This window comes from Eleginops maclovinus, chromosome 23, assembly GCF_036324505.1.
Source record: "Eleginops maclovinus isolate JMC-PN-2008 ecotype Puerto Natales chromosome 23, JC_Emac_rtc_rv5, whole genome shotgun sequence".
NCBI classification, from domain to species: domain Eukaryota; kingdom Metazoa; phylum Chordata; class Actinopteri; order Perciformes; family Eleginopidae; genus Eleginops; species Eleginops maclovinus.
In genome coordinates, this window is record NC_086371.1 from 1,897,501 (window position 1) to 1,965,000 (window position 67,500).

At 42.3% G+C, this 67,500-nt stretch overlaps 4 protein-coding genes across 4 annotated transcripts in view; 2 read left to right on the plus strand and 2 right to left on the minus strand.

Annotated features, from left to right (window-relative positions):
- Nucleotides 1-6,404: 6,404 nt before the first annotated feature.
- thoc3 (THO complex 3) lies at nucleotides 6,405-11,032 on the minus strand. The gene is made up of 6 exons (XM_063875942.1): nucleotides 10,826-11,032; nucleotides 9,637-9,793; nucleotides 9,311-9,515; nucleotides 8,438-8,599; nucleotides 8,163-8,263; nucleotides 6,405-6,819 (listed from the first exon to the last, which is right to left on the minus strand). The coding sequence occupies exons 1-6, from the start codon at nucleotides 11,003-11,005 to the stop codon at nucleotides 6,656-6,658; spliced, it is 969 nt and encodes a 322-aa protein (XP_063732012.1). The 5' UTR covers nucleotides 11,006-11,032; the 3' UTR covers nucleotides 6,405-6,655.
- Nucleotides 11,033-12,164: 1,132 nt separating this feature from the next.
- Nucleotides 12,165-41,339, minus strand: shtn3 (shootin 3). Its single transcript, XM_063875995.1, has 17 exons — nucleotides 41,109-41,339; nucleotides 36,433-36,493; nucleotides 25,386-25,480; nucleotides 24,901-25,039; nucleotides 24,719-24,816; nucleotides 24,522-24,603; nucleotides 24,191-24,285; nucleotides 23,286-23,432; nucleotides 22,506-22,659; nucleotides 21,158-21,326; nucleotides 20,960-21,030; nucleotides 19,958-20,058; nucleotides 18,869-18,883; nucleotides 18,460-18,522; nucleotides 18,060-18,243; nucleotides 16,608-16,905; nucleotides 12,165-15,691 (listed from the first exon to the last, which is right to left on the minus strand). Exons 1-17 carry the CDS (start codon nucleotides 41,169-41,171, stop codon nucleotides 15,562-15,564), a joined length of 1,965 nt encoding a protein of 654 aa, XP_063732065.1. The 5' UTR covers nucleotides 41,172-41,339; the 3' UTR covers nucleotides 12,165-15,561.
- A 993-nt stretch (nucleotides 41,340-42,332) lies between these two features.
- gm2a (ganglioside GM2 activator) lies at nucleotides 42,333-47,692 on the plus strand. The gene is made up of 4 exons (XM_063876916.1): nucleotides 42,333-42,519; nucleotides 44,361-44,513; nucleotides 45,829-46,011; nucleotides 46,097-47,692. Exons 1-4 carry the CDS (start codon nucleotides 42,424-42,426, stop codon nucleotides 46,250-46,252), a joined length of 588 nt encoding a protein of 195 aa, XP_063732986.1. The 5' UTR covers nucleotides 42,333-42,423; the 3' UTR covers nucleotides 46,253-47,692.
- Nucleotides 47,693-57,100: 9,408 nt separating this feature from the next.
- The window catches only part of pcdh12 (protocadherin 12), a 19,350-nt gene continuing 8,950 nt past the window's right edge, over nucleotides 57,101-67,500 (plus strand). The window contains 2 exon segments of the mRNA XM_063877050.1: nucleotides 57,101-60,281; nucleotides 64,174-64,265. Of these exon segments, the coding sequence (XP_063733120.1) occupies nucleotides 57,426-60,281; nucleotides 64,174-64,265 (2,948 nt within the window). The 5' untranslated portion in view covers nucleotides 57,101-57,425.

Below are 67,500 nucleotides of genomic sequence, written 5' to 3' on the forward strand. Positions count from 1 at the left end.
AAAGGTCTACTTCTTGAAGCACAGGAGGAAAACTTTGGACAAGTGAGTTGAGAAATGCATTTTGAAAACACGTTTTTTAACAATATTCAAGGATGGGATTGATGATGATGAGAAGCTGGACATACTAAGTCTTTACAAACCATGTTTCAGTAATTTATACATTAGCATATTCATGGTTATTATAATTATACCATCCAAAGAACAACTGTGGACTGGAGTGAATCACACTGACCGGAGAATCGGTTTTTAATCAGGTGAGCGAGAGGGAGAAATAAAAATGTAACCTGTACTGTCCGTAAGATGGACGCTGCTGTCTGTATTATCCTTCCTTTGAACAGCTCTCTCTTCTGCTCTGCTTGTGTGTGTTAATGTGTGTGTGTGTGTTGATGTGTGTGTCCTCGTCCTTCTTGTCTTTATCCGGTGTATTTGGCTCAGCCGAGCGTTGCCGCTGTCAGCAGTTCACTGCCTCTCCAGAAAGAAAAGTCCTGACTCCTGCACTTCCAGTTAAAGCAGTAATCTTCGTGCACGCAGTTTATTCCCTGAGGTCAAACTCGTCGGATTACCAACCTGGACGTCTCGTATTGTTGTCCGTGATAAGCCTCGGGAGTGAGGAGAACCTGCAGCCGGAGCCTTTGTGTATCCGGGCAGAGTTTGCTGAGCACACACATGCTGCTTTCCATGGAGTGTATCCAGGCAGGGAGATGAATGACCCGAGCTTTTTCTTACTGTACCTCCATTTATTCAGGAATACTCCACTGAACTTCTGCTCTCGTTCCATCACATGCACACCGGTCAGGACTTTTAAAACTGGGAATTGCACAGGTGACTGTTTGCCAACTGGAAAGCATCCACACACCCCCAAAAATATCACTATTTTGCAATTAAGCAATCAGAGATACTTTGACAGTGAATTATCAAATTGTTTTTTGAGACTCCATTTGAGAATGAGATAAACTATAAGATAAATAAAGTTAAATATAATATACAAAATGTTAGAGCATGTGCATTTTGGTTTCCATTAAGCCCCGCCTTCGATCTATTGCTCTTGGCTTGGTCAAATGAATGGCAAGGGACATTTGGCTAAAACTTTTAGACACAAATTATTAAACAAGGGCTATAAAAGGTTTCATGCGGTGTCGTTCATTTCACTTATGAACAATTACACGCTGATTTACAGACGTTTCTTTCCCAATGTAAGTCAATGGGAAAGAGTCTTTTTAGGCCCGATGACGTCACAGGCTAGAACTGAAGTGTAGTAGCACTGGTTGACCACTAGGGAAATTGCCACTGACCCTCTGCTTGGAGTAAGAACTTAGAGAATAAGGTTTCCACCAAGTGAAACATCTAACAGGACTGCTTTGATTAACCACAAATGCCATTTAAAATAAATCAATAACTTTAATCTGGAGAAAACAATTAAACCTTTGACCAATCATTGCCTCACAGGGCTGATCTACTTCATGTGCTTGGTATAGTAATCAGGAATGAGGCGATCAATTAGCAATCAGGGAACATCTAATTTAACAACCATTTTGGAAGTAATGCTGCAGACCTTCCAGCTCTGTCAGTATCACATGTTAAATTCAAATTCGCAGTTTAGTTTTCTTATTTCCAGCCGGACTCAACGACGAGAGGATTACTTTTGATTTGACATTTTCTTGAAGCTGTAGGCTTGTAATCTTTGGTCAGATTTATATTTTTCTGGTCAGCCTGCAGCCTTAGGAAGACATTTGCTCATAAAGTGGAAGGTCTTATTATCAATGCAGTTTTGTAAGAAATATTAGGATAAATGTTCCTTTAAGGATTTCCTTTTTACAAAACACCAGCCTTTATAATGCTGTACTCATTCGTCTTAATTTTTGATTCAATTATGTTTGTGTTTTTTTTGCCTTTTTGTCTGTATTGTCACTTTTTCTGTAACGCTGTAAATGTCCTCACCTCAGGACTAATAAAGGATTGCTGTTTCTTTAGTTTTTAGTTGCATTTTGCTTGTCTTTTAAACCCCTCTCTCCCAGCAGAGAGAGTGACTGAGCATCAAACCCTCTCATTTCACCAAAAGTTGTGAAATCAATGAGGAAGCGTCAGCTCAATGCGGCTCGGCAATTATCCAGAATGGCCGAAGTGCCCTTTAACAAATCCAGAGACTAATTTGTTTTGACTGAAGCAAATGGACGGGTGGGTCTGATTATCCCTCAGCACGCAGCTGCACACACACACCTAATCACTAATACACTCATGCAAATGTGCAAACACACACACACACACACACACACACACACACACACACACACACACACACACACACACACACACACACACACACACACACACACACACACAACCACACCTTATCGAACAGCATTAGGGTGTGAATGGATTGATCAGCATGCCGGAGCACACCTTAGGTGTGTGTGTGTGTGTGTGTGTGTGTGTGTGTGTGTGTGTGTGTGTGTGTGTGTGTGTGTGTGTGGGGAAAAGCTGCCATTCAATGGATCAGAATATTGATCGGAGTGAAACTGGTTTATAGGAGACACTGTTTCACTTTACATATGTTTGCCAAGACAAGAGGATCAAAAGAGCAGAAGGAGAGGAAGTATTTTACGTAATGTTAAGCAAACCTTTCTCTAGAGAAATCATCAGAAACAAAGGAAAATTAAAGTGCTTACTGGTGGCAAACAATAAAGGGAACAACAGAAGAAGAACGACAGGAAGTAAACACTAAAGGGAACAGCACAAAAAGACAGACAGGGAGTAAACACTAAAGGGAACAGCAGAAGAAGACAGACAGGAAGTAAACACTAAAGGGAACAGCAGAAGAAGAACGACAGGAAGTAAACACTAAAGGGAACAGCAGAAGAAGACAGACAGGAAGTAAACACTAAAGGGAACAGTAGAAGAAGACAGACAGGAAGTAAACACTAAAGGGAACAGCAGAAGAAGAACGACAGGAAGTAAACACTAAAGGGAACAGCACAAGAAGACGGACAGGAAGTAAACACTAAAGGGAACAGCAGAAGAAGACAGACAGGAAGTAAACACTAAAGGGAACAGCAGAAGAACACAGACAGGAAGTAAATACTAAAGGGAACAGCAGAAGAAGACAGACAGGAAGTAAACACTAAAGGGAACAGCAGAAGAAGACAGACAGGAAGTAAACACTAAAGGGAACAGCAGAAGAAGACAGACAGGAAGTAAACACTAAAGGGAACAGCAGAAGAAGACAGACAGGAAGTAAACACTAAAGGGAACAGCAGAAGAAGACAGACAGGGAGTAAACACTAAAGGGAACAGCAGAAGTAGGGACTTCCCTGACTTGCCCTGCCGTGGTGCCCTTTAGCAAGGCACCAGACTCAATCCGGCTCAATATTACACGAGATGAAATGCTGTACTTTGACTCTCCATTCGCCAACATTTGTATGTGTTGTTGTCCTCTACCTGCGCTCTGTAGAGCCATATTTAAATGCCAAAGCAGAAGTGATTTATCGTCCAGGGCTAAGTGGAGCGGTGAAGTTTCTCCATGTAGATCAGACCATTAAAAGTCAAATCAGATAGAGCTTCCTGCACCGGCCAGATGAAGGAGACCCTGCAGGCAGCTACATTTGATTTATTATCCCAAGATGCTTGCTGGCAATCACATCCGTGGATATTGACCGACCTCTTCACAATGTCTCAGCCACAATAAATAACAGATGGGATCAGCGGGGAGGCTGATGGGATGACATGCTCGAGGGCCATCCAGCTTCACCGGGACACAGAGCTAAATTCAATGCCAGGTGCTCGACTCGAAGGATTTGCATGATGGCTGCAAAATTATTCCAAAGCAGACACACACACACACACACACACACACACACACACACACACACACACACACACACACACACACACACACACACACACACACACACACACACACACACACACACACACACACACACACACAGACGTATTTTGTGTTTGCAGCGTCCAGTCCAGTTTGGTAGATGAAGTGTTTTTGTAGGCGTACCTGTAAGTGAGCATCACAAGGGCTCCCTTATTAAAAGATGACGATTGGATTTTGTTTATTGCAGAAAATAAACTCTGTGGTAAACAAACGTCGATGATATTTACACGTTTAGTTCAGCAGGATAATCTCCACACGTTAACACCACTTTATGATTTTTGAAGTAAAAAGTTAACGTTGGGCTATAAAGGAACTACAGCACGGTCACATGACTTCACGTCACCACCGCTAAGCTAAAGGCGGCTAATGAAGGGCTATAAAGGAACTACAGCACGGTCACATGACTTCACGTCACCACCGCTAAGCTAAAGGAGGCTAATGTTGGGCTATAAAGGAACTACAGCACGGTCACTTGACTTCACCTCACCACCGCTAAGCTAAAGGAGGCTAATGTTGGGCTATAAAGGAACTACAGCACGGTCACATGACTTCAGGTCACCACCGCTAAGATAAAGGAGGCTAATGTTGGGCTATAAAGAAACTACAGCACGGTCACATGACTTCACGTCACCACCGCTAAGCTAAAGGCGGCTAATGTTGGGCTATAAAGGAACTACAGCACGGTCACATGACTTCACGTCACCACCGCTAAGCTAAAGGCGGCTAATGTTGGGCTATAAAGGAACTACAGCACGGTCACATGACTTCACGTCACCACCGCTAAGCTAAAGGCGGCTAATGTTGGGCTATAAAGGAACTACAGCACGGTCACATGACTTCACGTCACCACCGCTAAGCTAAAGGCGGCTAATGTTGGGCTATAAAGGAACTACAGCACGGTCACATGACTTCACGTCACCACCGCTAAGCTAAAGGCGGCTAACGTTGGGCTATAAAGAAACTACAGCACGGTCACATGACTTCACGTCACCACCGCTAAGCTAAAGGCGGCTAATGTTGGGCTATAAAGGAACTACAGCACGGTCACATGACTTCACGTCACCACCGCTAAGCTAAAGGCAGCTAATGTTGGGCGTGATGACGTTTAGTCGTCTCGTTTAGACACTTGACTGAAACACCTTTTCTTAAATTCACCAGTGGGATATTTACTGACCTATTTTATGACGGAGAACAAAACGTGAAAAGGCCTTCGGCTTGTGTTAACCACAGACCTTATTTCAGGCTTCTATCCAACAACACTTTGACTTCAGGACGATGGAACATGTTAAGTCATTTCTGGAATTCAGGGCTCATTGTTGCACCACTTTTTTTTGCAGCACGCCGACTGAAATACCAAATAAGGCATCATATCGTACGGACACCCTGAGAGGAATATGAAAAAAAAGATCTGGCCAAAAATAGTATTCTCTGTTTCTATGACATCTGTTGTTCGGTGTGCAGAGGCAGAGTGTTTCTGGGGGCTAACGTGTGTGATGTATGCATGTATGTTGGGTTAGTGTGTATGTTTGCTTCATTTTTCATATCCGATACACACGCCAACGCTGGAGGCAATGGTTCAAGGTCCAGAGTAATTAAATGTTCCCTCTTCAGACTCTCTGCCGCAGCTTCAAGCCTTTTCCTACAGCTCTGCCTGAAGGCAACAGGGTTAAGAAACATATGGAATAAATCTTAATGTATGAACCTCACTGTTGCACCACTTGCATTGAGTTTAGAGCAATACACTTCAATTAGTGATTGATAATCCAGTTCTAAATTATTTCTAACACAATTGATTGTTTTGGATAAACAAACAGTCTAAATTCAGCAACCAGACCTCAGGACAAACTATATTTACAAAGAGACTATATAAATATTAAAAAACCTGCATATTTTACATAAAAAACAACATATTACAGAACTTGGATTTGTTTATTATCCGTGTAAGAAAACTGGGGATGAAGTCAGCTGATTAAGAGGAACAGCTGCTCTCTCTGCTGGGGAGCCTTTTTATTTCAGTCACTTACAGTTTTAACATAATCATTATTTTTCATTTCAAATGTATCGTACTATTTGGATATAAGGTTTGTTGTCGTTATTTGTTTTATTGTTGTTGATTTATTGTATTTTGTACTTGTTTTTTTTCTTCCCTTTTTGGCCTTTAAAACTATGATGTCATTTTAATTGGAGCCGAGGAAGAAGTGTTTATTTCATCTTGTTTTAATTATATTCTCTTCAAATCAAAGTTTTTAAATAATGACTTTGCACTTTGAATGGCCTTTGTTGAAATGTGCACCGTAAATCAAATCATCTTAAAGGAGATTCTGATAAACTAATGAAGAAATACACGTTGATATCAGGCCTCAGATCATCTCCTTGGTGTTTAGATATAGTGTGGGTAATTGTTGTTTAATATATTCTTAATTTACTGCAGTTGTATTTAGTTTTTCTTTCCTTCTGGCCTAATTTAAATGAAGTATTTTGGAGATTATTAGCCAAAGATTATCAAAACAAAAATGGTTACTTAATTTTATACTTCAGATTTAATTCAATCAAGACATTAAAAACTCAGCAATCAGGGCTCAGGACAAACGTTATTTACAAACAGACCATTTTAATATAAAAAATGCATATTTACAGAGCGTGGAGTTGTGGAATTGTCCCTGTATAAAAACAGTGAAAGGTGGGACAGCGGCCCCCTCCGCTGGCGGGCGAGGGTTACTGTTTTAATCATTTCAGAGAACTAGTTAAACCGTGAGGAACTGAGCCGCAGTCTCAGGAGTCGTTGGGCAGGCCGAACAGCTTGACAGTGCCGGCCTCTCGGTTGCTGTCGTATTTTCCCTCCTTGTCGTCGCAGGCGTAGGCCAGCAGCGGCCTCTTGGGGTGCCAGGCCACAGTGAAGGTGGGGGAGTCACACTGCACCTCCCACAGCTTCTCTCCTGCACACACACGAGAAATAATGAATATATTTAAAACACTGAGCTGTCTGTTGGTTTTGCAACAGATGAGTGCAGCTTTCACTGATCACTCCTGACTGGCTGCATCACCGCCCTCAACCGTAAGACTCTACAGAGGGTGGTGAAAACTGCTCAGCACATCACCAGGACGGAGCTGCCATCCATGGAGGACCTCTACACCCAGCGGTGTAGGAAGAAGGCCGGTAGGATATTAAAGGACCCCAATCACCCCAGCAACAATCTGTTCTGTCTGCTGCCGTCTGGCAGACGGTACCGCAGCATCCGGACCAAGACCACCAGACTCAGAGACAGTTTTATACCACAGGCTATAAGACTGCTGAACTCCTGAGCTCTGTGAATGTCTACTCACATCTGTTTATAGTACACACATACATATATATATATATATATTATACACATCTGCCATACATATCTGTTTATAGTACACATATCTATATATTATACATATCTGCCATATACATCTGCTATACATAATATATGCATCTGTCCATACCTCCTCATTCCACAGTGTAAAGTGTTTAAATACTCTCAATGTATTCCACATATGTATATATTTCACATCCTCAAATCTTTATTGTTGTTACTGTAAATATTCTTCTCTCTTTTTGCACTATTTTATTTATCTTATTTGCACCATGTATGTGGAGTTGTTGGAGGAGCACGCGACATAAGATTTTCATTGCCAACATATACGCTGTATCTGCTGTGCATATGACCAATAAAACCTTGAAACCTTGAAACTTGAAACTCGCACTTTCAGCAGGAAATGCATCTTCTAGATTTCCCATATGGTCACCAAACCTCAAACCCCTTCAAAATAAAAGCCTCACAGAGAAACTGTTTCCTTACTGAAAGCCCAGGATGAGGCATGTTTTTCCAAATAACCATTGAGCTCGGGGGAAGGCTTCATTTTTCAAAATAAAAGACCCAGAAAGTTACTTTCCGTACAGTCAGAATAAGGCTGGTTAAAATGTTTTATAAAACACCCCATAGAGTAACAACAGCCTTACAGTAAACACTGGGAAGTCATGTTATGTCAGAACAAAAGCCCACACAATTCTCTCTATCCACACAGAAAACACATGTCTAGGCGTATCTTTCAAAATAAAAGACCCAGACTGTAACTATCCTTACAAACAAGCTCAGGATGACCTTTGCTTTTCAAAATAAAACCCCCAAAGAACCACAACAGGGTCACTTCTATCGATACCCTCTCAACACTGGCAACAGTGACACCAGGACCGGCTGTAAGAGTTACAGAGTCTCACATACACCGCGTGTGTTTCTGCGTGTCTTGTACTGACCCGTTTCCACCTCGCAGATGTCGATGAAGTGATCCTCGGAGGCCGACGCCAACATCTTCCCATCGTGGCTGAAACTCAGAGTCCTCACTGGCCAGTCCAGCCTAAAGCAATGAAAACACATCCATCAGTCAATAACAGAAAGGGATGATTTAGCAAGATAGAAAGTAGTAAGAGTCATTTGTTTTAATCATGTACTATTTTTATTTGTAATTAACAGGTAAACAGAAACAATGAAGCAGATTTTTTAAAACGTCATGAGCTTATGAGTCACTGACCTGGAGAAGCAGCGCACACACACCAGCTCCTCCACGTTCCACAGGCTGACGAGCGCGTCGGCACTTCCTGTGGCGAAGTATTTCCCCGTCGGGTCGAACTTGATGCAGATGCAGTTTGACGGGTGAGCGTTGATGGACTGGATGGGCTTCAGCTCCGGATAACTGCGGACAGACATACTGATTAAACTCTGAAGCAAAAACACTACTGGCTCTGCACAGGAGAGAATAACACACACTGTACACACGTTATAAAAACCAGGTGACTTTGGAATTGGTTTCAACTCATAAAAAAGAACCAAAAGATGTCTTTATAAAGGCTGCAGGTGAACGAGATAAAAGTGCATTTCCCATCAAACCTGAAAGGGAAGAGATCCACTTACCTGGCCGGGTTTTCCACTGCGATGTTTTGAAGAGACGGGTCGGAAACACAATTCAAAATCAAGTGACGGCGGCGTGTTGCCGTTCATTTCGAGGTGCAAATGTTACATTTTGTTTTAGCACTTTGGCCATTGGTTATTCTTTACTACATCTTGCAGTAAAATGTAGTAAAGTAGAGTTATTATATAAAGTAAAGGAAGGGTTACCAATAAATATGGCCGATAAATGAGCCATCTGTGTGCCAGGAGAAATACAAAAAAAGACAGAACCCACGATGCCAGCAATGTGACGGATCAGAACAATATTTAGGTCACAGAATAGAGGATAAAAGAAACACAGCTTTCTTCTTTTAGGCTTTATACATATAAAAACCAGAGAAGCTTCTATCAGCACGGCTTCAGCAGATAAAACTGATTGAGCGCACAACACTCGTACAGCTTCCCATGAATATGTGGAAAAGTACAGATCCAGATGTTGTTTGTGGAGAATTCCTACCTGAGGACGTTGATGCAGCCGTTGCCGTTGGTGAGGAAGAACATGTCGTTGTCGTTGTTCCAGGAGATCTCATTCACCTCAAACTTGAACTGCTCCTCGGCTCTGGAGCGGTGCGTCTTGGCGTCGATGAACGTCACCACGTCGTCTTTGTTCCCCACAGCGATGGTCTGACCGTCGGGGCTCCAGCAGATGTTGATGTTATCTCCTGGAGAAACAAAAAGCATCCATAGAGGTCTCATTAACATTTTATATAGGCAACAAAACAGCTACAGGAATATATTTTGAAAGCCTCCGTAACCCAGCCATCACGTGATCCCTGGTCCCACCTTTGGTGTTGACGGTGGCGATGCATTTGGTGGTGCGGACGTCCCAGATGCGGATGGTCTTGTCCCCGGACGCTGTGACAAACAGGTCAGGGTTGGTTGGATGCCAGCAGAGCTGATCCACGCTGTCCCCGTGACCTCTGTAGTTATTCTCTTTGACCTGAACACAGAGACAACACACATTCAAACATGAGGAATTTCAGACCTTTTTCCCAAAGAGAAATAAACCCTCAAATGCTCCTCCATTTGTTTTAAAATATCTAGAGTTCACACAGTAGAGGCTAAATGGTTTATTTCACAGTCAAATAGGTTTGGATTAGCTGTTTTTGTAGCATAGTACATCACTTTTGAAACAGTTAATCACACGTATGTTTCTAGGATCTTAATTTGGTCCATCCTCTTACATAATAGAGCTGAAAACAGGATGTTATATACCCATAATAAAATAATACATTCTGCACAACGAGTACTTTTACTTTTGATGCTTGAAGTACATTTAGCTGATAATACTTGTGTATTTAAAATAATTCTGTAATAGGCAATTGTGCAGAACGACTACTTTTACTACTTTAAGGAATAATCTGATGGAGGACTTTTCTTGTATGATACATATTATTTACACATGTGTATTTCTACACAACGGTTTTATTACTCTGACTTAAGTAAATTGTGAGTATTTCTTCCACCTTCCACCTTGAATATGGAGTGAGCTGGTAGCTGGAGAGGTGCCAGTTCTCCTCCTAGGCCACTGCCGAGGTGCCCTTGAGCAAGGCACCTAACCTCTATCTGCTCCCTTGGCGCCGGGTACCTGGCTGCCTCTCTGTTCTGCCACCTCTCCTCTGCATGTGGTTGTGTGTGCATGTATTTCCTCTGTGTTTGTGCATGTATATCCTCTGTGTGTTTAATGTGTGTCAACACAACAGAGTAGAGAAAGCAATTTCCCTGTAAGGGATTAATAAAGTATGTCTTCTTCTCCTTCACCTTTGGTAGGTAATATAAGCTAACATGTTGGTAGTGTGATATACGGAAGAATCAACAAGGATGTGACATTACATCTGGTATAAAAACAGTATACTTGGAATTACTATCTAAAGTTAGAAGTGTAAACTTGATTCTGATTTCTGTCTAAAACCCAGAACATCCATTCATTCCCAGAGAGATGCTAACGTTAGCATGCTAGCTCTTGACTCACCAGCCGGTCCTTCTCCAGGATGAACACGCTGGCTGTTTTATCGAAGGATCCAGAAGCGAGTCTCCTCCCGTCGCAGCTCCAGGCCACAGAGTGGACCTTGGCTGTGTGAGCCGGGAACTCTCGACTCTTGTTGTTGTTTCTGAAGCTCTCCTGCATCTCCTGGTAGTACTGGGACGCCATGTTCAAAACCTACTGCTGCTTCTTCTCTTCTTCTTCTTCGTTGAGGTTTATGAGGGGCACTTCCGCCACCTAGTGGACGTACTGAGAAGACATGTTTGGAGCTCTGGTTGCGCTGCTGCTCGGAGGGTGACATTTACATTTTATTTTCCAGAGCCAATTAAAAAGTCAATTTAGTATTTTTATTTTTACTAAAAATAAGTAAAAATTATAAAGAAGCAAATGTATTTGATTTTATTAGCCAAAAGGATTAGACATAATGTTTATTCTTTGTGTTTGTTATTGTTATGTATTTTATTTGTGTTGTTGGGTTTGAATACACTACATTCAACATTTCACTTCCTCCAAAAATGTATAAATATAATACAAAATAATAATAATTTACATACACATATTATCTTCTTTTTTTTTTACAAGAAACACTAATAATAAATACATTAATTAAAGAACAAGAAGCTCAATGAAGTCCTTTTTACGTTTTAATGCTTTTAGCTATTAAAACAAACTTTATTTCCTTGTTTACCTTTTTTTTGGCTGTCAGCCAGGAATTCACAACTTCTGTTGTTATTTTATAAATAATTCACCCATTTTTTCTTTATAGTAGGAGTAGGCTGTGGCGCCCCCTGGTGATACTCTGACCCCACTGCATCACCATCTTGAACTCTGCTTCTGCTCTAAGTGTGAACCTTACATTACTTTTGGCTATCAAATATAGTTGCTTTTTCTTCTTCTCCTTTAGTAAAATTCAGATATTACATTCTTTATAAATATGTCTTGGCTTTCTAGAACCAAACTATATGAAAACACACCAAGATTTTCACATTAAAAAACAAACATGACAGTAGGCCATGAAAATATTTGGGTTATTGAGGGTTGGTGACTATCAGTCAATGTGGAGTAAAACTATAATATTCCTTTCAAAATGTAGTTTGATGTAAACATATTAATTATGGCAAAGCTAAAAATATATGGGACTATGGGAGATGTTTCACCCAAATAACAAAATACATTAAAACAAATATTTGGTGTTGGTCTTTTGGGCTGGGTACACTATCCGTTATGTGTTTCCTTTTGTTTTCTCAGTTAACTTGTCCTGCTCATTCATTTGTATCCCTGTTTCAGTGGCAAAAAAACAAAATACAAACAACACTGGTTTCAGTTTCAATTTATTTGAAGTGATGCTAAAATTAAAATTCATGTTTTAAGAAACTTTTAACCACTCCATTTATATCCCAAACACACACGATATCTATAGTCAGCCAAACTCTGTCAGATACAGTGAATTTCTAGCCACGTGGTTAACAATTAGGACCCAATCCATAACCCATCTCCCCCGCCCCGCCTGTGCAAGGCCTCGATATGCTTCCTATTCAGGCCTGTGGACGCTCAGCGGGTTCTATAATGTGCAGCCTTCAATCTCGGTCCTTTGCATTAGAATAAAATACACCGAATGGACGGAACAAAATGCACTTTTAAATGTGATCCCGTGTTTTAGGAAAGAATGACAGGGTGTGAAATCATCATACAAATGTGCCTTATGTAATTGCATACTCTTCGAAAATGTTTCCTAATGTTGCATCACCTGTCAGGAAAGCTATATATAGACAGTACAGAGCCTACGAAATAAAAGAAATTCAAGGAATGCACGGTGAAGATGTGACGGTGAGTGACCGAGAAACCATGAGATGTGCACACAGGACTCAGTGGAGGAAGACATCTCATTTCTGGTGGAGGGACAGTATCACACACCACACAATGTACTTCAGGTAAGGAGGCAGGTGTTTGTGGAGAGGTAGACAAAGAAAAACAAGCACCTCGTTCCCTCAGAGCAGCTCTTTTCCTTCGCTCATTCGTAGAAAAATGGCTTCCTGGTTGTTTCTCCCAAACGCTTCGCTGCCTGCAGACTGGTTTTTGGTTGAAACCCTGAGAACACTCCTGTTGTCTGTTAGCGCCGTGCTACTGTCATTGCTGTTGTTCCTCTGAACCTGAAATATTATCCACATTTCTACTCCACCTCTGTCTGATTTGCGCCTCAAAAAGTCTGATAGTCGACACGCTGAAACCTGGACGGAGCCTCAGCAGCGATAGAGGAAAGAGCTTTCCTACAGTTCTTCCTGGGTATGTTGTTCCTGGGTTGTTCACTCAGCCTCTCTCCGTTTAGGCTAAGGAAGAGTTGGACTAAGCAGAGGAATTTCACGTTGAGATACTCTAAACACCTCGATACTACAGTCAGGGCTGCACAATCAAGACTCAAGACATCTCGAGAGCTTCAGGACAGTTCTTGAACACAACTTTTGGACTTCATCAGTAGATACATTTTCCTCAGGAAGTCAAGTAGCTTTGAACTTATCATAACGTTTTAATGTCAATCGAGAGGATTAGGGCTGGGACGACTCATTGATCTATGAACAGTTTGCACCGATAGAAGAAGCTTTTTGGAGCTTGGTCTCTTTAAAATACTGTTCTCGATCAAACTGCATCGTCAATTAGGTGTCAAAGGAACTGTATTTAGTCCCAGATTAGGTTTGTTTTTTACATTTAATATATAAAAACACATTCAATATTGAAACTGACTCTCCTCTCACCTATGATCTGCTCCAAAGAAGACAAACCCAATGGAAGTCATGTCTTTAGGTAGCTTTGCACACTGCTTCCTCATCTAAGTCTTAGGGTTTTACATTAATGCTTTGGAAGTAATTAAGGAATTTCTAAGTATTTTGAGTTGAGTTTGTTCAAATGTGTCCCAACCCCTAACCCTAGTCAAGATCTTCTGCCTTAGCTGTTGAAGGAAAAGTACCCTTTAATTAAATTGCTCCTATATTGCCACCGATGAAGCTCAAAGCATCCTGATAGCCCGTGAGTCAGCTGGGCAGCCCCGTCACACATGGGAGTACAGTAGGTAAAAGAAGAGGTTCTGGATCTAAACCGTACAGTGCATTCCTTCTGATGACACAAAGTGATATTGAACAGATCATTTGTGCATCGAAGATATAAAAACAAAAAGCTTTGCAGTCATTGTACAAGTTGAAGAGGTTCTGTGCAAAAAAAGGTGCAGCTTCCCTTCAGTCCGTCCTGCAGGATCCACAGGTTTGTTTTCAGGAACCTTTGAATAAAATAACCGATAAAAGCTGGAGTTGTATTTATCTAACAGCAGCCATTGTAGAAAGCCCCTCGATGTCACTAGGTAAAGTTTGTTGATTATTATGGGTAGTTTGAACCTTTGAAACATGCAGTTTTATGGTTTAAAACTTTACTTAATTGCGTTATAAATCCCATGCAAGCTCAATTAAAGAGCCATTGTTTTATTTGAATGGGTTTGAGGCAACTTAAGGTATAAAGCTATGAAAAAAGCAAAAAGGAGTATGAAAAATGTATTTTTTCTGAAGCAATTTTTCATACTTTTTATCAAAACAAAACCCTAAAATGTCCAAAACCTTAATGCATGTTTCTGAAGTTTTTCCTAAGACATGCAATCTCTACAATGGGCTTTTTATACCTAATTGTTGACCATATTTTTTACCTTAAATACAATAAAATCTCTTTTCATGGCCACCAATCAGCGACTCGGAGACATGGGGGAAGCAGTTAGTGAATATTGGATAATTCAAAGCAAGATAATTGGTAATGTATGTTTAATTCATGAACTTCATCAGGGCTTTTTTGCTCATACTGGTTAGAGCCAGCGAGTTAATTGTGTTATTAGTAAGGTTTTATTATCTCCAAACTATTTTCCCCAGCCACGGGTGTAACTGCAATCACTTTAAGGCTCAGACGTTGTTTAAGATGCTAAAATAGTCCCTTTATGAACTTTTAAAGCTTGGTGATGAGCCCAGTTGAGCTCAAGGGTTCACCTGCACAATACAAAAGTGATCAAGACAACAGCTGATTATGCTTTGTAATTAATGCAAACACTGCGACTGCAACACATCGTCCGTTTGAAAACTTATCCTAGCATCTTCTATAATTTATTCCGTGTAAAATTAGCATGACGTTTTGATTGACACGGGTTTTTGCAGGCACTCTTCTGTGTTTCTACCAGGTTTCATTTATGTATTGCATCCCTTATTACTTTCCTATTATTGTCACAGTACCTGCACTGACCCATGCTTTATTTAATGAGTCTCTAAACCACTGATGAGTGACAGGTGCATTGGTTTTTGAGGAGGCGGGGCTTCTACAAAGGCTAGAAATGTGACGCTGCGTTCACAGCAAGCATGTTCTGAACAGGTTATCTGCATTTTATATTCAGCTTTTCCAACATAAAGCTTCAGGAAAAAGATTTAGAAAAGCTCGAGCGTGTTCAATAAATTAGCTACATGTTCGTTAACGGAGCCGTGTGAACCGGGTATTAAGTATAATTTTGAAAAAAACACAAATACAAAAGTACAACAAAGTTCCCCCGTCTGGTTCTGATCCGATAAACAAAAAGGCAAACGTGTGACCGCACTTCAAACCTTCTGATCAGAGAGAGTGAGATCAGAGTCACTCTCAGGTCAGCCAATCATTGCCAGTGATGGATCAGGTAACACAAACAAAGCCCGGGATCCTCAGAGTCCAGCCTAGCACTCGCTGCTGCCGTTCACCGGGGCGGCGCTGACGGTGGCGTGAGCGTCCTCTCCGGGTTCGGCGTGATCGACTCCGTTTGACTGGACGCACTTCTCAGTCGCAGTTTGATCTTCCTCGCCCGCACTGTGGAGCAAGACAAACAGAGAGAAAAGGTCAGAGAGGGAGATGCGTGAAGTCATGTGACCGTTCTGTAGTTCCTTTATAGCCCAACATTAGCCGCCTTTAGCTTAGCGGTGGTGACGTGAAGTCATGTGACCGTGCTGTAGTTCCGTTATAGCCCAACATTAGCCTCCTTTAGCTTAGCGGTGGTGACGTGAAGTCATGTGACCGTGCTGTAGTTCCTTTATAGCCCAACATTAGCCACCTTTAGCTTAGCGGTGGTGACGTGAAGTCATGTGACCGCGCTGTAGTTCCTTTATAGCCCAACATTAGCCTGCTTTAGCTTAGCTGTGGTGACGTGAAGTCATGTGACCGCGCTGTAGTTCCTTTATAGCCCAACATTAGCCTCCTTTAGCTTAGCGGTGGTGACGTGAAGTCATGTGACCGCGCTGTAGTTCCTTTATAGCCCAAGATTAGCCGCCTTTAGCTTAGCGGTGGTGACGTGAAGTCATGTGACCGTGCTGTAGTTCCTTTATAGCCCAACATTAGCCGCCTTTAGCTTATCGGTGGTGAGGTGAAGTCATGTGACCGTGCTGTAGTTCCTTTATAGCCCAACATTAGCCCCCTTTAGCTTAGCGGTGGTGACGTGAAGTCATGTGACCGTGCTGTAGTTCCTTTATAGCCCAACATTAGCCTCCTTTAGCTTAGCGGTGGTGACGTGAAGTCATGTGACCGTGCTGTAGTTCCTTTATAGCCTAATGTTAGCATTTTACTTCAGAAATTGTGTTAATATGTGGAGAGTATCCGTTTGTTAGCCACAAAATCATGTTCAGAACAATTTACTATGAAAGTAGGCAACTCACAGAGCTTTAACGCTAACTCATTCCTTGTTTTAAGACTCATTCCTGCTCCCCTCTCTCCAGTTGTTTGTGTCTCTGACCTGTTGGAGCAGCCGTTGCTGGTGGGAGACTCAGCAGCTTCAGACAGCGAGCTGCAGGACCTCCTCTCCTGCCAGGATCCCGCTCTCGGCTCTTTCGCCTCTGAGCTCTTCCTCCGAGCCACGACGGCGGGACCCGGTCCGGACCCCCGTCTCTCCGGGCTGACCCGGGGACCAGCAGAGTCCGACGGGACGCTCAGCACCCCCGAACCCTCCGGATCTTTGCCCGACTCGCTGCTGGTGCGCCTCCCATTCAGACTGTCCAGGGAGGAGACGTGGCTCATCAGACCCTCACGATCCTCTGGAGAAACAAAAAGGAAAACACAGGATGAGATCTTGCTTTGTTTTTTTTATAGAGTTTGTTTTACTTTTGATTCCTCACAGCTGGAAAAAGAAACATCTGGAAATGATGAGAAGAAATGCAACAAAGATCCAACACCAAATTTTATTCTGTTCCTGCAGAAAGTCTCCTTAGTTGCTGCTAAAGCCAATCCACTGCCACTTATTTAATAATAATGATAATAATAATAATAATAATAATAACAATAATAAAGAATAATAATACAATTGAATAAATTGCTTTTAGAAAAATATATAATAAATGATAAATAAATAATATAATACTTTGATTTTCAATGCCTCTTTTTTCCATCTCAAACTACACTTTTAGATATTATATATTCAGATTTGATCTTCTGCTATTTTCTTTCAATGACACATTGGGGGATGTGAGAAACTTCCCGGTGTTGAATCGAAATGTTTAGATTTTAATTCAACACCTCTGATTAATTCTGCCAGAGGAGGTCGGTCGATGATGGAAAAGCAGATAAATCCATGTCAGCTTTATTGAGACCGGTCAGGGACGTGTTCATCAGGCAGTGGAGCACGGCGCCCTCTGCTGGTCATCACTGTGCTTTAAACCTGCAGTCTTCTCCAATTTGGAAGCCACTGTTGTGCTGTTTAGCTCCCTACATGTATTAAAGATCATGCATTACCTTATTCATTGATGTTGTTCCACATGAAACACAGTTGTGGGTTCATGCTAAATCTGCAGTCTATCATTATGCAACACCCTAAATTGGGTCAAAATAAATAATAATTTAGGGTTAAAATAAAAGTTTGACCCTGTATTTAATCCTGCACACTATTAAAAAAAGGACCAGACAATAATGAATACTGTAGAAGTGTTGCAGACTTTGTGTTGTTGTTGTGTTGCTTTATTTGTGGTGTTACACAAGAGGACCACAATGGAAATACGCCTGGGGGCTTTGTTGCATAATAATTAAATTGAATCAATCATTTATACCGTAACTGCATGATGAGAACAATTTGAGACAGGTAGACATTTCATGTGTGTGTGTGTGTGTGTGTGTGTGTGTGTGTGTGTGTGTGTGTGTGTGTGTGTGTGTGTGTGTGTGTGTGTGTGTGTGTGTGTGTGTGTGTGTTTGTGTGGACCTCCAGAGCCGGCCTCTCCTGCTTTGTTGCGGCGGCGCCTCAGGATCACCTCCAGCTCGCTGTCCTTCTTCCCCAGAAGCGACGGACCCGAAGGACCCGAAGGACCCGAGGGACCCGAGGGACCCGAGGGACCAGGCGGCCCCGACTCCTGAGAGCCTCGGCTGGGGCTCCGCTTCACCGTCTCCTGGAGGAAAGACACCGTCACTGCAGTGCAGACTCTTCACTGACATTATTATGTCATGTTTCAAACCGGCGAGGCAATGCACTGACACTAGACTTATTTGAATTACTTCTTGACTGTACATTTCAGCATTAACATCTATATAACACAACATTATATGGAGACAGTTCACCCCAAAATCCCATCCCAACAACAAATCAAAAACATGTTCATATTTACCAGGATGCCCTTCAGCTCCTCCATGGCGCTCTCCTGCGGTTTCTCCTCGCAGATTTGAGGCGGCTGGAGAAAATAAAACACAAATATAATTGTCTGTTTTTCCTCATAACTCACAAGTTCCACAAGCACGGATATGCATGCAGCAATTTATTAAGTATTAATACTGAAACACTACGTATGTAATGTTGAATACACGTTTTGCATTTATATCGTAGAACAATGTGCACGGTTTTACTTCATTTTTCATGTTAATACACATTTTTTTGCACAAAATTACCTCCCCCGGGCACAGAGAGTCCTGCCCGTAAGTGTGAGTGTGTGTGTGTGTGTGTGTGTGTGTGTGTGTGTGTGTGTGTGTGTGTGTCTCCTCCCCAGACCCTAAGATTGATGCAAATGTCAATATACTCACTTTTACTGCTACTCTCTGTGGAGACACATGCAGAGAAAAGAGAGGACAGTAATCAGACAGAGTGCATCAGACTGCAGACAGGAAATATAAACCGACATGTTTACCGACCGACGTCCTGATCTTTAGGAGGACCGCAACATGAGACCAAAGAGGAAAAATTAGTGCTGGGGGGGATGACTTACCGCTAAGCTAAAGGAAGCTAATGTTGGACTATAAAGGAACTACAGCACGGTCACATGACTTCACGTCACCACCGCTAAGCTAAAGGCGGCTAATGTTGGGCTATAAAGGAACTACAGCACGGTCACATGAATTCACCTCACCACCGCTAAGCTAAAGGCGGCTAATGTTGGGCTATAAAGGAACTACAGCACGGTCACATGACTTCACGTCACCACTGCTAAGCTAAAGGAGGCTAATGTTGGGCTATAAAGGAACTACAGCACGGTCACATGACTTCACCTCACCACCGCTAAGCTAAAGGCGGCTAATGTTGGGCTATAAAGGAACTACAGCACGGTCACATGACTTCACGTCACCACCGCTAAGCTAAAGGAGGCTAATGTTGGACATGATGACGTTTAGTCGTCTCATTTAGACTCTTGTTAGCAACCAACGTTTTAAAATCCACCGGGGTATTTACTGACATATTTTATGCCGTAGAACAAAACATTAAAAATCCCCCAGACAGAGAAGAACAGGAAGTGCTAAAATGCTGACTCATTGCTGCACCACTCGATCACACTCAAACAACAAAGCTGCTTTGACATGTTTAGAAGTGGAGATTGATTTTCCCTTTATCATTCTGAGGTCACAGGAATATTCAAGCGCCTCTGCTGCCAGAGAGCGGGGACCTTTGACCTCCTCTCTATTGTTGATGCAGGGTCAGAATTAATTGATTTTCAATCGTAGCGATCGTTAAATTATTTATTACTTATATATATTATTGTGAGTAAAAGAAAATAAATAAAAAAGGAAATAGTCAAATTATTAACATTTAGGGAATTAAAACCTAGGCTCATATATCTTAAAGAGAACATAATGAATGCCTATTTAAATGAAGTAACCTAAACATCGTCTCTTCCTCACCTTGCTCTCCTGACTCTTGACGGGCCGCAGGACAACGCCATGTTTGATCCTCTCCATCATCTCGTTCACCGCCTTCGCCTTCACGTCGCCACCCTCGCCCTCTGGAGAAGAAGAAAACTCAGTGTTTAGAATTCAATCAGATTACTGTTACATTTCTAAAAATGCACTAGCAGGATTACAGTGTGAGTTCAAATTGTGGTTATTGTAAAAGAATCAGCTGTTCTGTAGGCCAAAACTTTCAGTGTGAATCTATATGCCTGCTGCCTGCATCTGCTTCACGAGACACGAGGCCCTAAACATTGTCAGAATGTTTGTCCCCATTATGTTTTTCTTTTGATTTTCTTTTCTAAATTCTGACTTTTTTCAAAGTACCGATTTATTTAGGATATTTCAGACAATTTTTCACCAAAATATTTAATTTTTCAAAATTCTCACTTTTTTCTTCCGCCTGTTAAATATTTTTCACTTTTTCTCTCAAAATTATGACTTTTTTCAACATTTCTGACATTTTTTTCAAATTCTCACTTTTTCCTCCAAAAAATCGAACTTAAAAAAATAGATAAATCTGGCCCCGGCCGTGGCGCAACTGGCTGGGGCACCTGCACCGTACGCCGGCAACCCGGGTTCGAATCTCGACACCCGTGGTCCTTTCTAGATCCCACCCTGAATCTCTCTCCCACTTTCCTGTCACTCTCCACTGTCCTATTCGATTAAAGGCACAAAAAAAAGCCTCCAAAAAGTATCTTAAAATAAATCAATCTAACCCTTTTTCAAAATTCTCACTTTTTCTCAGAAAAATGTGATTTACAAAAAAATTAATCTGAAATTTTTTCCAAATTCCGACGTTTTTGAATTTCCAAACTAAGTGTGATTCTATACACCTACTGCCTGAATCTGCTTTTGGTTTTCTCTTTCTTTGGTTCATTTGTTCTGTGTTATTCAGCAGGTGACCCTGTATGTTCATAGTGTGTGAGATGCGTACACAGGTGTATTGAGACTCACCTGCAGGCTGCTCCGTCTTCACCGAGGTTTTGGAGCCTTTGGATGATTTCCTCATGATGGCGATCAGAGAGCTGAGAGGCAATCACTGAGAGTCAAACACTGTGTGTGTGTGTGTGTGTGTGTGTGTGTGTGTGTGTGTGTGTGTGTGTGTGTGTGTGTGTGTGTGTGTGTGTTTATTTATGTTTCCGTCAATCTCACCTGAGGGGGTTGCATCTGGAGGGGGGAGGTGGCGGTGGGGGAGGAGGTGGAGGAGGAGGAGGGGGAGGTGGCTGTGGGGGAGGGGCTGGAGGAGGGGCGACTCCGGGTTCAGGGGGAGGGGGCTCCGTGATGGTCGGCATGGCGACCTCCTTCTCCTGGAGCTTGTGGACTGAGGAGAGGGAGACAATCAAAATGATCAAATTATTTTCATTATTTTATGTTGTTTTTATTTATTGCATTTTTTTCATTGTATTTAATGTTAAAGAAAATGTTCATTTAATTTATTCAAATTTTAACTTAAATATTTTTACTCATTTAATATTCAATCATTGAAACTTTTAATTATTTATTTTTACTTTAATTTATTGTGTTCTGTTAAATATTCTATTGCACATTTCTTGTAATTATTGAGGTTTTGATTAAAGAATGTATTCAACAAGTTAAATAAATGGACTTTGTTTCGTGCATATTGTTTCTCAGTACCTGCTTTTATTGATGACAGTGGAACTTATTTTAAAATGCAAAGAAAAACAACATTTTATTCGCTAAAAACAGCCGGTGAATTTTGATACTGAGGACGGACGGAACTCTCTGGTTATTCTTCTAATATTTTGATCACATGATTAGGAATTAATCCACCAAAAAGGAATTTTAGTGCAGCTTTATCTGAAGCTGGCTTCAAACAGAAAGAACTGCACATGACACGCAGACACATTAAATGTTCTCATGTTATCTCACTCTGATCTCCTTTATTTCCCCTAGCAGTCCCGGGGAAAGCCTCCACGTTTCCCTCCAGAGCGAGGACCTTTCCTGCGCTCATGAAAGAGGCTTCTGTTTTTATTGTTGTCTTTTGACCGTTCAGTTGGTGGTTTTGGCCCGGCTTCATGTGACCCATTTAAACACACACAGATGCCATGCTACACGCCAGGAGAAATGCTGCATGTTTGGCAGGTCTCCTGCAGCAGATGGTTCTCAAAAGTAAATGTGGGAGTCAATGGAGGAGTGAATACAGAAACCACAGAAGAAGAAGACAGCGGTGAACACACTGGGGAAGCTAATTACTGAGTTTGAATTTCCTTATTCTCTCATTTGTTGTTAGACTGTTGCAGAGGGCTCTATTTTACTTCATAATGACACCTGACATTACATTTTGGTGGTAGTAGAAGGAGCCACTTGCTAGCCAATCAGAAACCAGTATTTTCTGTTGCGATGCTGAGTTTCCCATCACCTTTTAATTCGCTAACATTCAACTGAGGAGCCTCTTGCTCCACCTGCCGTGTGTGTGTGTGTGTGTGTGTGTGTGTGTGTAAGTGTGTGTGTGTGTGTGTATGTGTGTCTCCCTCTCCACCTCTGTTCTCCAGCTCCTCGTTCTTCTTCTCCTCCTGCTCCAGTCGTCCCTCCACCTCCTTCTTGGCCTCCTCCAGGAGCTCCAGCTGCCTCTGCAGAGCCTCCAGCTGCTTCTTCACACAGCTCTGCTCCAACTGCGCCTCAAGGCTCTCCACCTACACACACACACACACACACACACACACACACGTTTATTTCATGTGTCAACCTATTTATTTTATTGAATTTTTCTTCAATATGATTTTAATTTAATCAGATTTTAATTTTCAATTTAATTGTTTATTTTATTTTAATGATTTTTTAAATGTATTTATTTTATTCAGTGGGTTTATTGACCTCTGTTGGAGCATTAGGAGCTACAGAGACATCTTTTTGAGGGTGAAGACCAAAAACGGAGAAAAAGACAGAACATTTGACTTACATTCAACCAGTCGATGCAAACAGAAGGATTTATAATGCATGATTATGTTGCTCTGTAACTGCTGAGAGGAGAAGTTAAGCCACTGTTTGCTCAGAAGTTCAACTTCTGAAGAAAAAGATGAGGTTTTGGTGAAAACAAGGATAAAAAAGGTTGTAAAAATGGTCACTTTGTGCTGCACATTGACTCGTTTAGCTCTGTTTTTGGTCTCTTTAGCTTCTAAATGCTCCACTGTGTTCACCAGCTGGTTTATAACTGTGTCTATCTGCAGTTTGCTGCTGTACAGGTATTATACAGTGAGCTTTCAGAGGTGTTTCCCTAAAAACACAGCCATAGATTTCTGCTTCAGTTTCCTGAGCGTACCTTCTGCTGATGCTGCAGACGCTCCTCCTCCAGAGTTTTGGTGACGGCAGCGACGTCCTCCAGAGCTTTGAGGAGCTGAATGCTGGGCTCAGCACTCTGCAGCAGCAGCATGCTCTGCCTGTTGGCCTCCTTCTGCTTCACCAGCATCTGCAGGAGGAGGAGGAGGAGGAGGAGGAGGAGGAGGAGGAGGAGGAAGAAGAAGAAAGGAATGAAATTCATCTTCCACATGTTTTCCTAACAACACTTCCTCCCAGTTTGGTGGGATCCTGCAGGCTCTTCACTTTTCAGGTCAGTACACATCAGATTCAGGACATTCCATAAATCAGACACACACACACACACACACACACACACACACACACACACACACACACACACACACACACACACACACACACACACACACACACACACACACACACACACACACACACACACACACACACACACACACATTAATTAGCACCACAACAAGCAGGTCAGCTATCATAGCTGAGGCTAACAGCAGCGTGTCTTACCGGCTTTTTGGGGATTATATTCCTTCAATAAGACATGAGTCAAATGTGGGCTCTGCAGAACAGCTGATGTCACATTTAGACTGAGTGTTTTCAGACTAGTATCTGTGCAAACACTTGATGCTAAGCAGGTTATTCTGAAGGCATAGCTGCAGCGAAAACCCTAAAAACAGGAGTTTGCCGCTGCATTTATTGCTGTTGAAAATAACTGCTTCTAAAAACCATCCAATGCAACGTATGGCAGCTGAAGGGATGGCTGGTGGAGACCAAAATAGAGCTTAAAGGACACTGTCAGGGGACCATAAATATGACTGTGACTTTTAGGATTTAATACTGTTGCAACTGTTGTGTTAGCTAGCTTAGCATCGTGTTTCAGGGATGGTTTCTCACCTCGTGTGCGTACGTCTCCGCTTTGACCCTGAGACTCTGCTCCAGGTCCAGCTGATCCTTCATCCCGTCGTACTCCTGGGTCGCCATCATGGAGACTACAGAGGCAGAGACAGAGGACATCAGAAGGATGAAAGAAAACGGCCAGAGAGAGTCCTAGTTTTAGAACTATTCTGCAGATATTAAAGTGCCTATCAAAGCATCCTTGCCAGTATAACTGTGAGTACAACATGCACAACTAAAATAAGGTTGCACATTTCAGAGTTCATGCTTGTTTGGAAGTATTTGAACCTCTGAAAGTCTCTGTTTGAACACCTCACTGTGTCACACTCACCTCTGTTGAACCTCTTGATGGTTTTACGCTGCTGGTCCACAGTTTCACGAAGCTCCTTCATCTCCGCCTGATCTTTCTCCGACTGCAGAGAGAATTTCAACAGATCAGGTACTAGTATGCACCTGACACACAGAAGAAGAGGAGGAAGAACAACGAGAAGAGGAAGATGAAACTGAAGGATACTGCCCCCTCCTCACCTGTGAAGTCAGCTCTTCTATCCGCCTCTGCTGCTCATGAACCTGGCACACAAAGTTCTTCTTCTCGTCCAATAGCGTGTTCACCGTCTCCCTCAGTTCTGCAAAAAAAACAAAACATATTTATAATTATTTTCCGTATCAAACTTTCATTTAGGGTCGATGTATTCCTCCCCGTGTCGAACCTTTGATCTGCTGCTGGTACTGGGTGAAGTTGTCGGGGCTGGTGTCGGCGCTGTCCGCCTCGATGGTGGGGGCGATCTCCTCCAGGCTGGTGCGGGACGACAGACTCAGGTACTTCAGCTTCCTGTTCTCACAGTTCAGCTGGGGGTCAAAGGTCACAGGGGTCAATGGGAAGTAAGATGAAAGCAATACATCATTTAAAATACATCTTCTCATCACGGGGGTGAAAATATTTGCATTTTGATGAGGTGTTCAATATTGATTGGTACAAATATTCGCATGGACTCTAGAACAAAAAGCCAATGGTATTTTTCCCTTGGATTCTGATTGTTCTCTGTGGCAGTTCACCAGCGGGGCATTTACTGAGTCATCCTAAGTCATGCTGAGTCAGCTCTGTCCTCCTGCTAATGCCAGCTGAACCCCAAATTATGCTAATCTTAGTATTGATTATTGAGCGTGTGTGTGTGCGTGTGTGTGTGTGTCTGACCTTTGTGGCCAGCGCCTCTGCATTCTCCCGGCAGGACTTCTCGATCTCCAGCTGAGTCTGCAAAACACTCACCTCCTCAATCACCATCTGAGACACTGAGGACACACGCACACAAAGCACACACACACACACACACACACACACACACACACACACACACACACACACACACACACACACGAAAGGAAAGGAGAGAAAGGTGATTTAATGCAACATCTTACAGAACATCTTTTTTTTTAGAACTCTCCCACACCTATACCCTGATTTGTAGAATAGATGGAGTTCCCTTTGGATTTTCTGGTAAAGACTCCTGTATGTGAAGGAATACACCTTTATTGAAAGGGAGAAGCATGCAGTAATTCATACCTGCAGCATATGAGCAAGATTTAGAGGTTTTTGAAAGTGGAAACCTACTTATTTTACACGTTTCTATACACCGTATGAGCAGATAGCATCTAAGAATATATCCCTTCAGTGAAAACTAAATCATCTGCAGGTGCACAGCATGCAGATCAAACCCTAGACTTAGGAGATGTTGTGCAATCCAGTCCTGAGATTCCTGTTGAAACCCAAACTCAGGAGCCGAGATTTGCAGCGTTTCTTCTTCTGTGGTGTTTTGTGTAGACAGTGTTTTTTCTGTGTCAACACAAACAGCTAAAAACAACTCACACACACACACACACACACACACACACACACACACACACACACACACACACACACACACACACACACACACACACACACACACACACACACACACACACACACACACACACACACACACACACACACACACACACACACACACACTGATCCTGAGGCTGAGGGACGCCTGCAGCTGTCCAACATGTCACCAGAGCTCAGCTAACCCTCGCTTATTTTAAAATGACCCAGATATGGAGACTTTGGAAAGCCAGGAGACCGGGTGTGATGAAGTAGAAATGCCACTGTGTCAAAAACAAAGATCGTTCTTCATGTCTTTGGTTTCTGCAACTTGTGTTCATTCAGAAATGTATACCATAATTCAAATTAGATGTTAAATGGGACACATTATGCACATTTCAGGTGGATTTCTGGTGTCCTAAACATGTGTAATGAATAAGCATTATTTTTCACTGGCTCAAAATAACACGCTATAAACTGAGGTCTGATCCAAGAAACACTGCACATGTTCTTCATGGGTGTAGAAGCTCAGATAAGGGAACGTATATCCTTATTATCCTGGGAATAAGAGTGAATATTTTCATCAAATACTGACTGAGGGATGCCTTGCTTCACAGTTTAGTTGCTACAACACTCCATGTACTTCAAAATAATATCATTCTTTCCAATATACCCACTTATGGCCTCCCTTTTCTGCAAGAAACCCAATGATATTCAGACAAAAGACAGTGAAACAAGATAAAAATAGTCCTTTACAAGAGTATCCACAGCCTGCACTACGTTCTTCTTTTATATTTTAAGTGTTGCATGTTGCATTGATTAAGGAGCCTTGGAATTTAGGTTTGTATTGCTTAAACTCCGCTGCCGCTGTCGTGCATTGTGTCAGATAGAGCCTCTGAATCTTCATTGATGGTTTCAGTTCCAGTGATGTGACCCGTGGGTCGTCTTACAGCAGCAGGAAGCTCTCACATCCTGATCCATTAACAGACTGCTCCTGGTCGATGTGCAGGCCTCCAAACCTGACTATACTGCTCACACACACACACACACACACACACACACACACACACACACACACACACACACACACACACACACACACACACACACACACACACACACACACACACACACACACACACACACACACACACACACACACACACACACAGCCGAGTGTGTTCCTGGCCTCCAACGCTGCCAGAGACACTCACACATCTCGGATAGCTTTTTCTGCAGCAGTGATTTCCATCCCGTGCTGATGTTCAGAACCAGAGCTGGGTGCATGGAGGGCAGGAAGTCAAACCGCAGCATGGAGCAGGAGTTTGGATGAATGTACCTGTGCCACTGTATAAGTATTCAGGAGTACCGGATGATCATAGCAAGGTTACTGATCACATCTTTCACAGGTTACTGGAAGTTATAACGGAGTAAAAACTCTGCAGCCGGGAGGAGGTCGATGAGCCGTGTGGTGTGTGAGAGCCAATAAATAAATAGAGTGTGTGTAAATGAGTCTCTGGCTGGGAGGGAATCACACCACCACCACCGCAGGCCCATCCACAGGCATTAAACATTGAATGAGGGATTAAAAATAGATCCAGAAGCTTCCCCCCGTCCTCCTTCTTCCTCTCTCCTCGCTTTCCTCACAGACTGAGCCTCCCTGACACTGGGCTGACAGATAAATGCTATCACGGGGTTGAAGGTCACTTAAAACAACCCACTAACTAATGTGGATTTACGTGCTCGTGACCAAGTGGGTTGAAGTGTAGTGTTTCCCCAACTCTACCGAGGATGCAAAGTGGATTTTAGACAGGTGAATTCATAAGAATGCGTTTTATCGCACATTTTTTCACGTTTCTCGCTAGGTGTTGACCTTAGTGGCCAGAGTATTATTACTCCAGGAGGAAGTCATGTGATGATACTGTAAAGAGCGACAAGTGGAGGAGGTTGGGGCTGTTGTGTTTTTCTGTCTAGTTATTTTTACATATGTAGGTAAGCACTTAACTACTTAACGTACTTAACTTTTTCTCACCTCTAAGACACTTAACTTAGCCTTTGTATGTAACATAAGGTAATTACTCAACACACTTATTATAAGTACTTGTTTACACCCAGGAGACCACTCACTGTGCTGTGTGAAACCAGAAGTCAGCGTTCCAAACAGGTTTATTTTCTAAGCTTCCTCTAGGATGTGTGCTTAGGATTCGTCACCTATGTTTTTATAGAGGTTGATGTCCAGAACTGACAACATAAGAGGTCCAGAAAGAGGCTCTCTGCGGGAAAAGGCACCACCACACACCAGTAGTGGATCATAAGTCAAGAGTCCATACATTTGTTTTTGTCTTTAAGAAATCCTACCCATTCTGCCTTTAACAAAATGTGTCCCAACTGTTTTCTTACAAGAATGTCTAAATGTCAGCCAAAATGTTGGAAGAGTTTCACCTTTCAAGTTTCATAAAAATTGGGCCTTTAATATTTGTGTAATCTGCTGACAAACATACGAACCAACCTCCTTGTTTAGCACCCCTATTTTTTGAGCTGTTGGCTGTACTCATGATATTTTACGTGCCAAACAAGCTAACGATTCACTCCAAAATGTAATGGCTTCTTCCCTGGCCCTCACTTCACCTTTCCACCAAGTTTCATGAACATTGGACCAGTAGAGTTTCTGTAATCCTGCTGACAAACAAACAGAAAAACAAACCTCCTTGGTGGAAGTAAAAATACAACCTCAGCTGGACATCATTCCCAGAGGCGCAAGCACATAACGGAGAGCTTAAAAGCCTCCCAGAGACACAGTCCGTCCTCCAGCCTCCTGTCAGGAAGTGCTCTGGGTCAGCAGAGTTCAGGAGAGAAATGACGTGTTGTTAAAACCCGTAATGATCCGCCGGGCTAAAAACAGAACGCTGCTTTTGTTTGTCAGCCCTGAACCGAAAGCCTCTTTAGTGACGGCGTGTTATTAACAGATGATTTGGAGGATTAGCCAACGGTAAACACATTCATCCACGGGTTCTGCTGAAATCCCAGCTCCGTGTTAAAACCGTTAGAGATGGACGGGGAATTAACACACTTCCAGTTCCAGTCAGAATTGGGATTTTTTTGCGATGAGTCATTGACTGAAAATGTCAGATTTTGGTCTAAAAAGCGAACATTTACAACCAAAAGAAAGAGTGTGTGCCGGTTGTGTTTAAGCTGTGACATTAACGGAGCTAAGCTGTGAACAATAGAGGAGCTAATCCTGCCTTCAAGTGCTTCTGTTAAGCTTCTGCTCCACAAATCCACAGCTGTAAATATGAGCGGGTTTTTGGACTGAAAAACAAAAATGGACGCCAAAAACCCATCAGTCCAGGTTTGGGCCTTTATGTAAAAGCTTGATGTTTCTCATTCATGTGACAGTCAATTAATCAATTAACAACAGTCATTCTTTGTTTTGTTGGTATGCAATTTGAGGATGAAAGCATCAGTAAGTCAACCATTGTGCAACATCAAAACTGTGGTTCAGTTACAGACCACAGCTCTGATTTGAGGAAGAAATGACGTCCGATATCAATTTCTGTTGTTGAAACAAATCAATAACAGCATTAGTCAATTAATCAAACAGTCTTTTATGATTTAATACAAAAGTTAAGTCATTTATTAACCAAGAAAATGCTCAATATTTCCTCTTTTCAGCTTCTGAAATGTGAAGATTTGCTGTTTTTCGCAGTTTTTATATCAATATGAATACAAAGTAGTACAAATCATTGGGTTTTTCAGACAGAAAATGACTTTCTAAGACTACATTTAAGGCTAAGGGAAACTGATAGTCATGTTTGAAGTGTATCCCATTCTTAAAGACTAAACAAAATGATGAAAATAAACACAAGGCATGCCAACCGAATGTCCCAGGGCTCGCCATCCTGATGCCATAAAGGTTACCACTGGTGAAATGACACTTCCCTGCTCTGTTGTCACCAGTTTGTCGGTTCTTTGTGCTCTCAGTGTGTCGTTACCAGCAGGGAAAGTGCAGCCACAGGCTTTCATCCACAGAGTACAGTGGACTGAATAACTGGGCTGTGAGCTAACGACGCTACAGGCTAACAGCTCTGAAAAGACGAGTGGTATCACAGTTAGCTTCGAGCTACATGCTCACTTACAGCAGCATCAGACGCTACTGTAATACCCGCTTTTCCACAGATCTGTTCTAGTTCTGTGCTGGTGCTGGTTTGGTTCTCAACTGGTTTGCAAGTTGAACCAGTGTGTGGCTGCCTTCTTGGCTCTTTTGCTTCTGTGACAATTGTATTCCTCACCATGCTAACTATGAACCACTTTTGCTCAGGTTGATCTCGGTTCCAGGCCAGCAGAACCGGCAAGTTACTCCTTTTTTTTGCAGCTGATATCGTCTTTCTTGTTTGCTATGTTTCATTTATTTTTTCGGGGATATTTTCCCATCCTATATATTTGTATTGATTTCCCTTGGGAGTACCTTTGCATAGCTTGGATCTTGTGCACCTTTTTTTAAATCATGGATGTATAAAAGTGACTTATTTCTCTCCCTCCATCTGATTTGAATCTCTTTATAAAACTCCCATCCACTGAGGCATGTTTGACACTCAGCTCGACTTGCTGCTCCGGATTAAATATAGCTTAGAGACAGAAAGACATCAGCTCAACATCCATCCTTTCAGCTGAGAGACTCAGGAACATGGCTGTGGGGAGGAGGACGTTTTCTAATTTAACATAAAGTTCAGAAACTACCAAACTTCCTCGAGTTTCTCCCAGGCACTTTCCCCTGAATTATGTTCTGCAGAAGGCAAAGAAACGTCTTCTTCTTCTTGTTTTATTCCAGGAATCCACCTTAAACCCTCTTCATAAAGGTGCATATCTATTCTGTGTATTTCTGTCTGCATTGTATCCCTAATTATTTCATGTCACTTACCATCAGTGTTGGGTGTAACGCGTTACAAAAGTAACAGAGTTACAGTAATGTATTACTTTTTGCTGTAACGCAGTAATATAACACAGTAATATAACGCAGTAATATAACGCAGTAATATAACACAGTAATATAACGCAGTAATATAACGCAGTAATATAACACAGTAATATAACGCAGTAATATAACGCAGTAATATAACGCAGTAATATAACACAGTAATATAACGCAGTAATATAACGCAGTAATATAACACAGTAATATAACGCAGTAATATAACGCAGTAATATAACACAGTAATATAACGCAGTAATATAACGCAGTAATATAACGCAGTAATATAACACAGTAATATAACACAGTAATATAACACAGTAATATAACACAGTAATATAACGCAGTAATATAACACAGTAATATAACGCAGTAATATAACACAGTAATATAACACAGTAATATAACACAGTAATATAACGCAGTAATATAACGCAGTAATATAACACAGTAATATAACGCACTACTTCTGAAATGTGGGTAATATAATACCCCTTACAATTCTCAGTAACAGTTACAACACATTTTAAATGATGTGGTGTTTAGTTTCTAAGAACTCACAAACATCGTGAGACATTCCGACACCAGAGAAACAATTGTGCAGGGAGAACAGTAACTCAGTAAGCCTGTTTCCTATTGGTTAAGAGGACAGCAGGAACAGACTCACAATGCAGAGCTGCAGACTCACAATGCAGAGCTGCAGGCTCACAATGCAGAGCTGCAGACTCACAGTGCAGAGCTGCAGACTCACAGTGCAGAGCTGCAGACTCACAGTGCAGAGCTGCAGGAACAGATTCACAATGCAGAGCTGCAGACTCACAATGCAGAGCTGCAGGCTCACAATGCAGAGCTGCAGGCTCACAATGCAGAGCTGCAGGCTCACAATGCAGAGCTGCAGGCCGAAGCAACAGAAGGTAACTTTCTCTGGGTCTGCTGCTTGAACCCCAAGAAGTTCAGAGACTCAGTGTTGAAGATCTGCAGCCTCTGTCCTTTTTGGAATCTCCGGCTTTTAGAAAGCTTGTCAGCCAAATCCCCGTTAACACACCAATGACCAGGTGAGCTAACGCTGCATAGAGACTGGTTCATATGCAGCAGGTCACAGGGCCGTGCAGAGGCTCCACTCACATGTTATTAATGACACACAGAGACGTCACTGGTACCGGTATCACAGATTATCCAGCCCACTGAAACGGAGCACACGTTTAATTTCAGCATACTGCCATAGATAGCTTTAATTAATGAGCTGCAGTAAACTACATGTTAGCATTTAAAGCCAAACTTTAGAGGTTATTTTGGTGAAAGTAACTCAGAGTAACGCAAAAGTAGAGTAACGCATTACAGTTCAGAGACAGTGATGATGTAATGTAACTGATTACTTTAAGAAGACAGCAATAAGTAATATGTACTGCATTACAGTTTGGAAGTAACTTGCCCATCACTGCTTATAAGTCATGAGTCCTGACCAGTTTTTTGGGGATTCTGCTTTTAATAAAATGTCTATTCATTATTTTTCCTGCTCAAAAATGTTGAAAAAGGAGGTATTTTTTGTTGCAGTCCAAAATGTTGGAAGCTTTGAGCTGATGGCTGCAGTCCGGATTCATCTCCGGGGACAGTGAGTGTAACTGAGATGCTGCTACTGTGTGTTTCCTATCAACCTCTGAAACGCCTGTGGTCAAAATATCCTTACAGCCCTACAGTTTGGTTCAGGTTGATGTCCAGACACCAGGCTGTAGGCTCCTCTGCAGAATCAGACACCACAACACACCAATAATGGGTTTCATGAAATAGTAGATATTTTTTGTTGCAGTCCAAAATGTTGCACTCAGGATTCATCCTCTGGGGACAATAAATAGAACAACTTCTAGTACGTCCCTCTGTGAGCCGCCGAGATGCATTCTGGAGTAAATTCAATGCCATTGTGAGCGTCCACTATGGAGGTGTGGAGTATCTAACGGAGAGTCTGGGGTCGGGTCATGTTTTCTCTGGCTGATAGTCGCTTGATTCGCCCGGTCTGGCCTTTTGGGATTCAAAGGAGCCTCAAATGAAGTACCTGGCAGCCTCATTATATCCATTAAAAATGTGGCCATCAAATATGGAGTATGCCGGTAGGAAGGCCTTTTGAAGGACCACAATGGATAGAGAGTCAGGCAGGAGTGGTAACCCCCCCCCCCACACACACACACACACACACACCCACTCAAACACTCATCCTTCCCCCATTTTCTGCTGCTGAATAATTCATAGCAGGGGGTTTTTAATAATTCACAGGAATAACATGACAAGCGCGACTGCTGTGTTCCCTGGGGAGCGGCCGGGGATGAATAAATGAGGGAATGAACGAGAGACTGAACGGGTGACACGACGAGACCCGCCATGAAGAGGAGGATCATTCCTTTCTGCTGACTCGGAAGAACTTAGGTCCGGTTTTGCTGCTTCAGACAAGTTTTTGGCTAATCGTGTGTTTGTCTTGCAGTGTTTCATCATTAATGTCCCTTTTAAATGTGAAATAGAAGCACAAAATGACCTTAAATCTTAATTTCCCAGCCTAGATGTCTTCAGGTTGTACATCCAGCTTTACATGCTGTTTGGTTTCCAAGTAAATAAGTGGAAATATAATCATTGAGTCCGTTTATGCAGCCATTTTCCCCTTTCGTCTGTAAAGCATGAGGAATTCTGAGAGTAACAGCCCTTAGTAAACTTTGTGGCTTGCTGTACACACTGCTATAGACAGTATATGGATTGAAATGCTACATACATCATTCACTAAAGACTGGACTGTGATGGTTATTCAACTCTTTCCTCAGCTTTTGTGTATTTTATGTCATCAAAACATGGACAAAAGATACAGCTGGTAGTCCTATTTGAGTCGTACTTGACAACATATGGTACATTATTCCAATGAATGACCATACGTTTCTAGAAGTTGCTGTAAAGTGTTGCTTTACCCCAAGGAAACGTAGCCATTCTGCATGCATTTGATCAACTTCCTGTCACACAGACGTCCTTGCTTTTACCGTGACCTTCTGAACTCTACTGACACCAATGAAGACTTGTCTAAGATATGCACATTATGCCCGATTTATCCGTCAACATCCTGCAGCTCTGAAACTAAACGTGCCTCACACTGATAGGATGACCAGGTGACCCGCTTTATGCAGGACAGACAGCATTTCTATCCTTTGTCCCACATCTTCAAACGATGTCCCACATCTTGATTGCTCTAGTTTTTAAAAGTCAAACCCTTGCAGGATCTGCTTTTTTATCCAATGGCGGTCAAATATGGAGCTGTTTAATGGCAATCGAACAGCAAGAGTCACAAACTCTGCAGATTTAGGTGGAATGCGACGGAAAGAACCACAATTAAAAGGAAATGAAGCCAAAATAAAGACTAAGAAAACTGTCTGGAAAAGATGCTTGTTTTTGTGGCTCAGGGACGTTATGCCTTTCCTAAAAGGCGAAACCTCCAGGTGTTACACTCAATGGCAACCCTTCCTAACCTTCTTCCAATCTCACGCATTTCTGTCTACTGATTAATGGACACCCCCCGCCCCCCCCCCCTTCCTCTTTATTATATTTGATTTGTTTGTCTTTTTAGAATTATTCTTTTTAATTTGGTTTTGTATTTATTTATTTCTATTTATTTTTTGCCTTTATATTATTTCATTCTTTATTCTTTATGTTGTGTTACGTTCTGTTAGTCGGTACATCCCTCTCTCACATCTGGTCTGTTGTAGTTATGAAGGTGGTTTAAATATTGAACGCCTTCAAGTGAAGATCAGCTATGTTTGGCTCGTCAATTGATGTATAATATTAGAGACTAAGCTGGTCACGAGTAGATTTGAAGTGTTTATAACTGAGGTTCCTATCAAAGTACCACATGTCTTTTCTGTGTATCTTCAGTTATAATATTCAAAACTCAAAGAAAGAAAAAACTGATGGACCACAATTCAAAGCTTCCTCAAAGTAAAATAGTGCTTATATCAAAATGTTAAACCCCTAAGCATCACCAAAGCATGAGCATTGCTATCTTATTATTACCAATAAAAGCTGTAGAAACCCAATGTCTTACCTGTGCAAACAGTCATGACGGCAGCCCTCTTCCTACCAGCTAGCATCAGAAGCTAATCTCCAAATGAAACACTAAAGCTCTCCCACTGTTGGCTTAAATATCCAGACAGTCATCAAAGAAACCGGCAGACCCTCCCCTCCTCATTTAAACTCACCCATTCAGAGGAAAAGGTGTGGGTGATGTGAAGTCGACAGAAGTGAGGACAGGACAGGTGTGAAGGGGGAGGAAGTGGAGGTGTCACCTGTCTGAGTGTAGGCGGGATGAGGTGTCCTCCTGCTCCGTGCTACCCGATCGGCTGTGTTTAACCTTTTAAAGGGATGAGCTTAATTGAACTTGGCTCTAATTAATGGCCATTGTTCGTCTGGAACATTCAAACATTGCACCGCAAAAGAAATAGGGGTTGAGATTTGAAAACACGACTGAAAGAGATCGAAAAAAGTCCCAAAACACAACCAGACTGCATACAAAGAAGTGGAGATTATTATTGTACATATCTGTGTACACTAACGTCTTAACCTTGGCCTTCTTGGTTCCTTTTGAGCCTGATGAGGGAAGCATTGCTACGCCTCTATCCAGATGGACAGGTATCTGTAGTAGCTCCGCCCTAAAGGACACCCTGTTTCATCACCTGTTTTACCCTAAATTGTGCAATCATTTACACAATGAACATCATGCTGAATTGAAGAAGACTTCAAACTAGCAATTGAGACTACAAACTCATCAGGAAGATTTTTACTTGGGTAATAAATCAAGAGAGAAGTAAGGGGATTTTCTCGTAGACTTCTATGGAATCTGACGGATATTCCACAGAATGCAGGTATATGCAGTCTTTCATTGGCTTCACTTTTCAAAGCCAGACTCTACTTATACTTATTTTACAATCTGTGGGAAGAACTGCAAGTGAGGACTCCCTTAATGTCTTATTAATTGGTCTTTGCATAAAAAGAGAACATTTTGAAACAGGAAGTCTACGGAAGTTTACAATATTTGGGTCATAAATTTGGCTTTTTCTTTCAAATGTTTGTCTTAAAGGAAGTATTTTTGATGGATTTTCTGACTTTTGTTGATGTCAAAATGTATAGAGAATGCATAAATGATCTTACAATGTTATAGTTTTGTCATTCAAACCTTTATTTGCGTGACAAACAAAGAAACCTGAAGATGGAGGAAGTTTAAAGAAAGCTTAGTCCAAAACAAAAACCCCGATCACAAGGTCTTCAGATAATGGTATTCATCAAACCCTAACCCTAAACACCAAATGCAGCTTGGTGTGTGTGTGTGTGTGTGTGTGTGTGTGTGTGTGTGTGTGTGTGTGTGTGTGATGCATAGGAAGATGGACCCACCTCTCTTGATGTGTTTGAGTTGTCTCTCGGCCTCGTCTCTCTCCTCCGTCAGTCTGTTGCACTGCAGAGGGACAGACAGCAGGTCGACTCATTACATCACACTGAGCATACAGGTCACTGACACCAGGGTACAGTTACATACACACACACCCACACACACACACACACACACACACACACTGTTAGTCAGACACCACCACAGGCTGTTTGCACTGAGCTGTTATAAAACACCAGCTAACTCCCGATCCATTTCTACAACGGGGAAATCCAGTCAATTTGAAACTCATGAAATCGGTTTTCATGAGTTCATGGACCAACTGTGAAGATGAATTGCATACGTTTACATTTGAATGCATTGGAGAGTGTTCCAAAGGACAGCAGGCTTTGTCTGTCTTCTCTTAAATCTTCACATACCCAGAGACACAGAGGGACGATATGGACATTTTGGTCTAATTCCAACCTTCCCTGCCTCTCTCCATCGTCTTCAAATGTTCCCTGGCCTTTACTTTCACCACCGACAGCTCATCACCTCTGATAACAGATCGACCCTTTCTGCCCCTGCTGATGACGCACTATTGGTCCTATTGTTCTACATTTAAGATGAACAGCTGTGGAGACGCTGGGCGATGAAACAGGAGGACGTCACCGAGATTAACAAGTGCAAACCTGCGTCAACATTCAAGGACAGACTGCAGGATTCATATTTGGAAAGGACACACAATGCACACAATATGTAGAGTAAATCAAACCCAGACCAGTCCCTTTAAAAACCTTTGTGGTAACCAATGACTTAACTCAGTATTTGGGGCTGCGCTTTGGCTAGTATTGGCCCTGTTTGAAGAGCATTCAAATATATATTCGGACCGATTGCAACAACAGAAACAGCATGTGAGTTTAATATTCAACAAATGCTTTTCCAGATCTTATTTGGGCTTCAAATCGCTCGACAAAAGCACCTCAAGCGAGTGTAGAAACCTTTTTGTGTGACTGAGTTACGATACAGTGTTTCTGATGCTCAAAATTAGAGTAAAATTAGTTATGGAAACAAGAGTTATACATGTTGAACAGTACGGTGATGGACATAAAACTCTCCTGGTTTAATGAACTGGTCATTTGATTAGAAAAGAGACAGAAATCAAGCAACATTTAAGGTTCCCAGGGTGCGTTTCAGTCAGAGACATCCAATAACAGATGGCGTTGAAGGATCATGTTGACCTTCAGTTTTATACTACACTTCTTTCCCTCTCCTGTCTAGATTCAGGGTAACAAAGCAGTGACGTCATCTCTCCTCCGTCTGAGCTGGAGTTCCAGCCTCTTTTCTTTATTGGACGGCGATGTGCATCGGCCTTCTGATTGACCGCATTCGGTAGCTGAGAGTCTGAAATGCTGCTGATCTGAACACGCTTCATTTAAAACGGTAATTGGAAGTCGTAGAGAACGCAGTGAACTCGAGTGTGTAAAAGTTAAGGCAAACAAACAAAGAAAAGACTCCATTTAGGGTTCCGACAACCACCTGAAGAAAGACTGCAAGTACATTCAGTCATTACGTACTGAACATTCACAAGTTTTACTGTAATTCTGGAGCAAAGCATCCTGATTCGGTAACAAGATGCTTCAACTCCTGAAGGTTAACCAAAGGATACCATTTACTGAAGCAGTAGTTGCTCCTTAATAAAGACAATGACCAACATTGCACCCCACTTTGGCTCAAAACGGGGCGCATGGCCTCCAAAAGATTGTGTTACAACTAAGATTTCTCAAAAAGAAGGCCAGTGTTTAAATGAGTGCTTTAGACATTGAGGATTTAAAGTCCCACTTTTAGTTACTATGTCCTTCTTGGGACAATTAGCAGTCATTTCAAATGGAAAGACATTGATGCAGGTTTAAATTGCTCAAGGTTGGACAATTGTAGGAGATGAATTAGAAGTAAACCAAACGAACAGTATTGAAACAAGAGAAAGTGTCACATAGTCCGCCTCAAATGTCTAGAGTCCTGCTTATCTGCCTGTGTCTCTTCAAGCGAATCCACTCTTACCCAGACTCCTCCAGTTATTCCTTACCTGTCCACCAGGTGGACTTTCTTTTTATTCCACATCCCATCTGTCTTGCACTCACCTCAGCTTTCCACCTGCACCTCATCTTCATTTCCGTTTTTCTAATCGTAGTTTCTTTTTCCCTCGAGCCAGATGAACCTGCAAGTCAATTTTCTGCAACTTTTCGACCGTTGTGTACTTCCTCTGTTTAAATAAATATCTTTATTTTGTTTGATGTCGTCTTTTTTAGCACATTCTTACTTAAACTTCTTATTTTTTAAATAAATATTTGTATTTTATTTACTTGAAATTGTTTTGATGCGAGCTCCTTTTTTAATAAATATATTTATGTTTATTTTGGATCTTAACTGTTGTATTTGTTTATCGATATTTGTCACGCAACACAAATTCCCCTGGGTTAAATAAGATATTCAGATGCTGATTGATTCACCACAGTCTAATTTAGACAACACTTGGAGTAATGACAGATATTTAAGAGGTATCCTGACATATTGAATCTGAGTCTCTGCAGGGCGTCACCGCTACATCCTCAGATAGGAGGACTAAAGGAAGCTGATCATCTCTCTCCTCCAGCAGCAGGAAGCGTTTGTCCCACTTTCTGTCTCCGCTCTACCTGCAGTCTCACACTCTGTCAGCTCACATCTCCCTGAGGAGCAGTGCGGGCGACGGGTTCTCCGGCAGACAGACAGAGAGGGGACACTGAGGGTGAGCGGTTCAATTCCCCCTGCAGAACAGGGATGCACAACTTGACTTCCATCCTTTGAATTAAAACATGAAAACCCCCAGTCTCTGCTGAAAGGTCAACGTGAAGTCAGCGGTCCCTGACTTTCCTCTGAATACTAATGCTGAAAGAGGCCCTTTTCTGCTTTAGGGAGGTTGTCCCTTTCCTGTAGTCTGCTCTATAGGTTTTAGTGCATGTAAATGGTCTGCAGATGCTAAAATCCCGGTGTTTCCTCCATCTACCCAGCCCCAACTGACACTTAGATATGTGGTTTGATGTTATTACACCAGCAGGTTGAGCTAGGCTTGCTCTGCTGCTCTTTGATTGCTTCTTTATAAGCAGCACTAATTCTCTTTTTTGTCGGGGGTGTCTGCACCAGCTGAGCTTTCTAACAAAGGTCGGAAGAGGAGGCACATTGTTTGATTTATGCACCAGCTGGGGACGGCCCTCCACCAGGGCCCACTAATGTTTCAATCTGGCTTCTGTTCAATTAGAGGGACAGAGAATAGACTTTGTCAGACAGTCTTTCTAAAATAAGTCAGGTTTTGGGTCAATAAGCACCAAACTAAATCTGTAAAACATCAGTTTTGACTGTTTTTCTTGTGACTTCTTGCTTGTTTTTTCTGACAAACATTAAACAACCCTCAAACTGGACACACACTTTCCCATTTTTGCTGTTAATGAACTTGATATTCAACTATCTTGAGCAATTAATCGACTCTCTGTTCATTACTTTTGTCTATATTGGATGATTAATGAGTATACTGTATGCTGATAGTTTCATTGGAAGCACATAAAGCTCTACGTACAATCTCTCATGAACGTTAGCATCACAAGGGCTCCCTCGGACAAAAGCCAATGGGATTTTTCCATTGGCTTTTGGATTATTGCAGAAAAGAATCCCTGACGAGGGAGCAGGAAGTACTAAAGAAAACGCTGACTCATTTTGAGGTTTAGGACTCATTCCACTACGCCTTAAGAAAAACCAAGTGGTCCATTTATTTTGATGTAGGTCAATGGCATTAGCAAGGCATTAACACACCTCTAAGGATGAGGGTTAAATTCCCAGTAAAAAGGGTAGCTTTATTTTGACACAGTTGGACGCTGGGGTAGGTTTGTTGCAAAATGAATGTAGGTCAATGGGGAACGTAAGGCATTATCAAACACTGGGTCATGATTAAGCTCCCAATTATTGAGCAAGGCATTGTTACTGAAGGTTTTTCCTGTAGGTCAAAGGGTGGAGCTATAGGCTAGGCTAATATGACATTACAAGGGTTGTGTGCTCAATTCCGTGAGTGATTAAGTAGGTAAAGCAAGGCATCATCATCGGAAGGAGTTGTGGGTTAAATTTCCACTACATTCTTATTAACTGTGAGGGTAAAATACTACCTTAAATGCTAGATTAGAGGCAGCTAATGAGTAGAGTAATGAAGGGTTTGTGTTTTGTTCTAATGAGATGAACTAATCTTCAAACCTGAGGCTATTTCTGATTAAAAGGGGAATAAAATCAGATATTTATCCCAGAATTCGGACTGCCAGGCTCTTTACACTCAACACATTTCTCTCTAAAATCCCCCAAAACCATTTAGAAATCATGAAGCTTCCCCATGAATCCCCCTTTAAAATCTCCGGAATGAATACACAGTAGGATTGCTCCTCTCTGCTGAAATGGCGAGAGGAGAGGCAGTTTTAGGGAGGGGTCCGGCTCTTTCATGTCTCCAAAAAAACCTCCAGGAGAAGCCGGCCGGCGAATCCCACCGGCTGATATCACCGAGCAAAAATGTCCCATCTTATCCGGAAACACATGCACTTCAATCCCGACACATTCATAACGGGTTGTGAGCAGAACACTTTGGATACGGATAGAAACATGACATATTTCTCTGTTTTGTATGCTGTACCTCTGTGTGCATGTGCGCCTCCTCGCATCCCTCCATCTGCGCGGATGAAGAGCAGGGAAGCATTTTGAGGAAAAGAGAAGATGGATTATTCCCACTGCTGTCCTTTGTTATACCCACGCGACGTTATTCAGCTTTATTCTAGCAGCACATGACAGGACCCGAGACCATTATCCTTTTCCTCTGCCAAGCACATGGGATGGAGAGCTCGGTGTTGGTGATCCTCCTCCTCTCTGACAGCATCATCTGGCTCCCTGAACCCCTCCTCCTCCCTCCTCTTCCTCCTCTCCCAGTGCTGCAGGCAGAGTCGGACTAAACCATTTGTGCACAGCAGGATATCCACTAAAAGCATGTTCTGCAAGCTAAGTCTGTTAGCTTTGCTTTAAATGTGAGTTTATTTCTCCTTGCACATCTTCAATTAAGCCCTTATATTGTACAAATCAAACCGCAGCCACTTTTTAAATGCTAATTTGGGGAGTCATGGTGCGTTCAAGTGCTGATGGGAGAGTCTGACATGGAGTGTTGCATTCAAGTTCAATTTTGTAGCAGGTGAACATAATTCATAAGGAAGCAGACAGCCATACATGTAGTCCTATTATCATTTAATGGCCTTTTTTATTTGTATTTATTTATAGTAGTGTAAGTGATCCCCGATGTTTGTGTTCAATAATCAAATTCATTATAACTACTTTTTCCAATGAATTTGATTATTTTATTGTTTGTTCAATGTGCAAGATAACCTATATGGTGTCTGTGTTTTTATTCTAAATATAAATGACATGTCCAATCCCTCATAAATGCTGATTCATAAACATAAATAAATACAACTGGTTTTATGGTTTGTTCCTTAACTGGGATCAGAATCTCTGTGTGTGTGTGTGTGTGTGTGTGTGTGTGTGTGTGTGTGTGTGTGTGTGTGTGTGTGTGTGTGTGTGTGTGTGTGTGTGTGTGTGTGTGTGTGTGTGTGTGTGTGATCATGTACTATATGTGGGAAAGGCTGCTCTACAGTGACATCTAGAGGAACGTACATGCCATTACACCTTAAGGTTCCCAATTATTTTAACATGATGTGCCTATTTATTATTACATTATAAAAGACAGAAAAAGTACAAATCTGAATCTATAACATTTGTATTCATGTTTTAAAATGTGTTTAAAAAATCACAGCGTCAGATATGCTAACGTCACGTGACTCGGGTCATGTGACCGGCCGGTGTGATAGTAAACACGGAAGTGGCTGCTCCTCACATTCTGTGCTCTGTTACCGGGCAGATTAGTTGCTTCTCCGGGTTGTGTCGCTGTCTCAGAGAAGAACATCATGGACAAAGTTGTATTCCTCACTTTTAGCCTGGTTTTACTTTTATCTCAGGTAAACTACAGCTCCTCCAGACTGAGGAGAGTCCACAAGGCTCGGGTGAGATTTACTGCTATTAATACTGCAATGATAGAACTATAATACTGCTCAGTCCACTGTAATACTGCTAACCTAATACTGGGACTAATAATGCTACCGGCTCATAACAAACAAGGCTCAGGTGTGTTTACTGATATTAATGATACTGATAGTAATTCTGGAATACTGCTCATAATACCATAGTACTGCTAACAGAATACTGCTCATAATACCATAGTACTGCTAACATAATACTGCTAATAATACTGAAGTACTGCTAACATACTACTGCTAATAATACTGAAGTACTGCTAACATACTACAGGTAATAATACTGAAGTACTGCTAACATACTACTGCTAATAATACTGAAGTACTGCTAACATACTACTGCTAATAATACTGAAGTACTGCTAACAGAATACTGCTAATAATACTGAAGTACTGCTAACATAATACTGCTAATAATACTGAAGTACTGCTAACAGAATACTGCTAATAATACTGAAGTACTGCTAACAGAATACTGCTAATAATACTGAAGTACTGCTAACAGAATACTGCTAATAATACTGAAGTACTGCTAATATACTACTGCTAATAATACTGAAGTACTGCTAACATACTACTGCTAATAATACTGAAGTACTGCTAATAATACTGCTAATAATACTGAAGTACTGTTAACAGAATACTGCCAATAATACTGAAGTACTGCTAACATAATACTGCTAATAACACCGAAGTACTGCTAACATACTACTGCTAATAATACTGAAGTACTGCTAACAGAATACTGCCAATAATACTGAAGTACTGCTAACATACTACTGCTAATAATACTGAAGTACTGCTAACATACTACTGCTAATAATACTGAAGTACTGCTAATAATACTGCTAATAATACTGAAGTACTGCTAACATACTACTGCTCATAATACTGAAGTACTGCTAACATACTACTGCTAATAATACTGAAGTACTGCTAATATACTACTGCTAATAATACTGAAGTACTGCTAACAGAATACTGCTAATAATACTGAAGTACTGCTAACATACTACTGCTAATAATACTGCTAATAATACCATAGTACAGTTAACAATACCGTACTTCTTCTGATAAAAGTACTGCTAGTAACACTGCTTATAATGCCATAAAACAGCTAATAGTGACGCTGTCCTCTGTCCAGGCATATTGAGGCTACAGCTGTAATCTCAAACCTGAAGTCTGGATGTAAACTTTAGGTATCTAGACTAAAAGAACCACAGATAATTCACTGTAAGAAATACACAGCTTACCTAAATGGGTCATGGTTCTTCAGTACCCTTTACACTGCCATTTATCTGTTCTTACTTTTTACGGTTTATGTGATCTCAAAGGAAGAGAATAACTGATAATCTCATGGATTGAATCACTCACTCTTTTCATTTACAAGACATAATGTGATCAGCCAATTACAGAGCCTTGCTTTAATCATGCTGTCAATCCACAGGGACACAAAGCATGATCAATAAAACTGTTTACAGGATTAAATACTCCGATAAACAACAACACAAATGTATAAAAGGTATGAGTAGAGTTTGGTAACCATGTCTTGTTTTGCTGTGGAGAGAACAAAAGAGACTTCACACTGTGGGAAAAACAAACATGCAGATTACCTCACTCGAGTTTCAGGTCTTGGCAAGTTCATTTTCATAAAGCGTTGAAATAAACCGGTCTGTGTGTTCAAACAGCTCCTGCAAACGTCTAAAACACACGGACTCAGTAATCTCAGATATGGAGGATTTGTAGTAAACGTGCAGATAAATTAAAAGGCTGGTTTTTGCCTCTCATTCTGCGTGTGTGTGTGTGTGTAGATTCTGGGTTTCGACTGGCAGAACTGCGGACAGCCCGATGCTCCAGCTGTCCTGAAGACGCTGACGGTGTCTCCGGACCCGATCTCCATCCCCGGAGACCTGACCGCCTCGGCTTCTGGATCCACATCTGTGGAGCTCGCTGCCCCGCTGTCTGTGAGTCACACTGCGCTGATACGCAAACACGGTCCACACCTAGAGGGGGGGCTAGGTCTCCAGGCAGGACACACAGACTCCTATCGTTTTTAAGCTTAATTTTGTTCTGAGTATTTCAATAGTTAGTGTGTCTTTGTAGTCAGTTTGACTCGTTGTGGTTGATATTCCTTCTTGTGGATATTTTGTGTCTTAAGGTTGTTGTCTTGTGTGTTTGTGGAGACATTGTGTGTGTCTTTATGGTGGATTAGTTTCTTTTTGTGGTCAATTTGATTCTCTATGTAGTGGATTTTGGTGTTTTGTTGTTTTTCCGAGTGTCTTTCTAGAGGTTCTGTGTTTCTTTACGGTTGTGTCAGGTGTCAGTCTGTTCATAATCAGTTTGTGTCTCTTTGTTGTTGCGCTTATAAACTAACTGTCTATTGCCAGTGACTGACCCTGAGCTGTGTGACATGTTTAACAGGAGAACACACACACACACACACACACACACACACACCTTCCTGTTTTCATGTGACTTCATCGAAGCTCTTTCTATAAGCAGCCGTGTTCCTCTTTATTGTTCTTTATTTTCTAAATGTTTATTGCACTCTGTTAATCTAAACTCTAACAGAGTGTCATCACATGATTCTCATGTCCTTGTTTTAACTATATTTTAAACCCAGTATTTAAGTGTTTTTTGGGGGGTGTGTGTTCAGCAGCATGATTTGTTTGTGTTCCCTTTAAGTTAAAGCAGGTCTGTTTTTACAAACCTTAGCTTCTTGACATTGATTTAATGCAGTCTTGTGTCCTGCGGCTTCTTTACCTCTCATGACACATTTCTTATTTTCTCATTATCCAAAACCCTGTGTGTGCAAATGGTAATACATATGTGACATTTCAGATGGATTTCACTGATTGTGGTTAACATTTACTGACTAGAGAGAGTGAAAACATTAACAATTCTCCTCCTCTTAAAGACCCTTTCTCTTTCTCCTCCTCTTAAAGACCCTTTCTCCTCCTCTTAAAGACCCTTTCTCCTCTTAAAGACACTTTCTCCTCCTCTTAAAGACCCTTTCTCCTCCTCTTAAAGACCCTTTCTCCTCTTAAAGACCCTTTCTCCTCCTCTTAAAGACCCCTTCTCCTCTTAAAGACCCTGTTCTGTCATTCCCTGTCTCTGTCCTTGCAGTATTGGAGTAGAACGATCAGTAATGATGATTAGTCAAGCATTGAAGCTGTTTCCAGAGCTTCTGTGGCATCTCTTTCTGACCTGAGGTTGCAGAGTATCACATGAAGAAGCTCACTCTCTCCTCCTCCTCCTCCTCTTCCTCCTCCTCCCCAGGTGAACGTGACGCTGGAGAAGGAGGTAGCAGGGTTCTGGGTGAAGATTCCCTGTCTGGAGGAGCTGGGCAGCTGCCACTATAAGGACGCCTGCGACATCCTGAACCAGCTCATGCCCCCCGGGCCGCTCTGCCCCGAGCCGCTGCACACCTACGGGCTGCCCTGCCACTGCCCCTTCAAAGCTGTGAGTGCTGATCTGGATTTTCAAAAGTAGTTTTATCCCAAAGCATGACATTTCTTACATATTCTACGGACCTCTCTCCCCTCAGGGCTCGTACTCTCTTCCCCAGTCGGACTTCTCTCTGCCCGACATGGACCTCCCTTACTGGCTGACCAACGGACACTACCGGGTGCAGGGGGTTTTGGGGGCAGAGGGCAAAGAGCTGGGCTGTCTCAAGCTGGCTCTGGCTCTCCACTCCGCCTGAACCCAAACACACTCGGCTTCATGTCTGTTTGCACATAAGGGAGATTCAAAATTGGGAAAGCAGAAGTTGCACACGGTACTGAACCTGGTCAACCTTTACAGGGGCTTTACAACATTTGAACTTGAGGACAAAGAGGAAGTTAGTCCTGTAGCAATATTCAATTTGAGTGCATGAAAGTGAAACTCTCCTCTGTTTTTAAAACCCATTGAATGCAGCCTCTAAGAACCACAGGCCTGGCAGCTATTCACAATGCAATAGTGTTCAAAAACGATTGATTTGGGAGGTTTGGAGGTCAGTTCTCTCCACTGTCTTACAGAAAATGAGCTTCAATCAAACACATGTCCTTTTTTTAGAAATGCTATCACATGCATATATGTGGAAATCAACTTATAATTGAATATCAGCATCTTATTTAGATAAAGACAGTCTAACTGCAACGTGTTTGACCTCCAATGGCTTAAACACCTTTTAACTCAGTTGTTTTGTGAGTAAAAGTCAAAAACAGACGGACATAAAGCTCCTTTTAAAATCATTTCAATATGAATGTTAATTATTCATTCAGCTTGAGGGCGCTTTGTGCGTTTTTTGCCAATTGTTTCCACTGTAATAAGATGAAGGTGAGGTTGAAAGTCATTCCAGTGTAACACATTTTATATATATGATTCTCACAGTTTGGAAACGTCATCCACAAAAGAAAGTCGAGTATTATTTGTTTAAAGTGTCTACTGCTTCTCTCTCAGAATTCTTAAAAAAAATCTGAATTTTAAAAAACGTTTTTGTTTTTGTAAAAAATTCATTTTGACTTTTTTCTGAGAATTAAAAAAAATTGACATCTAAAAAAAAAAAGTCAGAATTCAGAAAAAAAGTGAAAGTTCTGAAAAAAATGGGACTTCAAAAAAGGAAGTCAGAAATGTGAGATTTTACTGAGAAACAGGAACAAAGTCACAATTCTGAGAAAGAAAAAACTGAGATAAAATAATTCTGACTTTTATTCAGAGTTCCGAAATAAATCCAGATTTCAAATCAAATCTGAAATCTGGGAAAACAAATGTAGACTTTTTCTCAGACTTCCGACGCTCTTCCTTCTCTCTTTCCGTTTTTCGCTGATTCTTTATTAAAGATTTTATACGTTTTATCGTTTCTGTTTGGGAAAGGGTTTTTCAGAGACGACGAGTCAAAGCTGGGAATTTTATCATCTCATGTTCATAGATTTGTTATCAGTGACAGGAGCTGGTTTATGAGTATTGACCAAGTGCCTGATTAGATCTATTGGAGGAATCACTGTTTATCCAATAAATCATTGACTGATATGTTGGAGTTATTAGCTCATTTTCATTTGCCTTCTTGTTTGTTTGTTTGTTTTTCTATGGTTTTGAAAAAGTGATGCATTATGTTTGTGATTTCACATGTTCAAAATGAAAATTAAATTCTTCAAGCATTTCCAATTCCTCCCTGTTTTTAAAACTCCCTTTCTTACTATAAGTATTAAGCAATAATTGAAGTAAATTCCTATATTTTTAAGAGACATTTTTAGAGTGTGTTTGAGGAGGATGTTTATCCCTAGTGTGTCCCCCAAGTTTAAACCAAAGATCCTACATTTACCAACGAGACAAGGAGCTTTAGAAGCTGCAGAACAGGGAAATGTTGTTCGCTGGTCGACACACATCTGACCTCCGTCTCAGTTTCACTTTTCACTGCTAATAATAACTAACTTAGTCAACGATCAACATGTAGTCTTTGGGAGAAGCAGAGGAGGGAGAAGTACTCTGCTCCTGTACTTGAGTAAAAGTAGAAGTACTCAGATCTTGTACTTGAGTAAAGTAGAAGTACTCATGTCCTGTACTCGAGTAAAAGTAGAAGTACTCAGATCTTGTTCTTGAGTAAAGTAGAAGTACTCAGGTCTTGTACTTGAGTAAAGTAGAAGTACTCAGGTCTTGTACTTGAGTAAAGTAGAAGTACTCAGATCTTGTACTTGAGTAAAGTAGAAGTACTCAGGTCTTGTACTTGAGTAAAGTAGAAGTACTCAGATCTTGTACTTGAGTAAAGTTGAAGTACTCAGGTCTTGTACTTGAGTAAAGTAGAAGTACTCAGATCTTGTACTTGAGTAAAGTAGAAGTACTCAGGTCTTGTACTTGAGTAAAGTAGAAGTACTCAGGTCTTGTTCTTGAGTAAAGTAGAAGTACTCAGATCTTGTACTTGAGTAAAGTAGAAGTACCAGAGTGTAGGAATACTCTGTCACAGTAAAAGTATTCTAAATGTTCCTCCAGTGAAAGTAGAAAGTACTCTCCTCTAAATGTACTTAAAGTAGCGACAGTAAAAGTAGTCATTGTCTGATTGGTCCATTTCAGAATAATATCTCTGATATGTTTTATAATGATTGATCATTAAAGTGTTCTCAGAGCTGGTAAAGGTGCAGCTAGTTTGAATGGCTTTGTATACTGCAGGGTAGCTGCTGGATTTACTGCAGGTGAACTACAGTCTTATTTAGGGGAGATTATATTTACCATCATTAATCCTAATCTGCCTAGCAACTAAAGGGATTAAACACATGTAGTGGAGTAAAAGTACACCATTTACCTTTGAACTGCAAATGAGTAGAAGTACAAAGTAGCATAACATGGAAAACACTCAAGTAAATGTACTTAGTTACTTTGCACCTTCATGTCTCACCACCAGGTGGCAGCAGTTAGCGGTACAGACACTGTGAGTCATTCAACACCTTAAAGAAGTGAAGGTATGTACAGAAACACTCCCTCTCAGTGTTTAATGTTACATTTGAAATGTTTGGATATATTTTTCTGCTGCATTACTGTGTTTTTCCTCAACACACTAACATCTGGATGTTAAACTGCAATCTGAAAAGTGACTGTCATCAAAAGGCAAACCATTGTAGCTGAAGAACGAAAGCCAAAGAGCCACTGTGATTCCTTTCAGAGTTATCATGTGTTTCTCCAACAAACCACATCTTAAAGAGATCATAATCACACGGTGCCTTGTATTATTTATTTTGACAAAGACACTGAAGTGTAGAAGTATATTTTCAGCGGTGAATGTTAACAGGAAGCAGCAAAGAAATCAGAAACAAAAGCAGGAAGGAGGAATTAAACTTCACTAAGTCCTCCACACATGAAGACCCTTTGTTTTTTAACCTATGAAGATCAGTCTTATACCTCTGGTGAAACCTTTTGCACCTTATTTAGAGAGTTCAATCACCTTAAAAAGGGGTTTACAGGATGTGTTTTCTCATAATTACACATTGCAGAATATCGTTTGTAAACTGTGTCTCTTTAAACACAGTCATTTTAAAACACAATGCATTATTAAATAGAAGTGTGTATGACCTGCACAGAAACATAAAGGAACTGCAGTCCTGATCCTGTGCACGTGTTGGAGCTTCCTGTGGAGTCCCGCCTTCAAACCGAAGCTCTGCTGATGAAAAGGAGCTTCCTGTGTCTGCAAATGTTCATTAACCGTTCAACAAAAACCCACAGAAATCCCACAGGAATCACATTCTCCAGGAAGCTCCACTCTGAGCCCCACCTCCTTGTGTTTGTAATAAGGACGAGATCCCTAACTTTCCAATGATATATGAATTGTTTTTGCTCTCTAAATATGAAGCAAAATTTGTCACAAAACATAATGACTGTGCAACAATTAGGAAGGAAAAGGCCTTCACAGTTTACATTTTTTGAGGGGCTTGATTAGCAGAAAACCAATCAGAGCTCCATCCACAATCTCCCAATGTTTATTTAACTCTTCAACAAACAAGATGTGAATCAGAGCAGATCAGATATGCATTCTGTGGCAGAAACAAAAGTCAAAAAAATCAGATTTCAGTTCCGACTTTACGAGGAACGAGTGGTCTGCAGCTGTCTGTGGGTCTCAGACAGGAAGTGGCTGCTCCGGCAGGGAGAGAGGCTAACGTGGTTTCACTTAAAAACACAACATGTGGACACCAGACATTTAAATCACAAAGCTTTATTTATAGAGCTTACATTTCTTATAGCTGCACTGTGTGTGTTTGTCCACTAGAGGACAGATCAGTTATTAAAGAGGCCCTATTTCCCTTTCCTGCGGTTTGTTCTATAGGTTTTAGTGCATGTAAATGGTCTGCAAAGGCTAAAATCCCTGTGTGACATCACTATTGGTTAGTGCTCCAGCACATTGTACGTGATAGGCTCAGGGGTGGGACAACCCTGAGCCTATCACAACCGAGTCGGCCAATCAGAGCAGACTGGGCTCTGGTTTCAGACAGAGGGTGAAAAGAGGAGCTGCAGCACAGGCAGTCTGAGAAACATAAAGAGCTTTCTGAACATTAAAGCATGGAGACATGTCCCAGGAGAGACAGACACTGATATCTGGGTCCCTCTCAGCTCTCTGTGCTCTTTATTCAGATTCATAGAAATTAAATGACGCTCCCTCAGAGTCTGTGGATTTGGAGAGGAAACCGAGCTGAGAGAAGAACCGCTTTACTCCGTCAGTAGTAATATTTCAGATTAGAGCTCGCAGTGAGATCTCATTTACTTCACTACCTGAAAGAAACTGTGGAGAGAAAGTGTGGGGAGAAAGTGTGCAGGAAATAGGTAAGATGAGCTGGTGAGGATGCAGGGGAGTTTATAAAGTCTCCTCAGGTGTTCTGCATTCTTAACAAGCTTTCACATAATCAGTGAGGAGGAGGGGAGCCAATCAGAGAGCAGCCAGGCCAGGTGCAGGAGTCCTAAAACCAAGAGGAATATACACACACGCTGTTGTATTTACTTAATATGGAAGTGAAGATGTGTGTGTGTGTGTGTGTGTGTGTGTGTGTGTGTGTGTGTGTGTGTGTGTGTGTGTGTGTGTGTGTGTGTGTGGGTGTAGGAAGATGCACAATGACAGGAAGGAGCAGTTTACCCTGCGCACACACACACACACACACACACACACACACACACACACACACACACACACACACACACACACACACACACACACACACACACACACACACACACACACACACACAAATGTTATGATGCCGTTTCCTCCGCCAGCTTTAAACACATTCCTCTTAACTCTCTCTCTTGTGTCCTTTCCTCACCTCCTCTCTCTCTCTTTTCCTCACTTCCCTCTTAGCATCTCCTTATTTCCTCTCCTCTTTCTGTATCTGTTTTCTTCATCTCTTCTCTTGTGACATCTTGTTGTCTCTTCTCATCTCCTTGTTTCCTTCCCTCCTCTTCCCTTTTATTTCCTTAACTCCTCTCCTCTCCAGTTCCTTTCCTTCTCTACTATCTTGCTTCCTCTCCTCCTCTCCTCTCCTGTTTTCTAACATTCTTTCTTATCATCTCCTTATCTCCTTCTTATCCTTCTCCTTGTTTCTTTTTATGTCTTCATCTGATCTCCTCTTCACATAATATATTTTCCTTTCCTTTCCTTTCCTTTCCTTTCCTTTCCTTCAGTCCTCTCTCCTCTTCTCCTTCCTTTCCTCTCCTCTCCTCCTCTCCCCTTCCTCTCTACCTGCCTCTTTGCTTCCAGTCCTTTTTCTCCTTCTCTCCTTTTCTCCTCTTTTCTCCTTGTTTCCTTTCCTTCTCTAATCAATTGTTTTGTGTCCTCCTCTCCTCTCTCCTCCCCTTGATTCCTCTCCTCTTCGCCCTCTCTGCAGGACATCCTCTCTCTGACCTCCATCCCTTTGTTTCCTGCGACAGGAAGCAAAGCCAGGAGAGGAGGACGAGGAGGCGAGGATTCTGCAGAAGTGTTTAAGGAAGAGAAAGGAGGCAAAGACGAGGTGATGAAGAGGAGGAGGAAGAGGTCGACATGTAAACAAACACATCGGGAGGGGAACGGGTTCAGAGAGGACAATGAAATCGTTCTCTACGACCTTTTTATAAAAGCTTAACTGAAACACAGTTATACCGTCTGTCAGCTAAAAGTAAAAGTACTTACATTCCCCAAATTCTTCCACCTGGTTCCCCAGGATAATATAAGGAAATTACAATAAATGTCACTTTTAATCACCATTTAACTTTGAAATTGTACATTTCTTATGATAACTTGTGAAAAATACCGTTACTTATTTGTTGAAAGATAATCTGGGAACTTTTAAAAGAATAAAGCAGATTTGATTCTGTGTCATACTTACCTTATTTTCAGCAAATCCAATGGAAGAACAAAGCGGTTTGTTTCTATTTTCAGCGACGGATGAATCCCGGTTGGTGCTACAGTGAGTATTTGTAGTGTCAGTGTATGTGTGTGTGTGTGTGTGTGTGTTGAAATAAACTTGTGTGTGTTCAAGTTAATAAAGGATTGAGGCACAGGGTGATGATAATTAGATGTAAAGTAGAGAGCGACTGAGGATATCTGTAAATCAGATTTGATAACAAAAAGTTACTCAGGTCACAAAGCTAATGACACACACACAAACACACACACACACACACACACACACACACACACACACACACACACACACACACACACACACACACACACACACACACACACACACACACACACACACACACACACACACACACACACACACACACACACACACACACACACACTTGTAGTAGCTTTCAGCAGGGCTTCAAGTCAAACAAAAGGTGGATTTACTGTCAACAGCACCGCTAATGGCTGCAAATGGGGTCCCCCCCCACAGACACACACACACACACACACACACACAATCAGGTGAAGATCTAAATCTGCTGCCAGTTTATCACAAGTTAGGTGTGTGTCTAACAGATGAGACGGGGTGGTGAAAGGTGTCTCTCACCTCAAGGTGTTCTACCATCCTGGGATGTCTATATTGGACTCCAATGCATTATGGGATGAAATACTGTGTAGAGAGACTGATCTTAATAGAGCGGTGCGGTGATGACGTATTTCGTAGCCTGAACGGTTCCTTTGACAAAAAGCAATAGGGTTTTAGGAGGAGAAAATAATCTCTGTGGCAAACACACCGCTAAGCTAAAGGCGGCTAATGTTGGGCTATAAAGGAACTACAGCACGGTCACATGACTTCACGTCACCACCGCTAAACTAAAGGCGGCTAAAGTTGGGCTATAAAGGAACTACAGCACGGTCACATGACTTCACGTCTCCACCGCTAAACTAAAGGCGGCTAACGTTGGGCTATAAAGGAACTACAGAACGGTCACATGACTTCACGTCACCACCGCTAAGCTAAAGGAGGCTAATGTTGGGCTATAAAGGAACTACAGAACGGTCACATGACTTCACGTCACCACCGCTAAGCTAAAGGAGGCTAATGTTGGGCTATATAGGAACTACAGCACGGTCACATGACTTCACGTCACCACCACTAAGCTAAAGGAGGCTAATGTTGGGCTATAAAGGAACTACAGCACGGTCACATGACTTCACGTCTCCACCGCTAAGCTAAAGGAGGCTAATGTTGGGCTATAAAGGAACTACAGCACGGTCACATGACTTCACGTCACCACCGCTAAGCTAAAGGAGGCTAATGTTGGGTTATAAAGGAACTACAGCACGGTCACATGACTTCACGTCTCCACCGCTAAGCTAAAGGAGGCTAATGTTGGGCTATAAAGGAACTACAGCACGGTCACATGACTTCACGTCTCCACCGCTAAGCTAAAGGAGGCTAATGTTGGGCTATAAAGGAACTACAGCACGGTCACATGACTTCACGTCACCACCGCTAAGCTAAAGGAGGCTAATGTTGGGTTATAAAGGAACTACAGCACGGTCACATGACTTCACGTCACCACCTCTAAGCTAAAGGCGGCTAATGTTGGGCGGGATGACGTTCAGTAAAATGCTGACTCATTCCCGGGTTGAGCACTCATTCCTGCATGGTGCACATGTAGGGATGTTTCATGGGAGTGTATAAATCAACTTTCATGGAGAGAGCACTGTAAAAGTCAAATGAGTTTCTGTGTCTAGAAAAGATGAAAAGCAGTACAACAACATAGATACTGTTCTATTGAGGGAGTTTTGCATTTATTTGACTAAACACAGTATCACACAGACAGTGCTGATGTGTGTGTGTGTGTGTGTGTGTGTGTGTGTGTGTGTGTGTGTGTGTGTGTGTGTGTGTGTGTGTGTGTGTGTGAGATAAGCCAGCAGGCTGTGGTCATATCTTGAAGCACAGAGAGATTAACTTTTCTAGCAATTAATAAAAGTACCTAAATCACAAACTTGTCCTCAACGATTGCAGAAGATCATTACTATTTATTTTAGTTAGGTTGAATCTTATCTTTAGAAAACTGCAACATGTTATTCATAAAAACCAGATAGAAAATATATCCAAATAAAAATGAATGAAAACAAACGAGGGAACGCTCAAACGAGTGTGTAAAAGCTTACCGTCTTGAAGTGAGCAAAGGTTTCACTACACACAGGAAGGAGGAAGGTATGTAACATTCTGGCCACACACACTCACACACACACATTTTCATACAGGTGGTGAATTAATTGGAAGCAGGCGTGTTCCTGTGTGTGTGTCTGCAAAAGCATTCTCTTCCTGCAATGTATTCAGCTGGGAATATGTGTGTGTGTGTGTGTGTGTGTGTGTGTGTGTGTGTGTGTGTGTGTGTGGTGTGTGTGTGTATGTGTGTGCGTGAGTGTCTTCCTCTCTCTCTCTCCCACCCACACACACACACACACACACACACACACACACACACACACACACACACACACACACACACACACACACACACACACACACACACACACACACACACACACACACACACACACACACACACACACAGCCTGCAGACAGGAGGTTGAGTATGTTTGTTTTGCTGATAGTGTAATCTGATTGGCTGACCTCTGCTCTGCTGGGTTTAGTTTTCAGTCACACACACACACACACACACACACACACACACACACACACACACACACACACACACACACACACACACACAGAGAGTTAAAGGTCCTTTAAAATAAGTCCAGCTCTGCTCAGGATTCCCCTTGTGTTAGGTCTTCAGTTATATTCATGGTGGCTCTACATCGAATGAGATAAGATGTGTGATGTAGGAACATCATGACGTCATCGTTCCATAATTCACAATCTCACAACGGCAAATTATAAGGAATAAAGAAATTCTGCCTGTGGGAAATTGCTCGTAACATGTCTACCTAAATTCCTCAAAATCCATTTTGTTTTAGAGTGGTTTTCATTATGTATTCCTTCTGGGTCACTTCATGCCTTTACGTCACGGATAACAGATGAGAGGAAATAAGATGAAAGGACACAAAAAAAGGTTGTTTCTGCTTCTGTTCCTGATTTTCCGCCTAATTTTGTCACATTATCTTTTGCTTTTTCACTGTTGCTGTCCAAATCTGTCTGGAATTAGGCTTTGAGTCCTGTATTTATCTCTCCTTTATTCATGAATTGAACCCCGAACTCTGTCAGTAGAGCCTTTCTTTTCTCCAGTACTCTTAATCATCCATCTCAACCCGTCCAGAACGTCTCTGATGCCTTCATGCTTTAACCAGCCCCCCCTCCCACCCTCTGAGCGGAGAGGAAGCTGATACTCCTGATCCTTCCTCTCTCAGCCTGCAGGATATTCTGGGGTCCGAATGAAAAATAAGCACAGTGCATGCTGGAAAAACACTCTGCTTCTGTTAGTGGATCTGCAGCTGTCGAGCTCTCACTGGGTTTAATGGTTTAATATTGGTGTCTGCAGAAGAGGAGCAGCTCACAGAGAAGAAACAGACGTATTCCTAAGTATGAGAGGGTACATTTAAGCCTCTGCAGACCATTTACATGCACTGAAACCTATAGATCACAAAACAGGAGGGGGGAAACCCCAGAAAGCATGAAAGGGCCTCTTTAATGTCACTTGTAACGCACTTTGAATTGCCTGGTCTTTCAAATGGGACTTCAAACTCAAAGATAAATGAATTGGCTTTCCTTTCAAAACACATCATTTGATCGTCCTCAACGTCGTCAATCTTTGTCAGTGTTTAATCTTTGTGTTTAATCACTTACAGACTGCTTTGTTTATTAAAATCCATTACAGTTTCTCAACTCAAAACATTTACTCTCTTTCAATCGTCCATTTCTACTTTCCTTCCCCATCATTCCTCACAAGTCTTTTGACTTATCAACAAGCAGAGACTGCGGAGGAATGAGCCCCTGCTGTGATTTACTGGGAACTGTTTTGACCTCAGAGGCGTGTGGTGGGAGATGAACGCTCTAACTCCTCATAATTATAATTTTGGGACGAAAAGCTGGAATGTGGGTTTTATCACTGGATGTCGAGCATTCCCCCGACCATGGCTGGATCAATCCTTAAAGGACTGTCTCTCTCCTGCGTCTAAACAACCATAATGTCATGTTCATTCCCAAGAACCAACACAAACAAAAACAAGTGTTGGTTCGAAGAAGGGAAAGCTGTCATTAGGGTGGGATGTCCTTGCCTGTGAATGCACGTAAAGATGGTTTTAAACTCTGAGCAGAAAAAGAGAGTATGAATCAGTGTCTGTATTTATAATAACGCTCCTGTCTGTTGCCAAAAGCCTCGATCATATGTCACTGAGATGCCGTACAAATATAAATCCTGCTTTGGACTTTAGCTCCACCGGGAGTTAACTTAACACACATTTTCCAAATGATTTAGGGGCCCCAGACGGCAGGTTGTGATGAGTTTATGCAGACTGAGAGGGGGGAGAGAAAAATGACAGAGCGGCGGTGTCATGTTTCTGTAAAAGCACTCCAGAGTTTCCTCGGGGCAGGAGGGCTTTCCTTTGTGTTGAGTGCGGGATTTGCATACGATCCTCCCTGCTGCCTGCGGATTGGCCGGTGCTCCGCTAAGCATGTGGAAACACACATCCAAACTTTTCTCAGTTGGAGCCAAACTTTCCTGAGTGGAGGAGGATGGAGTGAGGCAGCAGCTGTATGAGTGAGTAACAGCAGGCAGAGAGAGGCTGGCAGGAACAGACACAGGATGATATCTTAATTATAAGCTTCTGTAATTGTATACTGGAGGTTTATTTTGTTTTGGTTGTGGCTGAAAACTGAAGAAAACATGAATTTGCTCACCATCTTATATGATGTTTGATACGCACAATATTTCTAACTTCTATCTCTAAAAGAGAAGTTACTCCAAATTGTAAACCATATATTTTTTGTTGGTTTTAAGGACTGTCAGTTTAGCGATCAGACAATAGAGTATTGTTGCTTCACGTCATCATGCTGCTGGCTCTGCTTCTGCTTCTGAGTCTTTGCTCTGACGCTCGCTCCTCCGAGCCGTCGTCCATAACCATCCAGTACCGTGTTTGGGAGGAGCAGCCGACAGGAACCCGGGTCGGCCGTCTGGTGGATGACCTCCGTCAGAGGGACGAAGGCGGCCCTCTTGAGGATTTCCAGGTGGTGGAGCACGGATTAGGCCTTCCCTTCTCCGTCAGCACTCAAGACGGGGTCGTCACCACCCAGGGCCGGCTGGACAGGGAGGAGCTGTGCAGCGGATCGGACCTGTGCGAGCTGGCGTTCAGCGTCCTCTACAGGAAGGGCGGTGCTGTCAACTGCCTGCGGGTTCGCGTGGAGGTGATGGACCTGAATGACCACAGTCCCACCTTCCCCAGCGCTCTGCAGGAAGTGGAGATCTCAGAGACGGCTGGCCTCAGGATGCGCATCCCTCTGGACCGGGCCGTGGATCCTGATGCCGGGCCTAATAGCCTGCAAAGCTACTTGCTGTCCGTCAACCAACACTTCACTCTGGATGTAACGGCTGCGCCAGGCGGGACCAAACAGGCTGAGCTGGTGGTGATTAAAGAACTGGACAGGGAGGTTCAGGCCACATTTGACCTGACCCTGGTGGCTTGGGATAAAGGGAACCCCCCCAGGTCCGGGAGCACCTTAGTCCGTGTTAATATTCAGGATTCAAATGATAACAGCCCCGTGTTTGAGGACAGCACCCCTACTGTGGAGCTGTCTGAGGATACAGCCCGTGGGACAACCATCATCAACGTCAAGGCCACGGACCCGGACCAGGGGGCCAACGGGGAAGTGGAGTATTCGATAAGCAAACACTCACGTCCGTTGGTTAAGAAGCTCTTCTTTGTTGACCCACAGACTGGAGCTGTGACTATCATTGCACCTTTGGACTACGAGGTCGAGACCTCTCATGAAGTCATCATTCAGGCCCGTGATCGCGGGCCCAATGCCATCCCCACACACTGCAAACTGCACGTCAAGCTGAGAGATGTGAACGACAACGCACCGAGGATACACATGAACTGGGCTCCACCCAACTCACCTGTGGCGACTGTGCTGGAAGGAGCCAAAGAGGACACCTTCATCGCCCTGGTGATGGTTTCTGATGCTGATTCAGGAGAAAATGGCAAAGTGAGAGCACACATCAAGCAAGGATCAGGGCCTTTTCGCCTTAAACGCAACCAACGTGATAGTTACATCATCGTTACCAACGGCACCCTGGACCGGGAAAAGGAAACGCATTACAACATCACGGTCATCGCCCAGGATCATGGGGATCCCCCGCTGTCGTGCGTCAAACATCTGATCGTTCATGTTCTGGACGAGAACGACAACGCCCCGGTGTTCTCCAACTCCGTCTATAATGCCTCCTTTGAGGAAAACAATGTGGCAGGCTACCGCGCTCTCAAAGTGGAAGCCCACGATGTGGACTTAGAGTTCAGTGGAAGAGTGTCTTACTCCATACGCAACATCAATGAAGTAGAAATGAACCCAATACCCTTCTCCATCCACCAGACCAGCGGTGTCATCAGCGTCCAGAAGCCTCTAGACTTTGAGGAGTCCAACAGTTATACGTTAATGGTGGAGGCCGTGGACCAGGGTTATCCACCTCTCACCAGCACGGCCTCGGTTCAAATCGTCATCCAGGATGTGAACGACAACTACCCAGTCATCAAGGAGCCAAAACCCAGAAACGGTGTGGCTTTTCTAAGTGTACCAGTCAATACGGAGAAGGGGGAGATTGTGACGGAGCTACGGAATGACACAGAAGATGGATCCACACCTTTGCCGATCAATCGCTCGGTTGCAGAGGGGTTTGTTGGATTCCTTGCGTCCACCATAAAGGCCAAAGACCCGGACTCGGGGCTGAACGGACAACTCAGCTACCTCATCACTGATGAAAACCCCAATAAACTGTTCTTATTAGACAAGGCTACAGGTCAGCTGTTTGTTAACACCACCAATGCCACTGAGCTAATTGGGAAAACATTTAAAGTGAACATTGCTGTTTCTGACATGGGGACGCCCAGCCTGACCACCAAGGCAACTCTAGAGGTGACTTTCATCAATCTCAAAGACCACCTGAAGAACTCCTCACCCGGTAACAGAGGTCAGCTCAGCTTCACCATGATGATGGCGATCTGTTTCGGTGCCACCTGCCTGCTGCTGCTGTTGGCCTTCGCTTTGGTGACGACGTTCTGCCGCCCGGAAAAACGTGACAGCCGGGCGTACAACTGCAGACAGGCCGAGTCCACCTACACCCGCCACCCTCGACGCCCGCAGAAGAACATCAGGAAGTCGGACATTCAGCTCATCCCCGTCATCAGAGGCCGAACAGACGACTCTCCTGAGGATGATAGTGAGTCCCAGCCACTGGCCCCGCCTCCATTGACGTCAGACGAGGATCAAACTGAGAGGCAGTATACATTAACGCCGTCCGTCATGAACACCAGCTTCCACTCCCAAGGCTACCCAGAAGGGGATTCCTCCCACCACGGCAAAACGCTCCGGAAACCCGCAAACATCGAACTCGATGGAACTCTGCCGCTGACACCCGCCTCGTCATACAGGACTCTTCGGAAATCCAGGAACGCTTCTTCATCATCTTCTTCAGTCTCTCATTCGAGCACCTTGAAGCGGCCGACTCACTCTAAGGAAGAAGAGGCACAGCAGAGTTCCTCCACCCAGGCGACTCTCCGGAGGCCGAGGACCTCGGAGGGGCGAGGGGGGCCCGAAGCAGAACACCGGCAGATGCTTAGAAACCTGGTTCGTCTGTCCATGGCCGCCTTCGGAGAGTCCATCGAGCTTTCCTCAGCTTCCCCAGAAGTGCAGGTGAGATCTTACCAACACTCCCAGTGCTAAACATTTAGTATTGCTGCATGGTCCTTTTAAGTCAAATAAGATAACCTTTGTTTCTTAATGTGGAAGTCATTGTGCTCAGATAAGGTTTTTAAATCGATCATTAATTTACGTCAAAATGCAAAGCAATGAAGTGCTTCAAAAAATAAGACACAATACAGGTATAAATGACATGAATGCAAGTATACAGTATATTACTTTCATTGGTTTACTACTTTATACTTCTGCTCTTCTACCTAAATACTACGATCTATTTACTAATTACTTTATAGATTCAGAAATTGCCACACAATACTTAGGAACAGCTTATAAAATATGATTATATGGTATATATTTAACATTATCTTTAACGTAAACCATGAGTGGGTTATTGAAGCATTAATTGGCAGTAATTTAGCTAAGAAGTTACATCTTCTAACAATTAAAGCTTCTTAAATGTGAAAATTTGCTGCTTTTGCTTTAAATTATTAGAATATTTCTTGAGTGTTTTCTGCGGTACTTTCAATCTCAATACTTTAAATATAACATATACATGATCCTAGTTGTACTTATAGTTTTCTACTCAAGTACCATTCTCAATGCACTCCAACATGTGTATTTTTACAGTGTGGTATTAGTACTCTTACTGGTTTACTGATCCACCACTGGTTATTTGAGTCTCAGCCTTGTTGTAGAAGAAGTGGGAGTTGCAGGCAAGTTGAAACCTTCAATGCAAGTTTGTCAAACATACTCATTTAGATATCATTAATAATTAAAGTAAACTTGCTGCATGATTTCTTAATGGCTTCTTATTTACATTCTCCACCATAGCATCAACATTAAGGCTAATGCGCCGCCGCTGCTGGCTCTCATTTAAACGCCATTAAAACGTGTGATCACTTCTCTTCCAACATGTGCTTACAGTTAATGTTGCATTAATTAAGTCTCCCCCCTGCAGGCTCTGACATTAATCTGAAGCGAAGTCCATTAGAGAGTGAGAATCTCTCTCCCCCCCCCCCCCCCCCCCCACACACACACACAGCTTCCATTACATTATCCCAGCAGCCTTTCTGCTTTTTCAGCCTCCTGTATAAGACAGCCTAAAGGTGTGTGTGTGTGTGTGTGTGTGTGTGTGTGTGTGTGTGTGTGTGTGGGGGGGGGGGGGGGGGTATATAACAAGCTGATGGATGTCCAAAAAGGCAATGGGTTTATTCAGGTGCTCATGTGTCACAGACAGTAATCCCCCCCACCTCTAACAAACTCTGACAGTCCTTTTTACAGAATATCACATATCAGATTCATATTGAAACCAGGAGTGGAGTGTGTGTGTGTGTGTGTGTGTGTGTGTGTGTGTGTGTGTGTGTGTGTGTGTGTGTGGCGGGGGGGGGGGGGGGGGGGGTTGGATGAGACGAGCCAAAGTAAGCTGGGATGTGTTTGTAGTGTAAGCTAACACCGCTCTCACACGCCGCTCCGTCACTTACAAATGACCCAAACATCACTTTTACTGAGGCTGAGCTGCTGCCAGAGGAGAGAGGGAAACAGCTCGGGCTGAAAGCAGAAACTCAGAGGAGAGCAGGACGTTCTGTTGGTGCAAAGATTCAACCTTTAGAGCAAAACACTAGAACTTCAAAAGTGTAGCTTCACTTTGTGGTTCAATGTGTGGTTAGCATCTTTAATGCTCATTCAGGGTCAGAACTCTGTCTCTACTCGCACTGCAGAATACAGCATAGTCAATTTAGTGGATAATGAGGTTAAACGGATAAATGTGACTTTCATTTCACTTTAAAGGAATGTGGATTAAATCAGGATCATTTCACTGACATACTGAGTGTTGTGTACTACTGGGCTGCTGAACTAAAGCATGGAAATAAGAGTTGAGTGAATGCAAGAGTTTAAGTCAATAAGTAAGGAAGGAAGTATGTAAGGAAGGAAAGAAGGGAGGAAGGTAGGAAAGAAGTAAGTGAGCAAGTAAGCAAGTATGAAGGAATTGAGAAATGAAGTTTGTAGGTAGGTCAATAAGTAAGTACATTTTCTTTAAACATTCAGTGTCAAAGAGCTTCAGGTAGTAGAAATAAGTATCTTAAGGGTTCCTGCTTTGGGGGTTCTAGATTCACTTCAAAATAAAATAAATTCTTGACTTAAAGACAGATGATGACAATATTGGCTCCCAGGAAAAAAAGTCCCCAATATCTTCCCCCTTCTCCTTTATGATTCCATTATTTTCTGAGCAGATAGAGTTGATGACGTTAATAAGAAGAGTAATGGAGGGTGGGGTTTCTCTGCTCATCAGGGATATTACCGACGTACAAAAAGGTAGAGGACAAGTCTTATTAACACTCAAACCCGCGTCACTGAGGGCAAAAGTCACCGCTGACGCCCAGCAGGCCGAACAAAGAGCTCGGGCAGGTCCGACATCCTAACGTAAATCGCATTACAGAGAGGAAGGGGCCTTTTTCTTTTTACCCAGCATCCTCCTCTCCTCTGCCTCCCTCCCAGTAGTCGGCCCAGTTGGCACTCAGCAGCTTCAGACCCCCCCTCCCACCACCAACCCCTCGAGGGTGAAGAGGAAGAGACTAGACGCCCTGGAGGAGGGGGATTTATTGTTCACCTCCACCTCCCCACACACACACACACACACACACACACCTCCCCTACTCCATATTTCAGCGTCCATCCTAGGAGGAAGCTGGCCAGAGAAGAATAGGCTTTTACGCAGAGGCCATTTCCTCTCGCTGCAGCAGCATGCACGTGCAAAAACACACAAATGTCATGCCTAAAACAAAGTCATATATTAGCGTGCAAGGACACACACACACACACACATGCATGCTTTACCCACTGTTTGTGTGTGTTAGTGTGTGTGTTTCCTCCCATGTGTGCAGTGTGTATCCGCTGTATAACAGAGCTGTCAGCAGAACGCTCTCTGCAGTGAGACGGAGGCAGACGCTCGGTTCTCACACTGTGCAACTAAAGAAAATGTTTGTTCACTTTCTACCTGCACTCACTGTTTAACTAGCTAAACCAACACACACACACACACACACACACACACACACACACACACACACACACACACACACACACACACACACACACACACACACACACACACACACACACACTGGTTCAGAGTGATACAGGCAAAACTAAATCTAAGAGAGGATTTGTCCTGTGGAGCTCCAAAGTGAAGTCATGTGACCGTGCTGTAGTTCCTTTATAGCCCAACATTAGCCTCCTTTAGCTTAGCGGTGGTGAGGTGAAGTCATGTGACCGTGCTGTAGTTCCTGTATAGCCCAACATTAGCCTCCTTTAGCTTAGCGGTGGTGAGGTGAAGTCATGTGACCGTGCTTTAGTTCCTTTATAGCCCAACATTAGCCTCCTTTAGCTTAGCGGTGGTGAGGTGAAGTCATGTGACCGTGCTGTAGTTCCTGTATAGCCTAACATTAGCCTCCTTTAGCTTAGCGGTGGTGACGTGAAGTCATGTGACCGTGCTGTAGTTCCTTTATAGCCCAACATTAGCCGCCTTTAGCTTAGGGGTGGTGACGTGAAGTCATGTGACCGTGCTGTAGTTCCTTTGTAGCCTAACATTAGCCGCCTTTAGCTTAGGGGTGGTGACGTGAAGTCATGTGACCGTGCTGTAGTTCCTTTGTAGCCTAACATTAGCCGCCTTTAGCTTAGCAGTGGTGACGTGAAGTCATGTGACCGTGCTGTAGTTCCTGTATAGCCTAACATTAGCCGCCTTTAGCTTAGCGGTGGTGATCCTATTTCTGCTAAATCTGGGGAAATCCCTTTTGTCGTGTCATGCACCTCTCTATAAACTATTAAATAATGTATCTTCAGAGTCATTATTCTAACCCTCCCCTCCTTCTCCTCTCCTCTTCTGCAGCAGATCTCCCAGCTCCTCTCTCTCCTCCGGCAGGGTCAGCTGCAGCCCCGGACAAACTTCAGAGGAAACAAATACTCTCACCGCAACGGCAGGTCAGTCACCATCACCCTCCTCTTCCTCATGATCATCTTTACTTGATATACAATCTTCATCCTCCTGCTGAGCCGACCTCACTCTGTCTCATGTGGTCTGAGGGTTACCGAATGAAAACAGTAAGAGACCTGGGTTTGCTTGGTGGCTGTTTTTAACCACACTTCAAGATGTTATTCAGCTTTCTTACCGTCTTCTTCAGTCAGTCCACCAACACGGGTCACTACACACAGCCACAGTCTCTTCCACTTGACTTCACTCAAACCCTCAAAAGATCTGGATGTGGATTCCTTCCTCCTCTTCTCTTCCTCGGCGTTTGTTTGTTTCCGAGCCAGCTGCAGCTCTCTGTGATCTCTGCTGCGCTCTCTGATCAAATAGCTCTGATAGACATTAAAGGGGGAATGCCACCTATCTTCAAGACTCACAGCTGTTTGTTTCCTGAACCAGGACAGGTTGACTTTGTAGAATCAGGAATCTAAATGGTAGGATATCACCGTTAAAGAGAGGCAGAGTCCCTCCTCTTCCAGTGTCTGCAATGGGACTTTAAGTTAGGAAACATATGAGTAGGAAAAGATAAAGTAATCCTTTATCAGTTTTGATCTGGGCTTGTAATGTTCCTGTATTTGTTACCAGCCTAATCCACCGGCTAGTGGATGTAAATGAGCCTTTTAGCTAACTTTAGCATCATGTGTTTTATACTAACTTGCCCTTAAACAAACAAATACTGACATCCAAATTCAAATTACTGCAAATATGAAATGCAATATTGCACATGGATGAATAAATGCATGAGTAATGAGTGTTGGTATGTGCCATCTGCTGCGTATCGAGCAGTGCTGGTTCCCTTTTGAACTGTGCCAAGAATTACACATTTGATAATTCAAAAGATCATTTTGTAAGTCAAGAAAGAAGTCACTAGAAGTTTGTTGTAGTCCCATCTAGTTTTGTCTCTTGCAATATATATACTCTAGCTAGCTGGGTTACACATATTGATGCAACACCATCTTACATGATCAGTGATCTCTGGTCTGTTTAATCACCAGAAGCAAAATAATGAGCAGTTTCATTGGAAGAGGAAGTGAGTTAGGCCCTTACTCATTTTGGGTGTAGAGTTGTATATTTTAGTTGTTCAATTTAAGACAAACTGCATGTTTTCTAACTCATGAAACTGTCTTTTAAAGTGATGAACAACATATTACATACGTGTAATCCGTGGTACATTTCAAACAGAATCCAACTGTTTCGTCTCTTTCTGTTTACTATATTGTCCTTCATTTGGTCCACTAAAAACTGAGGGACTTTGACTCTCAATAACAAACCGGTTGTAGCTCGTCCTGCATTAGCCTCTCGGAGCGGACGTTAGCTCGGTGTTGAAGTGGTGAGAGACTGATGAGCGTCTTCCTCAGAGTCTCTGACCCACTGACCAGCTGCCACTGAAATAACAGCAACAGACAAACAGGATGAGAAACCCAATGTCACAGGAAGAGTGTCTCATAACCCCAGAAGTGATGAGGTGTGTGTGTGTGTGTGTGTGTGAGGCAGGTTAAAGCAGCTCTCTGTGAGTGATTCAGAGTGTCTGACAGGAAGCAGCTCCGATGAGATTAGATCTGACATCACCTTGATAAAAGCTGGGCTCTGTTTCAGTTCCACACACACCTTTTTGTACCTGTGAGGTATCACAGATCCGCAGACAGTCATATAAATCATTTGATCTTCTTCAAACGGTATGAATCATTTTGGGTAGGCATTGTGGAAGTCCTGACAGACATCAGATCAGAAGAGGCTCATAACTGAAATCCATTCAATTAAATGAGTGATTATAATTGTGTCATTAGTATTAACTCACCACTGTATTATCGCATCATAAAGTTTCTTAAGTATTGATAAATATATTTCCTGTTTTATTGGATTTTAATTAAAAAAAGATTCTATAAATATTGATTTTTAAAACACATTTTATTTAACGTACATATTTGTATTCTTTATAATTTTACTAAAGATTTCACATTAATTAATTTAGTTTGAAGGTATTTATATATTATTATATTTATTAACTATTGGAAATGTTACGTTCACTTTTAATGTTTATTTAAATATTTGAAATGAGTGTTTTTATTGGACATTTTACATTAACTTCTTATGTTTAAATAACATTTATTATTATTTCTTTGTAATTTATTCAACATTTCTCTTTAATATATAATTATTTGTATTCTGTATATTTTTTATAATTCACTGGACATTTTACTTATTAATTTCTCATGCTTGTACTCATAAGCTTATTACATTTTTCAAACAAGTATTTTTTATTTATCCTTTATTTATTTCATTATAAAAGGATTTCTTGGACCTTCTATTTTTTTTAGGATCCTTTTTTAATACTGCCATGGTCTTACAAATTGTCCTTTAGCACATCCATGACTAAATCAAGAACCAGTTATACTAAAACTACCAAGAAGTTTTGTTTGCGGCTCGATGAAAGCAGTCCTCCAACAACGCCATTTCCATTGGTGAAAAATAATGCGTGTTTCTACACAACTATTCAATTTCTTGGCCAATTGTTAAACACATTTGCACCAATTTAAATGGAAATGAAATGGGTCGTTGTTCTGTGTTCCTGCTGTAATACCAACAAACCAGACAGACAACATGTGACCTCTTCCTCAGAGATAATATCACCTCGCAGTCGGATGAGATTTGGATCTTAAATCCCGGAATAAGAAGAGGTTGAGTGTTTGTTTCGGAGTGACTAACTCCTAGCTCGTCTTTATCTGGAGGCCACTTCCTGTCTGAGCCTGCAGCTACACTCTCTGATACTACAGGTCTACAGGTTTAGAGGTGTGTGTGTGTGTGTGTGTGTGTGTGTGTGTGTGTGTGTGTGTGTGTGTGTGTGTGTGTGTGCGTGTGTGTGTGTGTGTGTGTGTGTGTGTCGTTATCAATGGATTTGTCATCTCAAGAATGTTATTTCCGTCTTACATCACTCGAGCAGACCTCTGTTTCTGATCCAACTGTTGACACCGGAGACATGTCTGCTTCTCAATCAAGATTTATGTTCTGTTTTGTTTGAGGAAAAAAGATGCGTGACAAAAAGGCTTTTGGGAATTCAAATGGCCGTGAGGTTTTTAAAGACCGGCTAATGTTTAGTTTCATCCAAAATGTTTTTGACTTTTTTCTGTATTTTTGTTTTTCAGTGCTTTTTCTTTATTGTCCAGGAAAAATGTTTGGAAAAATTCAAAG

What these genes read in the sequence shown, in the direction of transcription:
- thoc3 (XM_063875942.1), bottom strand. Translation starts at nt 11,005, where the DNA reads ATGGCGTCCCAGTACTACCAGGAGATGCAGGAGAGCTTCAGAAACAAC. An exon ending in TGTGTGCGCTGCTTCTCCAG is followed by an intron (nt 8,264 to 8,437) that starts GTCAGTGACTCA and finishes TCATTGCTTTAG; the next exon opens with GCTGGACTGGCCAGTGAGGA. An exon ending in CATCTGCGAGGTGGAAACGG is followed by an intron (nt 6,820 to 8,162) that starts GTCAGTACAAGA and finishes GTGTGTGTGCAG; the next exon opens with GAGAGAAGCTGTGGGAGGTG.
- shtn3 (XM_063875995.1), bottom strand. Translation starts at nt 41,171, where the DNA reads ATGCTTCCCTGCTCTTCATCCGCGCAGATGGAGGGATGCGAGGAGGCG. An exon ending in CAGAGGCGCTGGCCACAAAG is followed by an intron (nt 25,040 to 25,385) that starts GTCAGACACACA and finishes TTTGACCCCCAG; the next exon opens with CTGAACTGTGAGAACAGGAA. An exon ending in AGCAACGGCTGCTCCAACAG is followed by an intron (nt 15,692 to 16,607) that starts GTCAGAGACACA and finishes CTTGCTCCACAG; the next exon opens with TGCGGGCGAGGAAGATCAAA.
- gm2a (XM_063876916.1), top strand. Translation starts at nt 42,424, where the DNA reads ATGGACAAAGTTGTATTCCTCACTTTTAGCCTGGTTTTACTTTTATCT. An exon ending in GGAGAGTCCACAAGGCTCGG is followed by an intron (nt 42,520 to 44,360) that starts GTGAGATTTACT and finishes GTGTGTGTGTAG; the next exon opens with ATTCTGGGTTTCGACTGGCA. An exon ending in GCCACTGCCCCTTCAAAGCT is followed by an intron (nt 46,012 to 46,096) that starts GTGAGTGCTGAT and finishes CTCTCCCCTCAG; the next exon opens with GGCTCGTACTCTCTTCCCCA.